The sequence below is a fragment of the Aethalodelphis obliquidens genome, unplaced genomic scaffold (assembly GCF_003676395.1).
Source record: "Aethalodelphis obliquidens isolate GAN/ISIS:26980383/991018 unplaced genomic scaffold, ASM367639v1 scaffold59, whole genome shotgun sequence".
Lineage (NCBI taxonomy): Eukaryota > Metazoa > Chordata > Mammalia > Artiodactyla > Delphinidae > Aethalodelphis > Aethalodelphis obliquidens.
In genome coordinates this window covers 1,926,792-1,998,880 of record NW_020838003.1, presented here as the reverse complement: position 1 = coordinate 1,998,880, position 72,089 = coordinate 1,926,792, and the positions used below count along the sequence as shown (strand labels likewise).

At 39.4% G+C, this 72,089-nt stretch overlaps 2 long non-coding RNA genes across 2 annotated transcripts; both read left to right on the top strand.

Annotated features, from left to right (window-relative positions):
• Nucleotides 1-23,579: 23,579 nt before the first annotated feature.
• On the top strand, nt 23,580-30,995 carry LOC113609947 (uncharacterized). The gene is made up of 4 exons (XR_003428883.1): nt 23,580-25,746; nt 27,103-27,214; nt 29,023-29,302; nt 30,467-30,995. It is a non-coding gene; the product is annotated as an uncharacterized LOC113609947 (long non-coding RNA).
• Nucleotides 30,996-32,664: 1,669 nt separating this feature from the next.
• LOC113609948 (uncharacterized) lies at nt 32,665-45,491 on the top strand. The gene is made up of 3 exons (XR_003428884.1): nt 32,665-32,675; nt 34,795-34,802; nt 44,442-45,491. It is a non-coding gene; the product is annotated as an uncharacterized LOC113609948 (long non-coding RNA).
• Nucleotides 45,492-72,089: the final 26,598 nt, after the last annotated feature.

Sequence of the window (72,089 nt, the reverse complement as noted above, 5' to 3'; positions counted from 1 at the left end):
GAAGTTCTCTGATGTCAGTTTAGAAAAGCACCTTTCTCCTGTTGAAGTGTTAATCAGATGTACTTAATTTTTCTGTCACTTGAAAAAAGTATTAAATCACATCAATATTTCTTGAATTTTTCCTTCCAGATTACTCACTTTGATCTTTTTATATGGTTAAATTAAATTTGCTTTTTCAATTATTCAACAGTATATCATCCAGTATTTTCTATGTATCAGGCCCTGTACTAGGTGATTAGGAATAATCAGTGAACCAGCTGGAAAAAGTCCCCGTCTTTGACCTTGGCTCTAGCAGAGGGAGATGGACAATAAACACTAACTAACAAATTATGTGGTAAACGCTAACTGTAACAAATTATGTGGTTTATTTTTTTAGGGTAGATCTCCTTGAGAAGGTGACTTTAGAGCGAAAACTTGACGATGAGGGAGCAACCCTGTGTACACCTTGAGGAAGAGGCTTCCAGACAGCAGGAGCGCTCTTTGCAAAGGCCCTGAGGCAGGAGCATGCTTGGCATATTTGAGGAACAGTGAGGAGGTGAGTGCCTGGAGCAGAGAGGAGGGGAGGGGAGCTCAGATTGGTAAAGTGGGCCAGATGGCGGGGGTGGAGGGGGGGCGGTGTAGGCCACTGTAAAGATCTAGTCTTTTATTCTGAAGGAAATACGGAACAGGTTTTTGACCATAGTGGGAACATGATCTTTCCCTCTGTCTTCCTCTGTTCTAATGCTCCTTTGCTGTTGGACATTTTTGTAATATTTATAATGGTGTTATTAGTAGTCTAATCATGAATAAATTCAGATTTTTATCTGGTATCTGTTGCCTACAGAATGCAAAATCAGATACTGCTGCAGCTTAGTTATGTCAACAGACAATTTTCTTTGTAGATTCCAAGTGGTCAGGAGATTTCTTCATTCTGTTGGCTGACTGCTTGTGACCCAGTCGGTCCAAATATCAGCCTGGTTGTACATTTACAGAGTGCAGATTTTAGTAACCAATCTTGCAGTGAAGCAATATTTACATATTTTATAACTTACCTGATTCTACTTCTTCTAGATGGATCTCTGAACATTTACATTTTAATAAACTTCCCCAGATGAAATCTTTCTCCATGTACGCAATGACTCCCTTACGTGTTTGAAAATACGAGGAAGCTTATATTTTATAGTTTACACCCACTACCCTGCTGTGATTGAAGGGTGGTACCCTTCACATGCTATGACAGAGTGTTCTGTATTTTCCAGTTAGGTTCGGAGGGTGTTTTTAGGTCTTGCCCCAGGCCCATAGCCTGGAGAGGTTGTTGTCCAGGTTGCCCAGGTCACCTCAGGGTAATGGCCAGGTAGTAATGTGTGTGAACTCATGGAGTGATGTGCTTCTGATTTCAAGCACTGGGTCCACCTGAGGAGAAAAGTTGTGATTATTGAAGAGTCTTCACAGATTTGCCAGCTTCATACTGTTTCACATAGAAACCTTGAGAGTGGAATAAGATGTATCTGAGTTTGATCATCATTGCATATAAAAAGTGTAAGCAATCTTTAAAATTCCTAGAAGATAGCATAGGTTAATAAGTTTAAGATCCCCTTTTTTTTTTTGGTCCCAAATATGTTTTTATTTTTAACACTCAGGCCTTTCTCCTTTGTGTCAGCTCTCTTAGAAAACAACCAACCATTACTTTTCAGAGTCAGTAATTTAAATTGCATACGCTTCTCAAACGAATTTCTGTCAACATTAAATTGCTTCCTTCAGCCCAAGAAAAAGAATGCTTTAGTACACAAATATTTTAGGGCTCAAAATAATCTTTTTGAAATGTGAAATACCATTAGCAAATGAAAGGCAGGATAACCATAATCATTAGCACTACTTTAATTAGCTATTATTTGTATTTGCTGTTTTGTACTATATTGAAGAATTATAGCTATTTCATGGTCATTCTTCATTTTCATTCAAAGCTTGAATATTGAAAGAATCATTAAAATGCCTTCTTAAGGGCTTCCCTGGTGGCGCAGTCGTTGAGAGTCCGCCTGCCGATGCAGGGGACACGGGTTCGTGCCCCGGTCCGGGAAGATCCCACATGCCACGGAGTGGCTGTGCCCGTGAGTCGTGGCCGCTGAGCCTGCGTGTCCGTCCGGAGCCTGTTGCTCCGCAACGGGAGAGGCCACAGCGGTGAGAGGCCCGCGTACTGCAAAACAAAACAAAACAAAACAAAAAAATGCCTTCTTAATTTCTTTGCCAATTTATAGACATCATGACTCATATTTAAAAGTTCACTGCTTTGTTTATGAAATTTAGATTTGTTTACATATCTGAGACTTCCAAACCAGTGAAGTACCACGCTCAGCTGGAACTTAGCACTCATTTTCCGTTCAATAAGTTGATGTAGGGAAAGGTTTCTTAAACAACACACACACATGTTCTGGAGAATTTAATGAACACCCTGGACGTTCTTCACGAGCTTCCTAAATTTTGTTTACAATATGAGGGAGTTTATGGACGTTAAAAACTATTGAAGTAGGTGTCTCAGAATGAAGGCACTAAACAGGAGCCTCTAATGATAAGATCTTAAAAGTAAAATATATCAGTCAGGGGCTTCCCTGGTGGCGCAGTGGTTGAGAGTCCGCCTGCCGATGCAGGGGACATGGATTCGTGCCCCGGTCTGGGAAGATCCCAGAGCCTGTGCTCCGCAACGGGAGAGGCCACAGCAGTGAGAGGCCCGCGTACCGCAAAAAAAAAAAAAAAAAAAAAAAAAAAAAAAAATATATATATATATATATATATCAGTCAGGATAGCTTAAAGTATGTCTCAGTAACAAGCAAAGCCAAAAATTTCAATGGTCTAAGACTACAAAGGTTATTTTTTACTCACACTACATTTTCCTTGTGAGTCAGCTGGAGGTCTCTAATGCAAGTCACCCTCCCTCTGGGATCAAAGTTGAAACAGCAGCTAGAATGTGGAAGGTTGCTAGTTGCTCTTTGGGGTCTCAGCAGTAATTCAGCATTCTTCCTGGAAGTGACATACATCATGTCTGCCCACAACTCTTTGGTTAGAACTAGTTATTTGGCCCTACCCAAGCAGAATGGGTCTGAGAAGTGCAATTGTACCACATACCTGGAAGGGGGAACTGGAGCATTTCAGGAACAACACTGCTGACTGCTATATGGGACCACTCCTACCTCAATTAGGAAGTGATTGTGTACTTTCTGAAATCCTACTTCTCCTTCCTACATACAGTGCCTTTAAAATCCTTCTCCACCTTCTAACACAATATCTTTCTTCCTATGAAGGTAATATCTAAACTAATTTTTTTTAATTATCATAACTATGAATTGACATAAAAGTCACGGATGAATTTCACATCAAATTCTTATTCAGTTGTATGTGATAGTGGACAATTAGGACATTAAGTATACAGTAACTGGTCAGAGGAGAAGTCTATTTGATAGCAGGAAGGAAAGGTATCAATCAAGTTTAGTTATAGACTGGACCAGTTGGTGGCTAGTATGCTCTGGTTCAGTTCCTGTTTACAGGTAGTATACATTCTGATTTGGTGAATACATCCATTCTGATGTATTTTTCATGCCATGTCTGCTTTAAATACTTTGAATATCATCTCTGGTTAGTAGAAATAAATAAGTTAATGAATTCAGGAGAAGAGACAGGTCAGCAGGATCTTATGAAGATATAGATGAAACATATGTCAGAGGAATTATGAAATATTTTACCTTCTTATGTCTATAAAATTGAGATGGGTCAAGAGCATAGTTGGAATTTGATCAGTTAGAATAGAGGATCCAACTGAGACTGAACTTATGCACTACTGGTTGCCCTGGCAACAGGGCCCCCTTCCCATGCCAGAAATATCATAGGGTGAGTGAAGTAAGAATTGGAGATAGAGAAATATGTGTTCAAGTCACCTCCTACTTCTGGGAAAGTTAGGGGAGGAGTTTGCTAAAGGCAAAGACGAGGTCATGAAAGGGAAAGGATTTCAATTAAAAAAAAAATTAAGTATCCCTGAGCTTGAAAGCTTCTGGGTATAGCACTGCACATAGCAATGTTTCTTTCCTGACTCTGGTTGAAGGCGGGCTAGGTAGTAAATCATGTGGTTGCATATCTACATTATCTCTTCCATCATAGCCCAGAAAAAGCACTGGACTGGGAAATTGTGACCTGTGTAAATTGGCTTGGACTGGAGCCATTTGCTGTGTGGATTGCTCTGCCTGCTCTTACTGTTACCCAGGAAGTTCTCATTTGCCTAGAAGGGTCAAGAGGGAGTCAAGACAGGCTTGCCCATCATATACCCAGAGAAAACCATAATTCAAAAAGACACATGCACCCCAATGTTCATTGCAGCACTATTTACAATAGCCAGGTCATGGAAGCAACCTAAATGCCCATTGACAGACGAATGGATAAAGAAGATGTGGTACATATATACAATGGAATATCACTCAGCCATAAAAAGGAATGAAATTGGGTCATTTGTAGAGATGTGGATGAATCTAGAGACTGCCATACAGAGTGAAGTAAGTCAGAAAGAGAAAAACACATATCGTATATTAACGCATATATGTGGAACCTAGAAAAATGGTACAGATGAACCAGTTTGCAGGGCAGAAATAGAGACACAGATGTAGAGAACAAACGTTTGGACACCAGGGGGAGAAAGTGACAGGGGTGTTGGTATTGGTGTGATGAATTGGGAGATTGGGATTGACATATATACACTAATATGTATAAAATGGGTAACTAATAAGAACCTGCTGTATAAAAAAATAAATAAAATTCAAAAACAATTTATTAAAAAAAAAAAGACGGGCTTGCCCATATTTTCTGTGAATTTAGTTTACTTTGTTTTTAATGTTGCCCTTAGGTGCATTTTATTCTTGCTAAATACTTTTCACATTTTGAAAAAAGAATTTTTGTGTTAAAGAGGCATATTTGGGGACAACATATTCTAGTTTCCTTTGGTGTATTGCCTATAGTCCCTGTAAAAACCTAAGAAAAAGGGTGAGAGAAACCTCAGTTGGCTCATCATACAGGTCAGAGGCACAGGAGCAATCCTTGAATCTTCCATAGGATTCAACCTTCTCACCAAGACTAAGGGCTCCATCAAGGCTCCAAGATAGTGAGATGATTTTGATTCCTTAGCCTTGTCTTCTGTGCACATATAATTTTCTAGGCACTTAGCAGGACTAAAGTTATGATTTTCATGGGTATTTGGCACTGTTGATTTAATTTACCCCCTTCCTCCATAAAAAGTATTGAAAATTATGTTTTATGTTGGTATAAAGATAAATATTATATTTTAAGATACTTTTTTGACCTATAAGTTTATTTTCCTTCTGCTTCTAAAATAAATTAAAACATTTTCATGAGCTTCTAAACCTATTGTGGACCCTAGGCATGGGGTTACTGCTGGGTCTAATGGGTAAGTTGGTCCTGAACCTCTAGGGATGGCTGTGGTTATGGAAGGAGTTTGAGGATTCAGGAATTCTGGTCCAACGAACTGTGATCTTTTATCACTAACAATTTCAGCTTGAGAAGAGTCTAAAGCAAGGATCAAGCCTCCATAACTTGTTAAAAAATTATCTGAGTAGGGAAGTAAGTGTTTTTGTTGGTGGTGTTCATCTTTTATCCCACAGTTGCTTTTTATGCAGTGAAAGGCAGAAAAGGCAATGAATTTGCCTTCTGCCAAAATATAACCACAAGGATTAAATAGGAAGACTTGGGAAGCAATGCATGAGCCAAAGACTTTTCTTACCTCCACCACTGCAGCATGGAATATTTTAATTGACTGACTGATTGAATCACTTATAATGTGCTCTCTGTGTGGTGCTAGGGTCATGGTGAGCAAAACAGACATGCTCCTTGATCTTGGGGGTATGTAGTCCTGGGTTGGGGGGCAGGTGGGGAGGATAGGAGAGAGATGAGTGACCAAGCAATTATAATATAGAATGTTGTACTCTATCGAAGGAGAAAGTGACAGTTCTGAGAAAGTTTATGGGAAGAGCACTTAACACAGATTTGCAAGGCACAGGGACAAATAAATTTTTACAGATGAAGTGAAATCACAATTGAAGACTATAGCGTAAGTAGGAGTTAGTAAATGATGAAAATAAGAAGGAAGAGGAGGAGAAAGAAGAGGAGAAGGAGGAAGAGGAGGAGGAGTGGGGAAGGAGAAGAAGGAGGGGAGGATGGGAAGATCTCAAGAGGCCAGAAGAGAACTTAAAGGGTGTGTGGGAGGCAAGGAGGGGCACAGGGGAGAAACAGGGTGCATTAGAGGAACCTCAAGGAGTTTGGTATGGATGGAGCATAGAGCACGTGGAGGAAAAAGAGGAGAAGCTTAGAGAGTAGGGCAGAAGCCGTGGAGGCAGGGTCTTGAAAGTCATGATGAAAGTTCCAACTTTAGTATAAAAGCAGGGAGCCATGAAGAGTTTTAAGCAGTGGAGTGACACGTTTGTGTTTGCATTTAAGAAACATCATCCTGATTACAGGATAGATTGGAAAGAGAAGGGTATGTGGGGGAGAGGGAGAGATAAGAATCTATTGCCATGTTAATCCAGGCAGAGGAGATGGTGATGACTTGAGCTATACTAGTGGCAGTGGCTATGCAGAAAAACAGATGTGTCTGAAAGATACCTATCTAGGAGCTCTCATTGACAAGACTTGTGATAGACTGTGGAAACTGAGAGAGAGGCTAATTATACCCTAATTATATTTGGGGTGAATACAATTTATTCATGGTACCATTCAACCAAAGGGAGGAAGTAGGAAGAGAATTGAAATAAAAATCACAGGGAAGATCTTCTTTGCAGATTAATAATGAATTCAGCCTGTTCTCATCTGGGTATGATAATCCTGTAAATCTGATGCCCAATTTGACCTCTGTTATGACCACATTCATGGGAGCACCACATTGTACAAACAGTTACTTTCTTCTTGTCTTCCTCCTCTTCCCTTTACCCTATAACCATACAATTTTTTGCCCCAACTCCCATCCCTTTCTAGAAGAAACCACCCCAGAATGCCAATCTCATGGTAGGACTGTTTCAGCAGGAGACTCAGGCAAGACCAGCAGCCTCTGGCCGCACCTTGCTTTGGCTACTGGGTAAAAGGCCTAGACAAGAATGTGCTGTAGTTTATTTGGGCATCACTTGATTTTTGAATTGGCTAAGGAACACCGTTGCCTTAGCAATTTGCAGAGAAAAGCAGATTGTTACTAAATTTTCACCATTCAACCCTTGAAGCTGCCAAACTTGCCTCAGCCTGGACTAGAGGTGATTCCATCTCAGGTTAAATTTGGGGAAAAGAATCCTGGAGTGGTGAGTAGGTGGGTGGAAGTTTAAGGTGCAAGTCCTATCAGACGTTTTCTCTGAAGATGGTGTTCTTCTTTGAAAAAGATTTTTGTTTCTTTTTGTTTCTCCTTCTCCCCCTCCCTCCCCCTTTCTCAACTCCCTCTCCTCTTCCTCTTCCTCCTTGTTCTTCAACCCCCATCTCCTCTGTTAAGTCTTGCCGTCCACAGAGGTTAGCCTGGCAAGTGTGATGAAGGCAGTCAGAAAGATGAAACAACAGGGTGTTCGGTGTGCCAGGCACTGGGCATGAGCTTTAAAGGAAGAATACCTTCCCCGTCCACTGGTGAATAGTGAGGATGTTTTACTGTCTATGTGCCTTTTTTTTTGGTGGGGGGAGGTGGTATTAGAAAAGGTTGGGTGGGAAAGTTGGGTTGGACTGGGAAAAGGAAAGAAGAACTGCAAAAGTGTTTTTCTGTAGAACAGCCGAGGTCTTTGTACTATATCTTTTGTTTGGTTTAGTTTTCATGGGCCCATCCTTTAAATACATACAAGCTAGGTGTCAGAAGGATGGAAAAGTCATCTGGAATAACGATGGGAGCTGTACATGACTTCATGGGAAGAATATTGCTCAGGGGAGACAAGTGGGAAACTTACATAGATGTGGGAGGTTGACACGTTGTTCACTTTCCAGAGGAGGCTTGGTGGGGGACAGCAGGCCAAATGCTGGTAAAATGTTCTGAAGGGCAAACCTTACATGGCCTGAGCATTTGGAATTTTTTTGTTGGCTTCTTTCTGTTGCCTCATTTTCCAACTCCTTCTTGGGCTTAGGAAAGCTCTCTTCATTTTCTTGTAGGTTGTTAATTCCTTAATATGTAAGCCTTTGTCTCATTGACTAAATCCAAGCCAAAGGGGAGCAAATGAGAAATTTATGGTCTCACAGTTCTGTGAAAATTGGAGTTATGCTACTAAAAGCCAAAGAACTAGCAGAAGTTAGGAGAGAGGCCTGGAACAGATCCTTCTCTAGCACCTTTGCAGGGCGTGTGGTCCTGCTGACACCTTGATCTCAAACTTCTAGCCTCCAGAACTGCGGGACAATACATTTTTGTTTATTCAGCCATTCATTTTGTGGTACTTTGTTATGGCAGCCCTAGGAAACTAATACACACCATCTAAAACCCTTAACAAAGTAAGTGCCAGAATCTATGCTTCAAGTGCCTTCTCTCTCTGTCTCTTTTGCAAACTTTTTTTTTTTTCTATAGCATGAAGATAGCTAGCTCACAGATGGCGTCTGTTTGCAGTATTGTTACAAGTGGTTATGTTTCTACGTCCTTTCTGTATATGTGGTTGAGGTGAGCTTTGCTGATTTATGTGAATCTAAGTGTTTCAAGATAGACCTCAACATGAGCTCTGGATGAATATGTCCTTTATTTTTGATAGTTCTTAAAAATATTTGAAAAAAATACTTTTACATTTTTAGATGGATTTCAAGGACAATTAACTATTTCCTACATGTAAATAACTGTTAGAATGAGTGAAATTGGACAACCTCAGGTAAGTCATTTATTTCTCTGAGTCATGCTTATATTTTAAACAATGGTGGTAACGTTTCCTGCTTATATCAAAGGGTTGCTTTAAAAAAGCAAACTAAAGAGTGTGAAAGGCCTTTATGAACTGTAAAATACCATACAGTCTTGTTGACATTCACCAACTGTATGATTTTTGCTTTATTTATAATTTTCACTATGCATTTTTTTAAATGAATTTGAGCTATCTTATAATGAAATACACAAACTCTAAGATAATTAAAATAGAAAATAAAACCATCTAGGGGAAAGGGAACACAAATGTACCCCAAATTCTAAGCTAGAATAGTGTGGTAAAGACTGCCTTAGCAAACAGCTAGACCACAATTCCCAGCCTTCTTTGCAGTTAGAGTGGCCATGTGATTTGGTTCTAGCCAGTGAGTCCTACTGAATGGAAGTGATCTGTGCCAGTTCCAGACCTGACTCATAAAGCCTCCTATAGGGTGCTTCTCATGCCATAACCCATTCACAAAGGATGAAATGGTGATGTGAAGACCAGCGTGAGCTTGGAAGCCATGCATTGAATATGGCAGAGTTTTGTTAGCCTAGAATGACTGTTAGGAGCAGATCCTATCTTTCCTCCGCAAGGTAGTCAAAGCACTTGCCCTCGGCTGCCATCTGAGCATGTAATGAACCTCTGCTGTCCGTACATTTTGAGTCTGCTTGTTACAGAAGTTTAGTCTATCCTAATACATACAGTTACTGTATTTGAGTATTAAATTTAGCATTCAAAATTTATGAATCGGGCTTCCCTGGTGGCGCAGTGGTTGAGAGTCCGCCTGCCGATGCAGGGGACACAGGTTCGTGCCCCGGTCCGGGAAGATCCCACATGCCGCGGGGCGGCTAGGCCCGTGAGCCATGGCTGCTGAGCCTGTGTGTCCAGAGCCTGTGCTCCGCAACGGGAGAGGCCACAACAGTGAGAGGCCCGCGTACCGCAAAAATAAATAAATAAATAAATAAATAAATAAATAAATAAATAATTCTGAATCACAGATTTCTACAGCCAGAAGACACTTTAGAGACCTAGCCCAGTCCACTCATTTTTCAAGTTACCATCTCTCTCTGTTTCAAATCCTCCAGTGTCTCCAGATTGCCTTCATAATTAAATTCAAAATCCTTAACATGGTTCACAACACATGTTCTCATTTCTCCCTACTTCTCCTTGTTTCTTGCCACTCTTTTCTTGCAGATCCTTCTCCAATTAAACAGAAAAACTTGCCTTTCCTCTTTCTCATTTCTATGCTTCTTGCTCTCCTTGGACTGCTCTTTGTCTTTTTCTTGAATATTATGAGATTATCTTAACTGTCACATCCTCTTGAAACCTTTTCCTAACTCCCCATTTCCTGACAGGTTAGATGCCCCTCTTATATTTTCCCACAGCCCTCCATGTGAACAATTCTCATAACACGTACTTTGCTCCATTATAAGCATCGGTTTGATTTAGGGACTTGTTGACTAGATTAGAGTTCATTGATGGCAGAAGACTTTCTCTGAGACATTTTGTCTCCCAAATTTCTAGCGTAGTACCTGGAATGTTTTCAAATAATTGAACAACTTATTTCAGCAAATATTTATCAAGTGCTTCCCATGTGCCAGGCCCTTTGTTAAGTGCTGGGGATCCAAGGACAACCAAAAACTGACAAGGCTCAATTGTAATTGGAGAATACAGTCTAGTGAGGGAGACAGATATGAATCAAATAATCACACAAACAAAAATACAACCTTGATAAGTGCTGTGCATATACATATTTTAGCTACTAGTTCCTTTCCAGTCTGACTTCCCAGCACTTGAGCAGAAGAAATATATGATTTGGCACTCAAAATTATTGCAGTTTTAGAACATGCGAAATTATTGAATCCCATAAATAATAATCATAACTATTACGTTTGAGCCCTTATTGTGGGTGAGGCGCTGTGCTAAACACTTTGAAAGGATTAGCACATTAAGATCTCATTGAATCCTCATGAAAATCCTATCAGTTATAGACTACTATTGTAGAGAAATGAATTTATATTTAGGGTCTGCAGACCAAATTCAGAATTAGAACCATCCATGTAAAAGTGTAGTCAGGCATAGATTGGGGAATTGGTTTTCAGGTATGTCTCAGACCCAAGTTCTGATCGAACACCCAGGGTTATCTGGGAATTGACCTACAACACACCTTTCTTCACAGATGGAATTAAAAAGTGGGATGCTTCTTAGATCTGATGAAACTTCACTCTAAATCAGTAGTATCATTGGCGTCTGTGTATTCCCATGATCACCTGGGGAGGCCTGGAAAAGTATCAATACCTCCACCTGAGGATTTACTGCATGCTTCCTTCTTCCCTCACTCCCCACCTCTCTCTCTCTCTTCCTTCCTTCCTTCCTTCTTCCCTCCCTCCTTCTCTCTCTCTCTCTTTCTTTCCCTTTTCCACCATTTCCTGCTTCCACACAATTATCCCCATTTTTCAGATGGGAAAGTTGGGACTTAGAGGGATTGTGTTACAGGGATAATAAGTGATAAATCTAGAGATGTGATGTTATTTGCCTAAATTCAGTTAGGAAAAATAAAGCTCTGTTTTCATACATATGAAAATAGATGACTTATAGAGATAAGAAAAAATTATAGGTTTATAATTTCAGCTATCTGAAAAAAGGAAGCACTCAAGTTTTTCAGGTGATACACTTTTGGCCTTTAATTATAGAAGGAATTGTTTGAAATTTTATTATTCACTCATTCATTCACTCACTCATTCACATATGAGAGTGAAAATGTTCCATAGAACATTGTCCTTACTCTGGAGGAAAAAGAAACAGATATACAAACAAATATAGGAAGGAGGTGGCATTTGATCTGGTCCCTTTAGTTTAGGTAAAAATTCATGGAACTGAGAGAGAGAGTGAGAGAGAGTATAAACTACGTAGAAGTATAGAGTGTAAACAAGCTTGGAAGTATAACTGGGCATGTAGGGAAAGAGCAAAGAGCTGAGTATGCTTGTTATAGAGGGTGCTGGGAGAGTGGTGTGGATGAGAGTGGCTGGGGGACCAGATCATGGAAGTCTTTATAGGTTACAACTAGAAGTTCAGATATTATCTTATATAAAATATAAAATGTGAGGTTGAGCATTCCTGGTGGCACAGTGGTTGAGAGTCCGCCTGCCAATGCAGGGGACACGGGTTCGTGCCCCGGTCCGGGAAGATCCCACCTACCACAGAGCGGCTGGGCCCGTGAGCCATGGCCACTGAGCCTGCGCGTCCGGAGCCTGCGCTCCACAATAGGAGAGGCCACAACCGTGAGAGGCCCGCATACCGCAAAAAAAAAAAAAAAAAAAGTGAGGTTAGTGAAGACATTTGGGACAGGGAAAAGACATAATCAGGTTGATGTTTTCAAATGGTAGTGGTGGAGATAGAAAAGAGGGATTGCTTTGAGAAGGATCTTTTCAAGGTAAATTTAAGGGATAGAATCTACGTGTCCTGATGGCAAACGTAATTTAGGTGAGATGAAGGGCTAGAGCTGTGCTTTCCAATAGGACAGCCACACATGGCTATTTAAATTAATCAACATTAAATGCAGTAAAAATTCATTTCCTCAGTCATACTAGCCACATTTCAAGTGCTCTGTAGCTACAAGTGGTTAGTATTACCATATTGGACAGCATAGACACAGAGTACTTCCATCATCACACAATGTTCTGGATAGCACCAGACTAGAGAATTACTCTGTTTTAAATGTGAACAGTGAATGACAGTGGTACTTATCAAAATAGGGAATATAAGAGAAAGAGAAAGTTTGAAAGAAAAAGAAAAGGACTTGGACACAGTGAGTTTGAGGTGCTATCGGGCAGTCAGCTGAAGATGTCAAACATGCTACTAGAAATTAGGTCTGTGCTCAAGATGGAGGCAAGGGTTAGAGAGAGACATTTCAGAGTCTTCACTTTATAAGTACTAGCTGAAGACATGGAAATGGGTATGAGAAGAGGACCAGGAATACCCCATAGTTCTCCTCCATTTAAAGAGGAGTAGAGGAATAGTGGTACAGTATGAAAAGTAATCCAAGGAGGAGGAATCTGAAAAGCCAGAGAAGAATTCTGAGAGAGTGATAATCCTAAAGTCAATAATGACAAATCAGGCAAAGATGTCCAAAGGCTTAGAGCATCCAAATAGGATTGGTTACAAAAAAACTCCTTTGGCTTTAGAGGTCAGGAAGTTATTAGTAGTTTTGCCTGGAGAGGTTTCAGCGAGTGGTGCTAGAAGAAGCTTAATTGCGGCAGAGCCAGGATGACATTGGTGTGTATGGGTAAGTGGGGTGGGGCTGGGGGGTGGGAGGGTATAAGAGAGCTCTCCCTCCTTTTTGAAGTTTGGCTGTGAGGGTGACAAATAGAGGTTATTAGCTGGAGGGACAAGAAAGAATAAGGGAAAGTTTTTATTTTTTAGAAAATGTGAAACTTGAAATTTCTTTACCTGCAAAAAAATGAGTGGGTGGAATGGAAAAGACTTAAATGAGCTTGGAGTGAAGGTATAATTACTGAGCCAAGTGTCAGAGATAGTGGAAGAAAAGGTGGGTGAACCTTGGAAAGGGAAAGATTCTTCTGTTTCTCAGAGCCAGGATGGAAGGAGAGAATGATTAATATCTGAGGGTTGAGGTAGAGAAGTTTGGAACTGTTAACCTCTTAGTTTTATATATATTGTTTTCAACTCTGATTTATAGACAGTACAAAAACATTATATATATATGGATAACGTTGAACCTTGATAACTTCCAAAAGCATGTAACCAGCATGTAACTTAATTAACATAATTTTGCAGTGTAGAAAGCTAATGAGGTCTAAATAGACAATATTCCAGACAGGAATGACTTGATAGTACATTCATTAGACTACCTCTTCATATGTCAGTGTTTTTTTTTTTTTTCGCGGTACGAGGGCCTATCACGGTTGTGGCCTCTCCCGTTGCGGAGCACAAGCTCCGGATGCGCAGGCTCAGTGGCCATGGCTCACCGGCCTAGCCGCTCCGCGGCATGTGGGATCTTCCTGGACCGGGGCACGAACCCGTGTCCCCTGCATCCGCAGGCGGACTCCCAACCACTGTGCCACCAGGGAAGCCCTATGTCAGTGTTTTAATTGGACTTCTGTAGAGCAGGTTAATAATCAGCTCAACCTTGAATTTTGTGGTTAACTTAGATCCAAGGAAGACTAAGTAAATAAATAACTAAATCTACACTTGGACACATCATAATTAAACTGCATAACACTAAAGACAGAACATAAAAGAAAACCTGAAACACTAACAGGGAGGAAAAAGCATTATTTACAAAGGTAGATAATTAGGTTAGATTTGCAACAGACTTCACAGTGACAACAATGGAGGATAGAAGAAAAAAGGAAAATATTTTTCAAGAAAACAGTTGACAATCTAGTATACCCAACTAAACTATGATTTAAGGGCAAAGGTAAAATGAAGACATTTAACAATAATCTTGAAAGAATTTACTAGTTTTTCATTCTCATTGAAAAAGATTACTCAAGGACACACTTTATTTTTTTTCCTGTATTTACGTTTATTGATTCAATCCTTTAATCATTTATTCAACACATAGTTACTACATGCCAGGTTCTGTTCCAAGCACTAGAAATACAGCAATGAACAAAACAAAATCCCTGCCTAAATGGAGTGTAGTTCACCTACTGTAACTACTAGTGTAGTTAACAGTACTGAGCATTTGGCCAGGTAGCAGTTTCAAAAATAAAGAAAATGGGTAACATGGGGTGTGGTCATCTACAAACAGTGGCATTAACATCCTATCCTGGGAGAAGCAAAAGAAATGAGAGATAGGGAAGAGCAGACAATAGAGGGTCTTGGTGCTAAGCCACAGAATTTGAATTTCATTCTGTAATAGGTAAGAGAAGGACACACTTTAAAGGAATTAAAGCACTGAGAGTAGAAGGAAGGAATGAGAAGCAAGAAGCAATGTGACAAAAAGAAATTGGTAAATATAAGAATATTTAAATAATCACTGACTCTGTAAAATAATAAAAGTAATGCTGACTACTTTGAAGGTAAAACACAAGTGGAAATAAAATACCAGACAATAATAATGTGTAAAATAGAATATGATTGGAATGAAAAATTCTGAAAACCTTTTATTATTCAGGAGGAAGAGATAAATTGTTTTAGATTTTAAGTCAAATTATGCATGTGGAAATTATAAGGGTAACCACTAAAGTTATAGCAATGGAATAAATAAATTCAAATAGTTCAAAATCTGAAAACAAAAAAAAAAAAACTTAAGCCAAGCAACAGAAAAAGAATTGCAGACAATTTTTCACATTGTGGCAACTAGCTCTTTTTTATTTTAATTAAAAAATTTCTCACTATCAATTATGAATGACTTTGAGTGTACGGGCTGAGGAAAAAGGGAGAATATTCCTCTATGCCTACTATGTGCCAATCCATATAGTGCTAAATGTTAGTGTTATGTGGTGTTAGTTTGGTGGTGAAATAATCATATGCATAGAAATTCCAACAGAGTTAACTATAAAGAGAACTTAGGAAAGTTTTGGGGACAAGACCAACTTGTAAAAGTCAATAGTATTTTCCTATACCAGCAACTATCAACTAGAAAATATAATTGAAATAAGATACTATGTATAATATCAATCAAAATGAATAAATTTCTGGGAACAAAGCTAAAAAAGAAAGCCAATATCTTTGTGGAGAAATATTTAAAACTCTGTTAAAGACATAAGAAAAGTTTTGAATAAATAGGCCAATTTAATGTAGTAAAGATGTCAATTTTCCTCAAATGCATCTATAAATGCAATACAATTCCAGTCAAAATTCCATCTATATTTTCTGAAAAACTTGAAAAACTCTTCTAAAATTTGTTTGGGAAAATGAAAATCCATTTATAGGTAAGCCACAATTGAAAAAGAAGAGAAAAGACGAAGTTTATTATATGAGATATTAAGATATTTGACAATTATATGGTTTAAAAAACACATAATTGGTTATGGAACAGACAAATAAATCAGTGGAATAGAATAAAGACTCAGAAATTAGACTGTATATATGGGAGACTTACACAGCTGACAGATAAAGTGACATATTAGAAAATGAAAGCACAGATCATTTTTGTGGCATTGGGAAAATTTTCACTCGAAGAGAAATTTGGATCCCTACTTTACACTGTATACAGAGGCAATTCTGCATGAGTTAAAGACATCATTGTGAAAGTTAAATCTTATAAATCTAATAGAGAAATATTCATACAGAAAGGTCAACAACATCAACAAAAAAAAAGACAAGAACCCAGGGGAAAAAATGGGTTGACAATATGTAAAGGCAATGTAGAGAGGGAAGTCTGAATGGCTAACAAGTTCATAAAGAGAGTCCTCAAATGCTGTAATCAGAGAAATTAAATTAAACACTGAGGCACCATGTTAAAGCTATCAGAGTACAAACATCAGAAATGCACATGCAAAGTGTTGGTCAGGATATGTAGTGATAAATACTATGTTCTCTTGTGGGTCTGTGAAGTGGCATGTTCATTGTTGTTACACCCTGTGGCCTAATGTATTCTTGGGTATTTGTCCCAGAGAATTTCTTGCACATATCTATGAAGTTACATATAATGTTAAAATATGAAATAATATGTGTTAGAGCTCATGAAAGTATGAAATATTTGAAGAGAGGAGAAAGTAGGGCAAGTTGGTCAAATGCTAGTAAACTTGTTATCCTCTCCTTTGGGTTTGAGGCTTGAGGGATGCCCATAAAGCCATCTGGATAGGTATGAGGGAATCACAAAGTGTCTGGCTTATTTGTACAGGTCTTTATGCAAAGCTTTGCTTTTGGCTTGAGCCACATCTAACATGGTGAGAGAAGGAAAGAAACACAAGTAGAGAATGGTGTCTAGAGAAATGAACCAGAGGTATTGTGCCTGGTTCCACAGTGCAGAAGATATGAAGGCAATGAAAGGACTGGAGACTGGGCTCAGGACAAAGAGGCAGCAACATGTGGGGACTTGCTAAGAACAAACCAATGGCTGTGTCCACTGACTTTACTAGCAGTGACCAACCACATTTCAGTAGACGTCATCATAAAATACCCAGGGGCCAAACCATATCCAGCTACATCACAAACCCAGGTACCAAGAAAAGGCATAAAGACCTACAGGTGAGGAATGTAAGCCCGCTTTCCTCTAGGGGTTAAAATCACATGATTTCCCTTATACTTTCAGACATTGGAGAGGAGAGAGGGGAAGATGAAATATTCTAAAAAGGCAGAAAACTTACCCAAAAGAGAGTTAACCTGATAGAAATAGTTAAACAGGAAGAGATGCAGATGCCTTTAAATGGCATGGGAGATTAGATCAGTTTCAAAATAAGACAAAGCTGCATTTCTCCCCTGTATACCTGAATGTAAAGTCTGTGGCATGTCTTTGCTACACTGCCATATGCGTTTTCATTGAACCAAATTAAGTATGTGATTCAGGCAGTTCTTTTTCACACTTGATCTAAACAGATGGAAACCCTGTGGAGCAAATTACAGGATGATTCAGTGCAGGAAACACACTTTCACAAGGAAACAAGAATCATGAGGCCATGGTATTCATGTGTAATGGGTTCACCCACAACCTATTAAACAGAAGTCCTTGTGGAATAAAAGCAGCTTCCATAAATCTTAATAGTTTTGACAAGCTGAGAAGCTTGAGTCAGCCTCACTCAGATGACTTCAGGGCTCCAGAAGAGTTCCCCTTGTCCCCACTTTTAAGAAAAAAAATCTCCTGACAGATGCTATACTTTGCTTTTCAATCCTAAGTTAAAGCCTTTATTTTCCATTAAAATGCATGCAACTTGACTTAATATTGATTTAAAGCAATTTTCTCCAACTGTATTTTGAGTAATAATGTCTGCCAACAGAGAGAATTTACTGTAAGATACTTGTTTCTTAATCTTAATTATTCAAAGATATGGAACCGTTCAAATCAGAACTTCCGGTTAGCATCTCGAGCTAGCTCTGACCACTTCACTGCCTTGGTATTTTCCAGGCTAAAGTTACCCCCGCCACACACATTTATCACTTCCAAAGCCTCCAAAATGGAGACAGAGTGAACTAAAAAGCTAGTACCATGCAGTTCGGGGGAAAGGACACGATTAGTTATTGAATCAGGTCACAGCCTAGTGTTGTTTTTCACTTAGGCAAAACCTTAAAGTGAGTCTCATTCATGTAAAGGAGATAATAGGACTTCCTGCACTGTTGTAGGGAAATTTAGTTGGTTCAATATGTGTAAAAGTTCCCTGTATTTCATACAGTTTGTCATAGTTATTCTAATTTCAGGAATTGTTTATAGGAAAGTTATCTAATATATGGAAACACTTATGTACACAGACCTATTTGGTGCAGCATTATTTATGTATAAGTGCAAATAAAATAAGAAAAAGAGAGGGGACTTCCCTGGTGACGCAGTGGTTAAGAATACACCTGTCGGGGCTTCCCTGGTGGCGCAGTGGTTGAGAGTCTGCCTGCCGATGCAGGAGACACGGGTTCGTGCCCCGGTCCGGGAAGATCCCACATGCCGCGGAGCAGCTAGGCCCGTGAGCCATGGCTGCTGAGCCTGCGCGTCCGGAGCCTGTGCTCCGCAACGGGAGAGGCCACAACAGTGAGAGGCCCACGTACCGCAAAAAAAAAAAAAAAAAAAGAACACACCTGCCAATGCAGGGGACACGGGTTCGAGTCCTGGTCCGGGAAGATCCCACATGCTGAGGAGCAGCTAAGCCCGTGCGCCACAACTACTAAGCCTGCGTGCTGCAACTACTGAAGCCCACGTGCCTAGAGCCCGTGCTCTGCAACAAGAGAAGCCACCACGATGAGAAGCCCATGCACCTCAACGAAGAGTAGCCCTCGCTCACCGCAACTAGAGAAAGGTGGCTTGCAGCAACGAAGACCCAATGCAGTCAAAAATAAATAAATACATAAATAAATTTTAAAAATACATTTATTAAAAAAAAGAGAAAGAGGAAAAGACATAGTTAGCTCTTTGTCTGGTAACTTTTTTTTTTTTTTTTGTTTTGTGGTACGTGGGCCTCTCACTGTTGTGGCCTCTCCCGCTGTGGAGTACAGGCTCCGGACGCGTAGGCTCAGCGGCCGTGGCTCACAGGCCCAGCCGCTCTGCTGCATGTGGGATCTACCCGGGCTGGGGTATGAACCCGTGTCCCCTGCATCGGCAGGCGGACTCTCAACCACTGCGCCACCAGGGAAGCCCTGTCTGGTAACTCTTGACCTTGCTTTCTAAGTATCCAGGTTTGACAATTATCAGTCCACAAAACAGAGTTCACCCACAAATTTGAAAAAGTGTTTTTGGAGTAGCTATATTTTCCCTTGAGATCTTATACTTCTTCCCTGTCTATCCCCATGTGTCTTTATATATCTGTGTCTGTCTGTATTTTCTGTGCTAAATTCTATGTGCCAGGTACTCACATGGGAAGCAACATAGAAATGCTGTTTGTTGACTGTTAAGCCTGAGAATAGAAAGATACTGAGTAATTAATTGCCCTCCTCTTTCCTCCTCCCCTCCATTTCTGTCTCTGTCTTCATCGCTTCCCTCTCAAATGCACACAATCAAGAAAGCCTCACCCGGCCCTTTACTCTTGTCCTTATGTTCCCTGTCCTCTGTCCCTACCATCCTATACTTACAGTTTTCTCCTGCTTCATGTACAAGCTAAAGGGTCTTTGAACTTCATTTCCAGTGCTCCTTATTTCTGGCACCCATATACTTGGTGTCCAAGCTTCCAAAGGGCAGAAATTAGGTCATAAATTTGTGGATTTCTTACTCAGAACAGGAATCATTGCCTTTGAACAACACATTGCCTTTTTACAACACTTAGTTCTAGAAAACTGATGGTGATTCCTGTTCAAATGCAAAGAAATTTTGGCCAGTGAAGATATGATTGATTCCACTGTATGCATCTATTAGCAAATCCATTTCAGTGTCTATTTGAATTCTCTTTTGAAGGAGTATTTTTTTTTACATATTATTGGTGCCCTCATTAATCAGTTTAATAAAATTTTTGACGTGTGTTAACTTTATATTTGTGTGAGTCATGATATTAGTCTTTAAAAAATTATACCTTAACATAGCCAGTGGGGAGGGGAAACTAAACCATTTAATTTCTAATATTTAGGGTTGGTTTTGCCCTAGTTTTTGGGGGGATGGGGGGTGGGGGAGACAGGCTCTGTTCATCACTAGTTGTTTAACAGTAGATAAGGGCCTTGCTTCATCTGAGCCTTAGTTTCCTCATCACCTTCCCATTCTTAAAATGGGGGACTCTCTCTCAAAATGACCAGGAAAACCGTTCTGTGTCTACTCAGCTTTCTCCAGGTAAAATGTTCTTTTCAGTATTTCAGTTTTTCCCTAGTTTTATCTAACTTTAGTGCTGTAAACAAGGAGGCTCTAAGAAAGAGTAAAAGGTAAAGTTAATAGTTATTTGAGAAGTTTTGGTAAGTCTTTGTTGGAATTCCTCCCAGAAATTGAGACAGTGGATGACTCTAAAGTGGGTAACAAATGTTTTCCAAAGTGAGCTACTTTCCAATTCTTTGTTTAACTAATCAGTTGATAGATCATTAAACAAATTTTGGTTACAGAGCCCTGTATTAGTTTCCTGGGTCTGCTATAACAAAGTACTACAAACTGGGTAGCTTAAAACAACAGAAATTGATTGTCTTACAGTTCTAGAGGCTAGAAATCTGGTACCAAGGTGTCAGCAGGGCTGTATTCTCTCTTAAATCTATAATGGAGAATCCTTAGCCTCTTCTAGCTTCTGTCGTTTGCCAGCAAGCCTTGGTATTCCTTGACTTGCAGATGCATCACTCCAATCTATTATCAGATGGCTATTCCTTGTGTGTGTTTACCTCATCTTCCCTCTGTCAGTCTCTCAATTTCCCCTTTTTATAAGGGCACCAGTCATATTGGAATAGAGGCCTGCCCTGTTCCAGCATGACCTCATCTTAACCTAACTAACTGCACCTGCAACAACCCTGTTTCCAAATAAGGTCACATACTAACATATTGGGAGTTAGAACTTCAACATATGAGTTTGCAGGGGTGGGGTGGGGGGCGGGAGAGGGGTGACAATTCAACCCATAACAAGGAGAAAGTTAGAATTCTAGAGGAAAGAAATTGCCAACTCCAAGCCAGATAATTGACCAAGAACCTTGATAATTCTGTATGTTCTCTGGGGTTTTTTTTTTTGTTTTTTTCAGGCTCTAAGTCAATAAAATTTGGGAGTTCAGCTGAGTCCCTGGGTATTCATCTTTGGTTGGAGAACTGTTTGGAGGCTGGGTAGGTCCATCAGAAGCATAATTCTCTTCCAAGGTGGCTTGGCATATGGAGTTCACCATGGGTAAAGGTAGTGGTAATGTGTGGGTGAGCCAGCGGGAGAGGTAGGTGAGTCCAGACACAAGTTGAAAAGGACATTTCTAATCTGGATTCACTTCCCAGCACATCATAGAAAGCAATTCCTACTGGACCTGGGGAAAGTACCTGTCTTCTCAGTAGAGTGGTGACCCTCTCCTTCCAGAGTCACAGATTTATGAGTTTTCCTGTTGATTTCTTTATTTTCATCCCCCTAGTTGCTTAGAGGAAAATCAGGATAATTTTGAATGTAGAGCTTTCAATCTAAGGTCTTTTATTGCTCCTGAGTTTGTGGTTTTGGGTATTACTCATACCTTTACATGCACAAAGTAAGCTTGAGTTGTTATGTGGTCATTAATTAATCAATTAATCTAAGTAAAACCTTCCCTGTTAGGCATTTCTTGTATCATCTTTCCAGTGAGTTTGAAACCAGGTTTCCAAATAATTTCTGACCATGAAAGATCCTTTGGCTTAGGATTCATGGTAGAAAAGTTCATGGAAAGCCTAGGGGTGTTAACTTCTTTCCCGGCTGTATTCCAGCTGGTTTTAAATCCCTCTGCTTGCTTTGGCTTTCCCACATTACCTCTTTATGTGGGTGTTATAGGAACCTTCCTCTCAGTGTCCAATAAAACTCACCCCTTCCCTCCTAATCTTGCTACAAAAAGTTGGAAAAAACCCGATGGTAATCTTACCTTAAAATTAAGGCCAGAGGATAGACAGAGGCAACTAAGAGGATGAAGTTAGGAGTGGTTGTAATTTTTCACATTGAACTGTTTGTGAGCAACAGTCAGGAAAGAGCCCTACAGAGGGGATGGCCCTTTATGAGTTCCTTGGAGGAAATATGTGTCTCATGAGAATTAGAAGTTTGCCTAGAGATTTAAGAAAGGATTAGCAGTTCATATGTGCTACCAGCCAAAGGCAAAAAGGAAGTTGTTCTTGTGGGTGGTCAGAGGTCCATGGAGCCATGGGATTGTCTGACAGAGGTAAATATCAATGAGGAAAAATAAAGAAGGGATTTCTTCTAAGCAGACAGCTTGACTATTAAGTCATCCAAGCACTGAGCACTGATGGGGATGTTCAAATGTGGAGAGCACCACACTTTCCCAGCAACCCCAGAGATTAGGGTTCTTGTCTCTGTTCTGCCATTAACTAGTTGGAGGATCGAGTACAATCCCTTCATGTCTTTGAATCTCTCCTTCCAAACTTAACACTCTTTACCATTGGTTCTGGTTCAAATAACTTTTTCATGGGTCTGTCCTTTTGCTTTAAAGCCCTTTTGACCAAAACTTTCTTTAAATGCATATATATGCATTTGGGAGGAATACTATTAGTGCTGTTACGAATACTGCTATTGGTGTTGTGCAATGGGGGCAACTCTGTGACAGGCACCACAATTTGAGTGATTTATATGTCACCTTCTTTAATCCTAACAGTGATCCTAAGAAGAGATATGACCATCCTTTACAGCTGGGGAACTGAATCTCACGTAGGTTATTAAAGTGTTCAAGTGGAAATGGACAGTTTAAAAGCACCCAACCAGTAAATAGGGCCAATGGAAATGGGACTCAGACAGGCTGATGAGATTTTGAAGGTGGGAAAGGCCTGTGATGAGGGGTGAGCCAGTGGGGGCTCCCTTGTTCAGGGAAGTGGCCGAGGGAGGCATTTGGGAGACAGAGGAGGTTGCTGAGCATCTCAACGAAGAACCAAAAGACAGGGAAAAGTACAGAAAAGGAAGGTGCTAGGAGACAAGATTCTCACTAAAAATTATCTTTACTCCCCTTTATATAATTGTGAAAATAACACATGCACATTGAAGAATAATCAGACAGTACAGAAAAAATTAAGCAACCGAAGAAAAATATACTATAGACCCTTTTCCACAATTATTTTCATTACTGCATATTACCTTCTAATTTTTCTCTAATGTTCCCATTTTCCTCAGGCTGCAGTCTGCTTGATATTAAATCATAAACATTTCCCCATGTTGTAACATAGTCTTTTTTATTTTTAATTTTACTTTTTAAAAATAAATTTATTTATTTATTTTTGGCTGCATTGGGTCTTCATTGCTGTGCGTGGGCTTTCTCTAGTTGCAGTGAGCGGGGGCTACTCTTCGTTGCAGTGCGTGGGATCCTCATTGCAGAGGCTTCTCTTGTTGCAGAGCACGGGCTCTGGGCATGCGGGCTCAGTAGCTGTGGCTCACGGGCTCTAGAGTGCAGGCTCAGTAGTTGTGGCACACGGGCTTAGTTGCTCTGTGGCATGTGGTATCCTCCCGGACCAGGGCTCGAACTCGTGTCCTCTGCATTGGCAGGCAGATTCTTAACCACTGCGCCACCAGGGAAGTCCCACATAGTCTTTATTATTATCATTTTACATGGTAACATACTATTTCATCATATTATGTATAAAAAACCATTTCTCCATGGTTGGATATTGGGAACTATGCGGTTTTATGGGTAACTTAAAATAGATTTTTCATAGGTGGTATTTCAGTTCATTACATCTGGAGGAATCTGGTTTCTAGGAACCCTCTTGGGTTCAACGGACCTATAGATTTATTAAAAATGAGAGTTACCCAGTATCTATTCCACCAGCCGTTTGTAGAAGATAAATATTAGAAAGTTGGTAACATGGAATTAGTATTCTAAAAAATAGAAAAAGATAAAAAAGGAATAAAGGAATGGAAAGTGCTCTTTGGGTGTCAAGGAGAGTCAATGAGGAATTCAAGACATCAATAGAGAGATTAGTGACTATAATAATGTATTTCTGTGTTCCGTATTAGAAGACATTCGGCATAGTCTGTGCGAAATGAAGCCAGAATTCCAAGTAGAAATGGAATAACTTTAAGAAAACTTTTCTTGGCACTGTAAGCTCACACATGTACTTTTATATGCTACAAAGTTGAAAAAAAAAAAAAAATTCTGAAGTCCTGAGGCCATAGCTATAAAAAAAATTAAGGTTTTAAAGTAGATTTGTGAGAGTAAGAAAACATGTGTTACGGTACGCTGCTGTTCTATACGGTGCTTTTGCATGCTGGCAAATGTTCTGCTTCTGCTAATGTGAACAATTATTTTTGCTGGCAGAAATAGTTCAAATAAAAGTAGAAGCAAGCCACCATTTCTTAACATAGTAAAGCTGAAAATTTCAAACATTTAATGAAAATTTTTTACACATTTATTTCATCGCTATTCAAGGGAAGTAGTAGGCATTCCATGAAAGTTTGTGTTTATGACAAAAGTAAATTGCTAGTGTAAAGGTATTTGGAGGCTAAAAGTATGATAAATAGGAGATGATGTAGAAAGAAACAAGTGTATCTATTTAAAAAAATTATTATTATTAGCTTCAGCCTTCTCTGACTGTGACAAAACTAGGTGAGTCTGGAAAAGACAGGGTGAGTAGACTACCAAATATTCATTCATTTCTTCTTTGTGTTTAACGGAAACTGAATTTTGCTCAGTGCGTCCATGGGTCCAGATAAAATACTTTCCCAGACCTGCTTGCAGCTAGGGGTGACTACATGACATTTTCAGCTGATGAAATAATTAACAAAACCTTCTAGGTTCTTTCCCTTTGCTCTTTCTTCCTTCTCATTTTTGCCTGGAAAGCAGGTAGTGAGGGTGAAGGTAATGGCCAACCTGAGAACATCTCACAGCAAGGATGAGGAATTAAGCTTCATAATGAGAATGGGGGAGTGAAAAAGAAGTAGGATCTTGGGGCACCGATGACACCATGGAACCACTGGACCACTCTTCTCTGTACTTCGTTTTATGTGAGGCAAATTATGTGAGGCTGTTTGGTTAAGCCACTGTCATCAGATTTCTGTTACATCCAGTGCACACAAATCCTAAATGATGCAAAGCCCTTGATATAGTCTCTTTTTGTAACCTATATTTTTATTTATAAAGTATCCATTATGATAATGATGTGTTTAAGGATTTTTGTTCTCAAACCCTCTCAGCTATTAATTACATTAATGAGTTAACATTTGTAAAGTATTTCCTCTTGCTCATCACTGTATTTAATGCCAAAGTGTCTGATACATTGTGTGCACTTAATAAATATATATTTACAGGCAATTTGGAAAGTTGTTTTGGCAAATTGTGTGTATATATACACACACACATTTGCACACATATCTTTACATAAATGTATATATGAGCAAACATTGTATATAGTTATAATTATAAATTATGTGTTTAAAAATACTTGTAGGACTTTAAAATACTCAGATATGAAAGAATTACTCTATGAGAATAATTGCCACTATTTATTTACTTTCCAATTAGGATTTGTATATGGCTGTGATAATGGACATTTTTGTGTTGCGTGAACTCTAAGGTTTTAGACAAACATAAGAGAACTGATTGGCTGAAAGGGAGTTAAGGAAACAGTGACTTTGGATTCCCTCCAGCAACATTTGTCAGACCACCTGAATAAGCATTCTGCACAAATCAGACAAAACAAAACACACAGGATTTTAAACTCAGGTACTTTTGGAAATACAGAGTGTTATACCATTCTTTTCCTGGTGGTTCAAGGTCCATTAAAGTTGCCTGCAGTAGAGAAATCTGTTCAACTTTGTTTAATCCAGCATTTCCCAATCTTTTGTGTGATTATGAAACCCTTCTTCCAAGTTACGTCAATTAATACCCATTGGAAATATGTGACGGATACTCTGGGAAACCCTATAATACAGGGACCAGAAACATGTAAAATTACCACTAGTATTTAGTATTGACCTAGAAAGTCTAATGCAGTTAAATAATAATCAGAAATAAGACATATGATTTTTGGAAAAGGGGAAAAAAATTAAGACTTTTTACAGAAGACAGAAATTCCTATTTTACCATGAGAGTGGGATATTTACTTTGTTCTCTACTTTTATCTCTGATGGCCAGAGTACCTGTGTAACACATAGGTGCTCAATAAATACTTGTTGGTGGAAGGAAGGCTTAATGGAGAGAGGAAATCTCATGAGAAACCAGTACGCCAGAGAAACACCCTGGGAGATCTGTCCAAGAGCCATGGCTCTATGAGCTTTCTGGAGATTTGAACATGCCTCACATACTGCTTTTTCTCCAAATTTTCATTGTTTGGAATTTTGAGATTTATAAAAATCCAGTGATAGAAAATATGTGGACTTGATAGCTATCAATCAGATTCCTTCTCAACATAGTACTCCAGGAAAAACAAAACAAAACATAGTACTCCAGGTAACTACTACCAATTGATTGGAGTAGACAAGAGACCTTATTGCCATCTATAATGTAAGACTTAATATTCTTTTTCTTTTTTTTTTTTTTTTTTTTTTTTTTGCGGGCCTCTCACTGCCGCGACCTCTCCCGTTGCAGAGCACAGGCTCCGGGACGCGCAGGCTCATTGGCCACGGCTCACGGGCCCAGCCACTACGCGGCATGTGGGATCTTCCCGGACCGGGGCACGAACCCACGTCCCCTGCATCAGCAGGTGGACTCCCAACCACTGCGCCACCAGGGAAGCCCAAGACTTCATATTCCTTTTTTCCTGGTCAAATAACTTCAATTATTTTATAATCAGCAGACTCACCTCCCTAGCATTGGCTGAAGACAGGTGATTTTTTCCCCCTCAAATACTGTTGTGGTAGTTTTAAAATAATCACAATTTCTTTGACATTTCTCTCTTTGATGGAGGGAAACTAGTTCCCCTTCCATTGAGTATAGACTGGAGTGGACTTAGTGAATCTCTTCTAATAAAAAGAATATAATGGGAGTGACAGTGTGAAATTTTGAAGACTAGCTATAAAAGGCACTGTGACTTACTGCTAATTCTCTTTCTCTCTCTCTCTGTTTCTGTCTCTCTCTCAGATGATTCACTGTGGGAAAGTTAGCTGCCACATGGCAAGAAACCAAGGCCTCCTGCAGATAGACATATGTGAGCCATCCAGCAGGGCTCCTCCAGCCCCAGTCAGGCCTTCAGGTGAGACTGCAGCATCTGCCAACGTTGTAACTACAACCTAATGAGGGGCTCTGAGCCAGAGCCACCCAGATAAGCTGCTTCTGAATTCCTGACCCTGAATAGAAACTGAATAATACATGTTTACTGTTTAAACCACTACGTTTCAGAGTAATGTTTAATGTGTAAAAGGATAACAATACAATTATATTAAAGTTTTTTAAAGAAATAAAACTCATTTACAGCCTCTTTTAAAACACCTTCTCCTGTATTCCCAATTTCACCACGTTGGTGTTGCCGACTTTGCTACTTATGCAGCAATACCTGCTTTTTTCTTTCTTCCAAAGCAGGGTCAGAAAACCCTTTTTATAGAGGGCCAGATAGTAAATAGTTTAGGCCTTGTAGGCCGTGTGGTCTCTGGCGCAATTACTCAACTCTGCCCTTGTAGCATGAAAGCAGCTGTAGACAATATTTAAATGAATGAGTGTGGCTACGTTCTAATAAAAGTTTATTTATGGGCGTTGAAATTTGAATTTCACATAATTTTCACATCACGAAATGTCATTTTTCTTTTGGCTTTTTTCACCCACTCAAAAATGTAAAAGCCATTCTTAACTTGTAGGTCACTTAAAACCAGGCAGTGGGCCAGATTTGGCCCATGGTGTAGTTTGCCAATTCCTGTACTAAAGTAATAGAATTCTTGATACTTAGCTGGCACATGGATGCCCAAAATAAAGACAACATTTTTTTCAGACAGTAGCCATGTAACCACACTATGGTTAATGGGAATTAGGTATAAATGATATGTAAAAAATTTGAGTCATGCTCTTAAAGAGAGGTGGTGGATTCTCCCCTTTTACTCCCCCCCTTTCACTTCCCACTGGCTAGAATGAAGGTCACCTTGGACCGTGTGGATGGCAGAAATGTCCTTGATATAACAAAGAGAAAGAGCCAGAATTCCTGCCTCTGGGCCATGTGCAGTCACACTGTTATGAGAATGACAAGTCAGACTACAATTGTTTTGTACAGGGACCTCTGTTTTTAATTCCTTTTCACACTTTGCCAAATCTATATTCTAACTAATTCAGCTGGTTAGACTTTGGCTAACATCTCTAAATGTAATGACAGGTTAATGTGTAGTACTTTCAAGAAGCACTGCAGACAGTGATTAACAGCTATGTGTGGAGTTAAAAAATTCATTCTTGGTTCCTTATCAAGTCAGGATAGTCTGGATATAGGACAGCTTTGACGTTTCTAAAACCAGAATTTCTAAATAATTGCAGGTGTTTGCCTTTTCTTCTGATTGTTGATTTCCTGTAGTTTGGAAGTGAATATGTCTTTGTATTCCTTTTCTCCTCCGTCTATCACACTTATGGCCAAGGCAGGAACATTATTAATTGGGAGAAACATAAACAATTTACTCCTTATAATCTCTGAGGAATAATTAATGCACATTGTCTTTTGTGGAGCTTATTTATATAAATGAATAGGTCTAAAAGTTCACCCTCCCGCCGCCCCCGTGGTCCTATGGATTTTCTCAGTTATATGATAGCTGAAAGAAATTGTAGGTATAAGAGACACACTTATCTTGTGAGCATATTATATTTTCCCCAGCAGAACTTGGGGGGTCCCAGGCTGTGAACGACAGTGGAAAAATGATCCCACAGTCTCAAAGTCTGGAAACCACTCTGAGACTCATCAGCCACCACTTGGCAGCACCAAAGGATCAGGCATTGTCCAAACACAATTGTTGTGAGCTCTCGTGCTGACATACAGTATTTCCCATTCATCTCTTTCCCCCTTTTCTCTCCTTTTTCTTCTCTCCCCGCCAGAAACCAAACTAGCTTGGACTAGTCTTCCAAGTGCTGGCTGCTGGTGTCCCCGAGAGATTTCAGGGAGAAGCAGTCTTGGCCGAGGGTTAGAGCCAGAGGCCGACCGGGGAAGGGAACAATGTCTGGGTTTTGAGAACAGCTGGAGCTTCGGAGGGAGAAAAGCAGCTTGGCAAATGAGGAAAGAATGTGCTTGTCACTTCAAGAGGCAAGAAACTTCGATTTCCCTCCTGCCTCTGCCAACAAGTGTTTATTGGAAAGGACAGAGTGGTGGTGATGGCAGGTGACTTTGGTTTGGATTTTATGGAATTTTTCATGTTTATTTTACCTTTTCAAAGAAAAGATAAATGTACAAATCCCACAGTTAACTATTCTGAATTCTGCTTGTGTTTTTATTGGAGAAGTGAGTGTTGTTCCTCAGAGTTATTTTTAAGAATGCCACCCCTGGCCCATTTTGAAACTCTGCTTGCTTTCCTTGCATGTAAGCTAATATATGTGATAGGGATTTTGGAGAAAAGTAGCAGAGTGTATTTAAATGGAAAGTGAAGGCCCAAGGGAGAAAAGATCCTGTTCTGAGAACACGAGAGAATTTACAGTTGGAGGAATCAGATGGGCCCATTTAGACAAAATAGGAAAGTTTTAGCTGAAACCAAAGGTGAGCTTATGAGAAGTTTGACATAGTTGGGGGGAAAAATTTTTAAGATGTCATACTCTTTGGTCATGTTTTGATTTCTCTCTGATTTTCTTGGATTCTTATGGAAATGGATAGAACAACAGAGACTGTTTTCCCATTCTGAATTCCATTTGTTAGACTTGGAAAGTGTGACCTGATTTTAAGTATCCCTTTTAAAATGAACAAAAAGACAATCCAATATTAATATTTGAAAAATAATGTTACCATTTTAAAATCTCTTTCCTCCCTTTCTGAACTCTCAACATTTTTGCCTACTTTCAGAATTCTCCCTTTAATTGTACTTAACTGCTGTTTTTTTAAATTTGGCAGTGGGAATGTTGGTTAGTTGGATCTTGGGACATAAATACATCTAAAAGTTAAAATGGGGAATAAATGGGAGTATTGGGAAGGGAAAAACTATTTCTTGAGTTCTACCTGTGTGACAGACCCCTTTACTAGGTCCTTTCCTTGTTAGAATCTGTAAAGTAAGAATTATTATGACCATTTTAAAGAAGGGAGACTGAGGCTCAGTGAGGGTCTTTATAACTTGTCTAATATTACCTGATATTCTATTCATGGTAAAGTCAAGTTATCTGGATTTAAACTTAGTTTTGATTCCAAAGTCCATATTCTTTCCAGTGCCCCGATTTTGTCCACATAATAATATCTGGGTTGATTATGTTTAAACTGATTAATCATTAAAAATTTATTGATCAGAAGTAACCTGTATATATTAATTAGGATTCCCCTTTTGCTGGTGTGTTGTGATTCTAGGTAATGAGACTTTATTACAAGGATTCAAGGGACTACAGAGTCTTCAACTATATAGTTACTTTGCATCTCCAAATTTCCAAGACTGGAATTAGTACTCTCAAGAAAAAAATAATCTGATGTGGTCTCTTGTCATTACCCACGATGAAGTTCCTGGCCTGGCAAGGTTCACCAAACCACTTCAGACATGGTGGCTTCCTCCACATCCAAACTGTGCAATAACTTACCTTTAACTTGGGCACTCTTTTCTGAGGCCAGAGTAGAAGTTTCACAAGGCATATCTGGTGTAAATCATTGCAAATTTTTTGGAGGAAGTGTCTCTTAGGGCTGCTGTTCTTAGAAGGAGATTATGAGCAAAGCAGGAACTTGGAATTTTGTACCTGTTTCCCAGCACGTGAAGAAACAAACTGGATGTAAAGAAGTCATGAAAAGAAGCCAGTGAGGGCTTCCCTGGTGGCGCAGTGGTTAAGAATCCACCTGCCAATGCAGGGAACACGGGTTCAAGCCCTGGTCTGGGAAGATTCCACATGCCACGGAGCAACTAAGCCCGTGCGCCACAACTACTGAGCCTGCCCTCTAAGGCCTGCGAGCCACAACTACTGAGCCCTCGTGCCACAACTACTGAAGCCCACGGGCCTAAAGCCCGTGCTTTGCAACAAGAGAAGCCACCACAGTGAGAAGCCCGTGCATGCAAAAAAGAGTAGCCCCTGCTCACAGCAACTAGAGAAAGCCCGGGCACAGCAACGAAGACCCAACGCAGCCAAAAAATAAATAAATAAAAAACAAAGAGCCTCTCCTGTGGGTTGACACAATTTTTTTTTTTTGAGTATCTGCTTTACGTGAATCATGGTGAGAATATTAAGAATCATTTTAGAAACTGGAAAAATTCTTAACCCAGAGAGATCATTACTTTGCATTGCTGTGTTTCCACATACAGTAAATTCAACACAAACATGGCTTAGGGAGTATCTTAACCACTCTGGAAATGTAGAAGTATTTCTTATAATCCAGAATATTTAATTAATCAGAACTTCAATTCCCCAAGCTTTCTGAGTAATCAGTATTTTCCTTTGTGAGTTTCAGATGAAGAATCATTTGCATGATGACATATCTGGGTTGTTCAATACACTTTCTTCTGAATCTTTCTTTAGCATGATGTGAGGTATACTTGGGAAATGTGCATTTAAACAGTAACAGCAGTGATTGTAGTGAATTCCAAGTGGGGATTTCACGCTCTAATTTCCATGAATTGAGGGGTAATATTTTTACGTTATTGTTTTCTATAATAAAACCTAAACCCAGCTGCACATGTCTGGCAATTTAAAAGTTTCAATAAACTAATGCTTGATAATAATACTGACCTATTTCTCCTAAGGATTAAATAAGTAGAGGTTTTATTTTACAACTACTTTTTAAAATAGTGTGTTATCATGTAGAACCAATGCTACGGGTATAATAGAACTTTGCTGTTAAGTCAATTGAGTAAAACATGTACAGAGTTTTTTCTCTTGGCCAACACTCTCCTTTATAGGGCAAAGCAGATCAGAACAGTTGACCAGGGTGTTATATCTGCATAGGCCCCACATTGCTCTTGTCTTTTTTGTAAAATCGAATATATCTTTTTTTTTAACATCTTTATTGGAGTATAATTGCTTTACAATGGTGTGTTAGTTTCTGCTTTACGACAAAATGAATCAGTTATATATATACATATGTTCCCATATCTCTTCCTTCTTGCGTCTCCCTCCCTCAAACCCTCCCTATCCCACCCCTTCAGGCGATCACAAAGCACCAAGCTGATCTCCCTGTGCTATGCGGCTGCTTCCCACTAGCTATCTACCTTACGTTTGGTAGTGTATATATGTCCATGCCTATCTCTCGCTTTGTCACAGCTTGCCCTTCCCCCTCCCCATATCCTCAAGTCCATTCTCTAGTAGGTCTGTGTCTTTGTTCCTGTCTTACCCCTAGGTTCTTCATGACATTTTTTTCCTCTTAAATTCCATATATATGTGTTAGCATACGGTATTTGTCTCTCTCTTTCTGACTTACTTCACTCTGTATGACAGACTCTAGGTCTATCCACCTCATTACAAATAGCTCAATTTCATTTCTTTTTATGGCTGAGTGATATTCCATTGTATATATGTGCCACATCTTCTTTATCCATTCATCCGATGATGGACACTTAGGTTGTTTCCATCTCCGAGCTATTGTAAATAGAGCTGCAATGAACATTTTGGTACATGACTCTTTTTGAATTATGGTTTGCTTAGGGTATATGCCCAGTAGTGGGATTGCTGGGTCATATGGTAGTTCTATTTGTAGCTTTTTAAGGACCCTCCATACTGTTCTTCACAGTGGCTGTATCAATTTACATTCCCACCAACAGTGCAAGAGGGTTCCCTTTTCTCCACACCCTCTCCAGCATTTATTGTTTCTAGATTTTTTGATGATGGCCATTCTGACTGGTGTGAGATGATATCTCATTGCAGTTTTGATTTGCATTTCTCTAATGATTAGTGATGTTGAGCATTCTTTCATGTGTTTGTTGGCAGTCTGTGTATCTTCTTTGCAGAAATGTCTATTTAGGTCTTCTGCCCATTTTTGGATTGGGTTGTTTGTTTTTTTGATATTGAGCTGCATGAGCTGCTTGTATATTTTGGAGATTAATCCTTTGTCAGTTGCAAATATTTTCTCTCATTCTGAGGGTTGTCTTTTCGTCTTGTTTATGGTTTCCTTTGCTGTGCAAAAGCTTTGAAGTTTCATTAGGTCCCATTTGTTTATTTTTGTTTTTATTTCCATTTCTCTAGGAGATGGGTCAAAAAGGATCTTGCTGCGATTTATGTCATAGAGTGTCCTGCCTGTGTTTTCCTCTAAGAGTTTGATAGTTTCTGGCCTTACATTTAGGTTTTTAATCCATTTTGAGCTTATTTTTGTGTATGGTGTTAGGGAGTGATCTAATTTCATACTTTTACATGTACCTGTCCAGTTTTCCCAGCACCATTTATTGAAGAGGCTGTCCTTTCTTCACTGTACCTTCCTGCCTCCTTTATCAAAGATAAGGTGACCATATGTGCGTGGGTTTATCTCTGGGCTTTCTGTCCTGTTCCATTGATCTATATTTCTGTTTTTGTGCCAGTACCATACTGTCTTGATTACTGTAGCTTTGTAGTATAGTCTGAAGTCAGAGAGCCTGATTCCTCCAGCTCCATTTTTCATTCTCAAGATTGCTTTGGCTATTCAGGGTCTTTTGTGTTTCCATACAAATTGTGGAATTTTTTGTTCTAGTTCTGTGAAAAATGCCCGTGGTAGTTTGATAGGGATTGCATTGAATCTGTAGATTGCTTTGGGTAGTAGAGTCATTTTCACAATGTTGATTCTTCTCCAATCCAAGAACATGGTATATCTCTCCATCTATTTGTATCATCTTTAATTTCTTTCATCAGTGTCTTATAATTTTCTGCATACAGGTCTTTTGTCTCCTTAGGTAGGTTTATTCCTAGATATTTTATTCTTTTTGTTGCAATGGTAAATGGGAGTGTTTTCTTGATTTCACTTTCAGATTTTTCATCATTAGTGTATAGGAATGCTAGAGATTTCTGTGCATTAATTTTGTATCCTGCTACTTTACCAAATTCATTGATTAGCTCTAGCGGTTTTCTGGTAGCATCTTTAGGATCCTCTATGTATAGTATCATGTCATCTGCAAACAGTGACAGCTTTACTTCTTCTTTTCCGATTTGGATTCCTTTAATTTCCTTTTCTTGTCTGATTGTTGTGGCTAAAACTTCCAAACCTATGTTGAATAAGAGTGGTGAGAGTGGGCAACCTTGTCTTGTTCCTGATCTTAGTGGAAAAGGTTTCAGTTTTTCACCGTTGAGGATGATGTTGGCTGTGGGTTTGTCATATATGGCCTTTATTATGTTGAGGAAAGTTCCCTCTATGCCTACTTTCTGCAGGGTTTTTATCATAAATGGGTGTTGAATTTTGTCGAAAGCTTTCTCTGCATCTATTGAGATGATCATATGGTTTTTCTCCTTCAGTTTGTTAATATGGTGTATCACGTTGATTGATTTGCGTATATTGAAGAATCCTTGCATTCCTGGAATAAACCCCACTTGACCATGGTGTATGATCCGTTTAATGTCCAGTTGGATTCTGTTTGCTAGTATTTTGTTGAGTATTTTTGAATCTATGTTCATCAGTGATATTGGCTTGTAGTTTTCTTTCTTTGTGACATCCCTGTCTGGTTTTGGTATCAGGGTGATGGTGGCCTCATAGAATGAGTTGGGGAGTGTTCCTCCCTCTGATATATTTTGGAAGAGTTTGAGAAGGATAGGTGATAGCTCTTCTCTAAATGTTTGATATAATTCGCCTGTGAAGCCATCTGGTCCTAGGCTTTTGTTTGTTGGAAGATTTTAAATCACAGTTTCAATTTCAGTGCTTTTGATTGGTCTGTTCATATTTTCTATTTCTTCCTGATTCAGTCTTGGCAGGTTGTGCCTTTCTAAGAATTTGTCCATTTCTTCCAGGTTGTCCATTTTATTGGCATAGAGTTGCTTGTAGTAATCTCTCATGATCTTTTGTATTTCTGCAGTGTCAGTTGTTACTTCTCCTTTTTCATTTCTAATTCTATTGATTTGAGTCTTCTCCCTTTTTTTCTTGATGAGTCTAGCTAATGGTTTATCAATTTTGTTTATCTTCTCAAAGAACCAGCTTTTAGTTTTATTGATCTTTGCTATTGTTTCCTTCATTTCTTTTTCATTTATTTCTGATCTGATTTTTATGATTTCTTTCCTTCTGCTAACTTTGGGGTTTTTTTGTTCTTCTTTCTCTAACTGCTTTAGGTGCAAGGTTAGGTTGTTTATTTGAGATGTTTCCTGTTTCTTGAAGTAGGATTGTATTGCTATAAACTTCCCTCTTAGAACTGCTTTTGCTGCATCCCATAGATTTTGGGTCGTCGTGTCTCCATTGTCATATGTGTCTAGGTATTTTTTATGGCTGAGTAATATTCCATTGTATGTATATGCCATATTCTGTTTATCCACTCATCTGCTGATTGTCTTTGATTAATTTTTAAAATGGAAAATTACTTAATAAATACAGCCCAATAAAAAATACTTTCAATATGGGATTCAAAAGGGAAAATATTAAGATTATGAGATATAAACTCTGTATAGCAACCACTGGATCTCCAATGACTAGTATATTTTATGGCACATAGTAGATACTCAACAGATATTTATTGCATGAGTGAATGAATAAACCACTGTAATATGTTAAAAACTGACTTAAACATAGAATAAATGCTCTCTATTGCACAAACCCAAGTAAAAGACAGAGCGCAAGGGAGCTCAATAGCATCTACCGAGGTCAATCATAAGGGCACAAAGCAGAACGGAGAAGGGTGGATCTGGAGGGGCGAACTGAGAAAGCCAATACATGCATCAAGAGTCACTCAAGTCGTAAGTGGGCAAGTGGCTGCATCTCTTATTCAGGGCTGTGTAAGCATGAGTGTGCTTCCCCTCATTAAACCTCTTATATTCTGGCTATTAATGTAAGGAGTTAAAAATAGCATATAAAAACTAATTATTTTGATTAATATACAGTTACATTTTTGGAAACTGGGAAAATTTAAGACCCACAGAGTGACAGTAATGTGAAACTTTAGAAAAATTGAAACTTACCACACAATGTACATCATATGCCCTAGATCTGATTGCAAAGAAGCAAAATGAAATTAATAGAAATTTTGCCAGTTTAAGGACTCTGGGAAGAGATCTTGTGCTGAAAGAACTCACTACACTTTTGCAAACATAAATCAACTTTAAGATATAATTTTCCTCGAATGGTTAAAGAATGAATGTCCTTGTTAACCTATTTTATGGACATAATCAGAACACTTTCACCACCCAAAGCACTGTTTCGTTATTCTGCAGATTGTAATGAATTTGCTCTGCTTTAGAATTGCCTTATGTCCCATATGCTATAATTTTTTAAGCTGGGAGTAATTTCATGATGCTTTTATTTAGCTAGCTTAAGATTTAAACATAAATGCTTATAAATAATTTTTTGACAATACTTTTGTGATTTATGGACTTGCCAGGAAATAGATGTAGTCTATATACAGAGCAGTTTGACATATTTTATTGAGAGAGAGAAAATTAAGAGGTTGGGAGAAAGAAACATATGTGAGTAAAAAACATGTAAATCATATATGGGAAATGGCTAAAGAAATGGATGTAATTTAACTTAAATAAGGGGTGTTTGAAGACCAATTAATATGGAATTAGTATGCTGAGTAGATCTTTCTCTTTACTAAGGGCACAGGATAATGAACTTAAAAAATATAAGTTAAGGATATGATTACTGGATTCAAATAGACTTGGGTAAGAGTCCCATCTCCAAACACTTGCTAGCAGATTATAACTTTGGCAGATTCCTTAATTATCTGACCTTCAGTTTTCCCATATGAAAATACAGATAATAACAATAATTACCTTATCACATTGTGGGGAGGATTGAATGGGCTCAAATCTGCCCCCTGATGCACAGCAAACATCCAATAAACGTAAGCTACTTTTATTGTTCAAAGTCAAGGACAAGTTAAATATTGGAGAGGATCATCAAAGGAGTAAGTCCTTCCCTTGAGAGCAGTTGAGGATACGAGAGGGTCATCTCTGTCTGCAAGCAACATTCTTCTCCAGGTGATCCATTTATGTATTTTTCTAGTCCACAATCCTAGAAGTAAACTATAAATAAGGAGCAACTGTTGTAAAAATACTTTTTATACTCTTTCAGTGTTGGCTTGTTATCTCTGGGAAGGAAAATTTTGCTACTGAAATTTCATGTTTGTCACTCTGAAAGTGGGTTGGAATCAGCCTGGCTGCTGATGGGACTATACCGACGTTTCCAGTTGGGAGTCAGTGTCTGAGGCATATGCTGCTCTTCATGCCCTGCTCTTATCTCTCGGGCAAGCCTCACTATTTCAGTGAGACCAGCCATATCTGCCAGTATTTTCTCCAAAGACAAGGATGTCTACTTTGCCTGGGCATATGGCAGGTGGAAGGGCCAGGGGATTGACACTCCAGGAGTAGCCCTCACCAATGACTGTTGGAGTTGGTGGATGAGTTCTTGAACTTCTTTACTCCTTGGGTGAGAAAATATTCATTTACACTCTTTTCCCATGGGAACCATCCCAGTCACTCACATGGGACTGGCTTGATAATTCACCTTTATTGGCTGACTTATCTTCCTTGGCTCCTTTCCCCTACTCCCCCTCCAGTGTTTGGGGTCACCTCTCAAGTAAATGGCTTGCATTAAAAATTCTTGTTTCAGAGTCTGCTTTGGGGGGAGCCAAACTGAGGCAGGGTGTCAGTGGCTTTCTTTTGTAATTTATTTATTTTCCAGCTTAATTGACATATAATTGACACACAATTGTGTAAGTTTAAGGTGAAAAATGTATTGATTTGATAACACATATATATTGCATCTTTCATGTTTTCATCACAATACAGATCATAAGAGATTTGATGCAAATGGGAAAGGATGGGATTTATGGGGGAACTGGAAAGAAGAATGTCCATTCATTTTAATTACAAACATGTTATTTAATACAGGCATACCTTGGAGATATGGCAGGTTTGGTTCCAGACCACCGCAATAAAGTGAATACAGCAGTAAAGCAAGTCACACGAATTTTTTGTATTCCCAGTACATATATAAAAGTTATGTTACATTGTACTGTAGTGTATTAAGTGTGCAACAGCATTATGTCTAAAAAAATAATATACAGACCTTAATTAGAAAATACTTTATTGCTAAAAAATGCCAACCATATTCTGAGCCCTCAGTGAGTCCTAATCTTTTTGCTGGTGGAGGCTCTTGCCTTGATGCTGACGGCTGCTCACTGATGAGGGTGGTGGCTGCTGAAGCTTGGGGTGGCCGTGACAGCTTCATAAAATAAGACACCAGTGAAGTTTGCTGCACTGATTGACACTTCCTTCCACAGACAATTTCTCTGCAGCATGTAATGCTGTTTGACAGCATTTTACCCATAGTAGAACTTCTTTAAAAATTAGAGTCAATCCTTTCAAACCCTGCTGCTGCTTTATCAACTAAGTTTATGTAATACTGTAAATCCTTTGTTGGCATGTCAATAATTTTCACAGCATCTTCACCAGGAGTAGATTTTAGCTCAAGAAACTACTTTCTTTGCTCATCCTCATTCATTAAAATTTTATCGTGAGATTGCAGCAATTCAGCCACATCTTCAGGCTCCACTTCTAATTCTAGTTCTCTTGCTATTTCTGCCACGTCTGCAGTCACTTCCTCCACTGAAGTCTTGAACCCCTTAAAGTCATCAATGAGGGTTGGAATCAACTTCTAAACTCTTGTTAATGTTGGTATATTGACCTCTTCCCAGGAATCACAAATGTTGTTAATGGCATCCAGAATGATGAATCCTTATCAGAAGGTTTTCAGTTGACTTTGTCCAGATCCATCAGAGGAATCACTATGGCAGCTATAGCCTTATGAAATTTACTACTTAAATAATAAGACTTGAAGTTGAAATAACTTGTTGATCCATGGGATGCAGAGTGGATTTTTATTTGTTAATAGACATGGAAACAGCATTAATCTGTTGTAACACCTCCATCAGAGCTGTTGGGTGATCAGGTGCATTGTCATTGAGCAGTAGTATTTTGAAAGGAATTTTTTCTGAGCAGTAGATCTCAACAGTGGGCTTAAAATATTCAGTAAATCATGTTGTCAACAGATGTGCTGTCATCCAGGCTTTGTTATTCCATTTATAGAGTACAGGCAGAGTAGATTTAGCATAAATCTTTTTTTTTCTTTAGCATAATTCTTAAGGGCAGTAAAGTTTTCAGAATGGTAAATGAACATGGGCTTCTACTTAAAGACACCAGCTGCATTAGCCCCTAATAAGAGAGTCAGCCTGTCCTTTGAAGCCAGGCATTGACTTCTCCTCTTTAGCTATGAAAGTCCTAGATGGCATCTTATTCCGATAGAAGGCTGTTTTATCTACATCGAAAATCTGTTGTTTAGTGTAGCCACCCTCATTTATGATCTTAGCTAGATCTCCTTGATAACTTGCTGCAGCTTCTACATCAGCACCTGCTGTTTCACTTTGCACTTCTATCTTACGGAGACAGCTTCTTCCCTTAAACCTCATGAACCAACCTCTGCTAGCTTCAAACCTTTCCTCTGCAGCTTCCTCACCTCTCTCAGCCTTCACAGAATTGAAGAGAGTTAGGGCTTTGCTCTGGATCAGGCTTTGGCTTAAAGAAATGTTCATGGCACCCCAAAACAATTACAGTAGTAACATCAAAGTCACTGATCACAGATCATCATAACAAATATAATAATAATGAAAAAGTTTGAAATATTTAGAGAATTACCAAAATGTGATACAGAGACACAAAGTGAGCAAATGCTGTTTAAAAAAAAATGGCACTGATAGACTTGCTTGATGCATAGTTGCCACAAACATTCAATTTGTTAAAACACGGCATCTGTGAAACAATAAAGCAAAGGGCAATAAAATGAGGCATACCTTTACTAGGTGCCAGACACTGGGCTAAACACTGGTGGCATAAGACATGGGTCCTGCCCTGGAGAGACTCACATTCTATTAGGAAACACAGACATAGCAATCCTTCATTAAAATCCAAGGTGACCCATGACTTATTTAAGCAAACTGAGTGCAAAGTACTTATGGGAGTACAGATGGGAAAGAAGTCCAGAAGGCTGGTGGAGGTGTACTTCAAATTCTGTGATATTTCTACTAAAGGATGAGTAGGACTTTGGTAGAATAAGGTTGAGAAGAGCCTTCTAAGCAGGGAAAACATCTTGCGTAGAGCTTGAAGATGCGTGAAGTGTTTGGACAGTTGGAGAAAAGTTTATTGTGGGGTAGAAAAGTGGCAGGAGATAAGGCTGAGAGAGTGGAAGAGCCTGAACATGTAAGTTGTAGAACAGATGATAGCATGGGGAAGGACTTGATGCATCAGAAAAAGCAAGTGCCATCATGCCTTGTTCCAACACTGCCTTTTCTGTATGTCTCCAGGGCAAGGAGAAAAGGGAGAGAAGAAGAAAATTCACAAGAGAGGCTGTGTATTTTCAGCTACCATTCATGAATGATGATCAGTTGCCAGGCCCTTCCCAAACCTTATCCCATTTTATCCTCTTGAGAAGCCTTTGAGATAAGACTATTAAGACCTTTCACTGGTGAGGACATTGAGGATCAGAAGAGGTCTAGAGAATTTTAAAGTTCAGAGTTCATGATTGCCTGATTCCAAAGCCATTAACCACTGCATTATACTACTTCTCTTTTCGAAGAAGCAAATGTGGGGTGGACAGAAGTTGCTGTGATTGTTATTGTCTGGATTGGTGCAACAGCTAGGTGGAGGCCACTGAAAGGAGAGCCCCAGTTGCTGACTTCTGCTTATCTGGGGCAACAAAGAAAGCAGAAGGAGTAGCCATCATGTTGAAAGTCATTTGTTTTTATTATTTACTTTGGTGAAGTCTCCAAGAAGTATTTTGGATTTGGAGTATTTGTTTGTTCAATAAATTCATTCTTAGCAATTGCTAAAATCATCCAACGGAGGAAGAAAGAATAAAAAATTAACTTAAGTCACAACAATGGCAATGCCAGTGCTATAGAGCAAGTGAGTTTTGGCCTGTGGTTAATCACTTCCTCTAAGAGCCCTCATACAGTACCACCGTTAATTCTACAGCACTTCAAAGTTTATCTTTTCTTTTGTAAAAGCCTTAAATAAACAATATCATAGCTTTTCTGCTATGTTCCCAGCACTTTTGAACTATTTGATTTCTTTTGAAGTTTAATGGTTGTCTTCAGAATCTAGTTACTTGAATGAAAATGTTTGCCATTAAATTGTCAGTTAACAACAGCTCAGGAGAAAGTTGACCTAATTGGCATGACTTTTAAGTTTTTTTCTATTAGCACCATTCTTAAATCGAGATAGACAAAAAGATAAAATGGACCATATCTTTTCATAAATAATGAAAAAACAGACATTTAAATGCTTTTGAAAATGCTAAGCACCATGCATTCTCATGCTACACTATAGTAGAACAGGGAAGGAGTACAGACAATCTAGGAAATGGGATGCTCCCTTTTAAGCATGTGATCAAAGCATTAATGAAAAAGCTCTGCAAATTCCACAATAATTGATTTTCAATCTTCTAGACTAGTAAATAGTATTATAACAACAATCTACTATAGTCAGTGCAACTTAAAAAATTTTTTTTAACATTAAAAAAAATTTTTTTGAACATTCCATTTCTATAATGTATTTTAAAATACCCACATCATCAGGGGCCCTAAAATCTACACTCCAGAGTTATAAGAACATCATGGAATGTGGGGGCTGGACGTTTTGAGCAGTAATTGTTTCAGGTAGCAATCTTATAGTCAGCTTTAAGTCATTTTCCCATCAGCCACTTGAAACCCTTTAGAACTAGGACAGTGTTCACTCTATATCACAGACTCCCAGTGGTCTTTGAGAAACAACCTGGAAGTTAACTTGCTGCTTGTGATGATGGGTGATTCCTCTTTAGGCTGAAAAGGAAAAAATCTGATGCATTCATCTAAAAACTTTATTTGCTATGGGAATTGCTTTGGCTAATGCAACTTTTAAGATCTGTTGGTTCACTCAAAGGTCAAGGAACATTTATATAAGGAATCTTCAATAGCATTCTTTCAGCTTGGCAAGCCGTGAATGCCCTGATGCCAGTTTTTCCCTCTTTTGAGTATTAAATTTGCGTACGCCTTCATTTGAATTCCCACCAAATAGTGAAATTGTTTTCAAAATATGCAGATAACTTCGTGTAAAGCTAGAGCCTTTTCTTCTACTTTTATGTCCTTGTGTCCTGACCCTCCTGAATAAGTCCGCAATAAGGGTCCCTCTGCCCAGTGTCGTTTGAGGCAATAGAATGAGACTGAGTTTGGTCAGAAACAAAGGAAAGCTTTATTCTTTGGTAAGAGACTGGAGAGGTGTGAGCTTGCGCTGCACATTGCCCTCCCGCTGCTCTAGCCGACAAGCCATGGGCAGGGCTGCTTTATGTGGATCTCATCAGCGGGGAGGGGCGAGAGTGGAGTTCTCGCGCGAGCGAGGAGTTCTCGCGCGAGCGAGGCAGGCACAGCTGTGCTGCTCAGGTTCCATATTGCAGTGCCGGGTGCAGCGTCTGTGCGCACGGCCCGCCGCAGCCATCTTGGATTGTGGTGTGACGCAGCACTTTTGCGTATGGCCCGCTGAGCTGCAGTGTCGGGCACAATGGTTTTGCGCTAGGAACTCTGGTTTGAGGGGTCAGGGCAAGGCCTCTGCCCACGGCCCACTACGAGCAAGTGAAACTAGACGAAATACAAAAGAAAAGGAAAAAAAAGGTAAGATTTTATTACTCAGATTCTGTTGTTATTTCCCGGGAATTGTTAATGGGCTTTGCCGGTGACAAATCCCCCCTCTGTCTTTTGTCCTGCTCCTCATTCTTGAGTGGTGCAGGTCCGTAAGTATTTCCTGCAGGTTTGGGACATCGTCATAACCGCGGGGAGAGGAACAGAGCTTCTCCCCAGCCGCCTTTAGACGTTTGTCCCCAGGCCTCAGCCCAGACTGCCTGCATCCCTGAGCGACCACCATTTGTTTAACCTTTTGGAGACAGAGAACACCGGACTATTTAAAATTCATGGCCCAGGTCTTCCCTGGTGGCGCAGTGGTTAAGAATCCTGCCAATGCAGGAGAAACGGGTTCTGTAAGGTCGGATCTTGATAAACGGCACCGGGAAACAGAGGAAAGCTTCAAGTGAGCTTTATTAGGGAGTGCTCCCGAGCGAGGTTCACTGGTCCGAGAGAAAGGGGCCAGAGAAGTCGCACCCGGGCGAGGGTTGGGCAAGATTTTATAGGGGAAGAAGGGAAGGGGGTGTGGTGAATCTGGGAGGGCGCAAGGTATTCCTTATTTGGTGGTCTCTTCGGGTATCGTGGCAATATCTGGTGCCGGTTGCATCAGTCTTGGGACCGTTAGTCCCGCCCCTCGAAAGGCGGGAAGGCTGGGCCATATGGAAAGTCCCCAGGTCAGTTCCTGGAACTGGGTGGTCCGGCGAGTTTCGGTGTGATGCAACCTGTGAATCTGATTGCGTTCCCCTGCCTCGGGCCAGTTGGCCTTACAGGTTCAAGCCCTGGTCCGGGAAGATCTCACATGCCGCGGAGCAACTAAGCCCCTGAGCCATAACTACTGAGCCTGTGCTCTAGAGCCCGCGTGCCACAACTACTGAAACCCACACACCTATAGTCTCTGCTCTGCAGCAAGAGATGCCACTGCAGTGAGAAATCCCATGCACTGCCACAAATAGTAGCCCCATGCTCACCACAACTAGAGAAAGCCTGTGTGCGGCAACAAAGACCCAACGCAGCCAAAAATAAATAAAATTAAATTAAAAAATACATGGCCGAAATATTAGCAAGCCAATAATGGTCAAGTGACAAATTATTCTAAAAATAAAGGTATCTAGGTCTTTTGCCTGCAGGCACAAGACCTGTGTGGCCTGATGTGAAGGCTCACTGTCATGGCCTGAATATCCCTAGTCACACTTTTGTTGTTTTTCGGAAGCAGAGAAAGGTTCATAGGGAGTAGTCCGGGGGGGTCTGTTGCTTTTTTTTTTTTTTTTTTTTTGCAGTACATGGGTCTCTCACTGCTGTGGCCTCTCCCGTTGCGGAGCACTGGCTCCGGACGTGCAGACTCAGCGGCCATGGCTCATGGGCCTAGCCGCTTCGCGGCATGTGGGGTCCTCCCAGACCGGAGCACGAACCCGCATCCCCTGCATCGGCAGGCGGACTCTCAACCACTGCGCCACTAGGGAAGCCCTCTGTTGCTGTTTTTTAACCTCTTCTGAAAGTTTGGTGGTCCGAATGGTCAGGTCCACACTACATCAATGTATATTAAAGATACTACATTGATCTAAGAAGGAACTAGCTTTGTGGAGTTATAGACGCTTGTAATTATACACACAAAAACATACTTGGGGGACATCTTGGGGCATGGTTTCAGTAATTTTTCCCCTTGTGTAAGTAAGTTACTCTGGTTTGCAGTACAACATTCTATAGAATGTTAAGTGGAAGTAGATGCTCCCTACTTTTCATGTGGAAGTGGACCAATGTCCATAAAGAGTGGCAAATAAAATGAATAATGATTCCACACACACACAAAAAAGGAGTAGTCCAGGGGGTCTTTTGCCCCAGGTTGTCTCTCTGCTGGTTGGGACTTAGGGTCTCTCTTTACTGGAGTGTGATGTACCCCCAAAGTGATCCCCTGCAGCTTCAGGGCAGAATGGGTGGTTGGGATCACCAAGTGGGGTCAGTTCCCCTTAGGAGTGAGCTGATCTTGCAGGCTGCCGGTTTTCCAGGTTTTTAGGTTCACCCAGTCTCCTGACCAGAAAGAGTGGAAAGCCAGGTCAGTGGGTGTGGGCAGCACGTGGTTACCATATTCCATGAGGGCTTTCATGGTTTCTCCTACCTGGAGGGCACACTTGAGTTGTTCCATTTTGAGGGGGTTAAGGTGTCCCTTCTCTTGGGCTTGGGGAATGGGTCTGCCATACCTGAATTCAAACACACTTTAATTTTTCCCTTAGGGCAATCAAAAGCAACTTAATCCAATTTTCTTGAGTCTCCTGATACAGTTTGTCTAAGGCCAGTTTCAAGGTCTGATTGAATCTCCCTACTTTCCCCGATGATTGGGGTCACCAGGATGAGTGCAAGGTTCATTTTATGCCTAGGGCACTTGTTATCCCCTTCATCACTTGAGACACAAATGCTGGACCATTATCACTTTGTAGGGATCCTAAGAGCCCAGACCTGGGGATTATTTCTTTTAGCAACTTCAGCTGCCATTTCAGTTCTAGCAGGGAATGCTTCTGTCCACCCAGAAAATGTGTCTACTAGCACCAGGAGATATCTGAAATTGCCTGATACTCTCAGTATCACAGTGAAATCAGTCTGCAAACCTTCCCCAGGATATGTCCCCCTGGTCTGAATGGACCTTATCTGGGGGCTTCTAGGGGGTTTGGTGTTGGAGTGGTTTATTTTGCATATGGGGACTGTCTCAACTATGTGACCAATTATACTTTTCGTGCCAGGAGTTACCATGACCACAACTAACCACTCTCTCACTTCATCCTAGCTTACCCTTCCCCCTGTTGGTGTCCTCAAGTCCATTCTCTATGTCTGTGTCTTTTCCTGTCCTGCCCGTAGGTTCATCAGAACCATTTTTTTTTTTTTAGATTTTGAGATTGTTCTAGAAAAAACATTCACTTACTGACAGAGGCTAAAAGAGAAAGGGCAGATTTTAAAAACTTGAATATATAGTGTTCTATAGTTGAGTTAGTATTTGTCTCTCCACAGGAACATTTTCTTCACCCCTGCTTCCCCAGATTTATTAAGACAAGGACTGTGTTTTATTTATTGTTGTATATCTGGAACCTCACATCTGTCTTGTAATAAGATTGGATGCTAAAGAAATATTTGTTAAATTGAGCAAACTAAACTGATTTCTTACTTTTTATATGCTGTTTATTCTAGATTTGCTTATTCAACTGTATTGAGGGATCATAGAGTTACTATGATTGTTATTCTTTTAAGACTTAGAAGCAACTAAGCAGCAGTGGCATAAATAGTAACATCATCTGTTTTTATGAATCAACATGCAGAAGAAGACTTAGAGGCAAATTTCAGGCTTAAATATAGAATGTCCATTTCTATATTAAGTCTACAGAAAACTTGTCATTTTTCCAGTGTCTACCCAAAGAAGATAAAATGTTAATTTCCAGTGAGTTCAGTCCAATTATTCTTCAGAATTTCTTTCCTAAACTTTCTCTTAAAGCCAAACAATGAATAGCTATGACCCTCTGTACCTACTCATACATTAGTGTCTTCCTTTATCACCTGCATTTGGTTGTTTCTAACACTGGCCTTGTGAGGGGTTAGAACTAGAATCAGAAGTTGCAAACTGATGGTCTGCACCCAAATATGGCTCACATAGTTGGTTTTGTTTGGTATTTTTAAAATTAGTATTTGTATTTGTGGGTCCCTAAAGCCACCCTCAGGTTCAATGTGTGATTTACTAGAAGGACTTATAGGACAAAGAAAAACTGTTTTACTCATGGTTACAGTTTATTACATCAAAAGGATAAAGACTAAAATCAGCAATGAAAAAAGGTGCATAGGGCAAAGTTCAGGAGACATCAGGCAGAAGCTTCCAGTTGTCCTATCCCAGTAGTCCTGGGGACAGTGCTCATTCTTCCAGCAACAATGTATGACAGCCTGCTTGGAATATTGCCAACCAGCAAAATTACCTGAACCTTGGTGTCTAGTGTTTTTCTTGGTCACATAGGTGTGACTGACTGCCTATGTGGCTGGCCTTATTCTCCATTCTCTCCAGAGGTCAAGCTGATATCACATGACACTAGGTCCATATCATAAATCACATTGTTAGCATAGACTATCTGATGTGGTCCAAGGCCCTTAGGTAAACAAAGCAGTCTTATCAGGCGGGATATTCCAAGGGCTTAGAGGTTGCCTTCTTGGAACCAAGCAAAGGCCAATCTTTCTTAGGAATGTAAAGAGCCAATCTAGACCTGTTGAGTGAATACTCTACTGCACAGTATTAATTGTAAAACCTATGAGGTTTAAGAGATTTCACATTAAATATGGATTTTTTGGATTCTCTTGAAAATCTGTCCTACATGTTACCCTGGCTGCCACTGATGGGAGCTGAGCAACTTTTTTACTTTGAATAAGGCATGTGCTTTCTAGCTCACCAAAGTCCTTCAATATTACACCTAGTTTGTTTCACACAATTACATGACTTACTTGATTCTTATAAGTGTTAGATTATAGATGGTTTGGAAACTAAGAGATATGTTGAAGATTGAGAATAAAATAAAAAAAATCAGCCTTTTACCTACTGGATTTGTCATGTGACTCCTCACGTTGTTTTTCTATGTTACTCTGTTCACCATTTCTTTGCTTAACTCATGGGATAAATTGTTATTCTGAGAATATCATAATTATCCAAATAAAAGAATCAGAAGTTTACTCTAGAGTAATAGTTTAAATTTTTTAAAAATCTGGGGTCTAAAAAGAATTTTTTTGCAGTAAAGTAACTATATATTGTCTACTTTTTCTAAACTCATTCATCCCTTTTTCTTCCTAAACTACTTTCACCAGAAATAAAGGAATCAATATTGTTCCTTATTTTAGTCAGTATCACATAGAAGGTTTAGTTTGGGAACCAGGACATAAATGTTTTGATCGCATATGACCACTTGCACTTTTTACTGGGACCTGTTCTAAGTTACTCCCCTACAACCTGGCTACTAGGTTATAATGAAAGCAATTCGCAGAAAAAAAAAATTGCCACACATTCAAGTATTTGTTAAATAGACATTCTTTAGAAAATAGGCACAAAACAATTGATAATCTTTGTTTGGTAAGCTTGTCTTCTCAGATGCTTTGGCTGCCTTATCGCAAGAATGTTTTGCTCAAAGCACACATCCATTAGTACAGAGACAGGAATAAGGCAAATGAATTCCTTCTGATCCAAGGGATCAAAGCATGTCCTTTAGGAACCAAGCCTGAGTATTACCCATAAAGGCACAGGCCAGAAGCTTCCAAGATTCTCAGTCTCTGTTCAAGTATGTTTGAAGGGTCATGAAAATATTTTAGCTAATCCACATCTTGAATACCTTGAACATATTTCTAACATTTGTATCACTAATTAACAAACCAGTAATTTCTCCAATAAAACCCATTTCTGATGCTTACTTCACTAGTTAACGAAGTCTCAGCTGTTGACTGAGATGTGGCTAACCAAATTGCCTGCAGTGGCCACCTTGGAGTGTGGCCTTTCTGAAATAATACCAGCTAACTCTCTTGTAGTCTGAATTTTATAGAGTGATTGCTTACCTTAGAGTTGAAGCTTAAACTAGCTGGCACATTCATAATACCAAATTGTCTCTGCTGAATTATTTAAAAATAAATTACAAATATCTTAACACCTTTCCAGATTTCTAGTGGTAATGATTTCCACATTACTCCTTGAGAGAGTAGATATAATATGATCTGTTCCCTACTCCAAAGCAGGAGATGCACTTAAAAATATCCACATATATAGATATCTGTCACATTCTTAAATTCTGTGGTCATTGTGAGAAAGGAGAGACTTTGTTTGTGAGTTGATGGTTTTTATACTTTAACTCTTTTGCTGATACTTATTTTGAGAAAAAATGCCAGTTTTTTTTAAACTTAAAAGGTAATGATGAATAAAGGAATAAGATTTATATAGAGCATAAGTTTATAAAGCAATAAATCATAATAAAAACTAGCACCCAGAATGTATGGGTAAAAAAACCTCTTGGTGTGCAGCAGCTTATCTGACTGGCTTTGAGATTTGTTCTTTATAACAGTGGGCAATCAATTATAAAAGTCTAAGAAATATTGTGTTCATCTTAGTACAATAATGTTAAAGCAAGTTGGTAATTACCAAGAATCGCAAGTTCCATTTGTAGCTATGTCCTTAGAGCCATTAAAAAGTCAGCTTTATTACTGAAAGTCCTGCAGGAAAGCTAAATTTGTTATTAAGGCTCTGGAATTTTCTAGCTCCCAATCTCTTTTTCCCTCCACTAAAACAGTTGTTTTCACAGCATGGATTTGGATAACTAAAGTTTCTTAGGAACATAAGGATCATATTATAGCAGAATAGATGGTATTTAATACAACACTAATAGTATGTATGGGACTAGAAAGAGACAGGTAAGAGGATTTGTGAATATTTGAGTCATTTCCTTTAAACCTTGTGATTTTGTCTTACAAGCAGACTTTTAGCTTATTAATGGTTCATTCTTTTGATGTTTAAGAGCAGAATAATGATTTTTCTTTCTTTAAAATTTATGTCAAACAATGGATACCTGAGCTTACTCTTTGCTATCAACACAAAATTAAATATTACATTTTGTATATTTGTATACTCAATTGTGTATAATACACATATAGTTATACCCTTGCATATACCAGTTATGAATCTAATTTTCTTCTCCAAAGAGTTTTTCCTTCACATGTTCAAACTATACCCATCTTAGAGTTTCTTCTCTTTGCCTGCTCACTCAGCAGCACTCACACTGAAAGACAAAAGTGATTGGGAACATGTATAAAATACAGTTGGTAAAGGAGCAGGGAGAAAAAGATGGAAAGAAATTCTGTGTCAGGAAAAGGGATGTTTTATGTGCAGGAACTGTAGAAGGCAATAAGATGTTGGGTAGTATTTCTCCAACATTTGAAGGAATATCGTAAAATGTGTTAATCATTAAGGGAACCAAACCTTTTCAGATACCTCATTCATGTGTTATCTTGAAGTAAATCTGAAGCTGGTGCTTGTTCTGCTAGTGATTTCCTGTCCACAATGGGGGAAAGAGTTACTATTTTTAATTATAGTGAAACCCTTGTTGGTTGGGCACATTACCTTCTTTTGAGAACCACTTTACTGTTTTTATTTCAAGGATGTTAATAGCATATTTTATCAGTTTTGAAAGGTTTCTAGTTAAATGTTTAATAAGCATGAGGAGTGTGAGCTGAGGGGTGAAAGGGACAAAATAGAATAGGTCCCAAAATTCTCTTTCTAGCGCGAGCTAGAAAGTTCTTTGAGTTCTCCCTTTAGACACAAAAATCAGAGGAACTGTGATATGTATTTTTAAAAAATATTCGTTAGCTGAATAGGAAAAAAAAATCACAGAATGCCAGTTTTTTTTTTTTAATGTAAAGCAGCAAAGTCCCAGCATTTAAATTTTTTTTTATTTTTTTATTTTTTTACTTTTGACTGCACTGGATCTTCTTTGCGGTGTGCAGGCTTCTCATTGTGATGGCTTATCTTGTTGCAGAGCACGGGCTGTAGGCATGCAGGCTTCAGTAGTTGTGGCTCGCGGGCTCCAGAGCACAGGCTCGGTAGTTGTGGTGCGCGGGCCTAGGTGCTCCGCAGTATGTGGGATCTTCCCGGGCCAAGAATCTAACCCGTGTCCCCTACATTGGAAGGCGGATTCTTAACCACTGCGCCACCAGGGAAGCCCAGTCCCAGCATTTAGAAAAAGACTCTTAAGTTCATATTTAGATTAAGCCCAATCAGTGTGTATCCACTGTTTTGTTTTGTCTTTTTTCCCCCCCGGTACGCGGGCCACTCACTACCGCGGCCTCTCCCGCTGTGGAGCACATGCTCCAGGCGCGCAGGCTCAGCTGCCATGGCCCACGGGCCCAGCCGCTCCACAGCATGTGGGATCCTCCCGGACCGGGGCACGAACCTGCGTCCCCTGCATCGGCAGGCGGACTCTCAACCACTGTGCCACCAGGGAAGCCCCACTGTTTTTATATTAAACTTTATTACTCTCTCAGGTATGTTCCTTTATGTAACTAAATACATTTCCTGAAAACTTCTGGCACATACATACAACTGGCAGTCATTTGTAGGATGATGATGATTATTATCTGAAATTTATTTTTATAGGTGATCCACTATAGAGTCTGGTGGTTATTAAGCTACCTATCAGTATCATAGAGGTTGTGGAGAAGAGAGCAATGCTGTGAGCTCAGAGATCTGCATCTTCATCTCTGTATGATGAAGGTACCCTGGTATGGTGCCTGGGATTTATATAATAGGAATTCAATAAATGTTTTACCTTGAGTAACTGGAAAAGAGGAGTGCATAAACTGTGATTGACACAGTGCATTTTCTCCATTAATTCGCAAACCCCTCAAGTATAATAGATACCATTTTTTATCTCTGTTTTATTAATGAGGAAATGTTGACTGATGAGTTTTTGTATCTTGCCCAGGGTCATATAACATAATAAATGGTGGATCTGAAATTTGAAGGCAAGTTGTTTAACCGCCCGTTACACTAACTTGCTTTTGCCATAGCGTTCTGAATATTTAAACTTTTTTAGAAGGAAAGGAGAAGTTCAAAGTTTTCAGTGAGAGTGCTTTTGAGACCTAGTGGTTTTGCACAGTGACTGGTGCATAAAGATTTTATTTTATTTTATTTTATTATTTTTTTTTTGCGTTACGCGGGCCTCTCACTCTTGTGGCCTCTCCCGTTGCGGAGCACAGGCTCCGGACACGCAGGCTCAGTGGCCATGGCTCATGGGCCCAGCCGCTCCGCGGCATGTGGGATCTTCCCGGACTGGGGCACGAACCTGTGTCCCCTGCATCGGCAGGCGGACTCTCAACCACTGTGCCACCAGGGAAGCCCGGTGCATAAAGATTTTAAATGGATGTTATGAGTGCTCTGAGTTTCTGCTTTGGGCAGGAGATTTTTTTTTTTTTTTAATGCAAACATTTCCAAATGGGAAAGGCAGAAAAAAAAGTCTTAGAAATCTTTATTCTTTCACATACATGGGGAAAAAATCCCAGCAATATGAGGTGGTGGCTTGTATGCAGATGCCAGTGACTGTTGCTAGATCCAGTTGAAGCATTTATTCTGATAAGGACATCAACTTACTGTCTTTTAATTTTCTACTCAATTTTCAGGCTCAGTTTAGATTTTTGTAATATTAAACTGTTTCTAAAGCAGCTTTTAAGGAAACCTCCCATGTGAGGCACTTTAGTTAATTATTTACCTAATTTTTTAGTTAATAATTAGAAAGTCATGATGTATAAATTAAGTGAAACAGGCTGTGTGCCTAGAGGAACAGGTGGGAAGGGGCAGTTTCAGAGATATCAGCTAGAATGGCCCCCATGTTTTATTCCTTTTCCAACAGCACCCCACCCCTGCACCCCGGGAAACAAGTTTTCCAAGGTCCCCATGGATGTTTATTGTCAAAATTTAAGAACAATTTTTCAGTTATCAAAATTTGAGTACCATGTCTGACTCCCAGTGATCTTGGAGGCTCGCACCATTCCTGATCCCTCTCTCTTTCTGCACCCTACTGTACAAGTGTGATTTCACCAGTGAGAGTGTCCATGCTTGAATATTCTCCAAGTACTCCAGCTCTCCAGGATTATTTTACCTGTTAGATTTCACTGAAATTGACACAACCCCCTTCCTCTAACCTCACATTATATTTGATGAGAACGCAAAACAATTTCTAATATTTTGGGCAAAGAAATTTTTTTTGGTGCTGGGCAGGGTGGTAGAGATTATGATTTCCCTGAACGTCTCTGGCTCTGAATTCCTGCCTCTGCCTCTCTGAACTCTCTCTCTCTGCTCTGCATTTTACTTCTCTCCTTTCTATTCTTTGCTGACTCTCCCCAGATCAAAAAATTCATCCTATTGTGTCATTCACAGCAATTCAGTTTTCTGCAGCCATGACTGCAAACTTATCTGCAGATCTACTTTTACATATTCAAAACAAATCAACAAAAAGCTTGCTAAACATGGGCTTCCCTGGTGGCACAGTGGTTGAGAGTCTGCCTGCCGATGCAGGGGACACGGGTTCGTGCCCCGGTCTCGGAAGATCCTACATGCCGTGGAGCGGCTGGGTCCGTGAGCCATGGCCGCTGAGCCTGCGCGTCCAGAGCCTGTGCTCCGCAACGGGAGAGGCCACAACAGTGAGAGGCCCCTGTACCCCTAAAAAAAAAAAAAAAAAGCTTGCTAAACATAACTTCTGTACTGTTAGCAGCATGAAGCACCATCAGAAGCTTTGAAATGACAGTTTTTCTTTTATCTTGGGCCAGCTCAATTTCTTGGGTAGGACTTTCTCCTCCTTACTAAAGCAAAAGGCTACAGTCAGTATTGTTTGTTTTGTTAATAGAGAATACTTATTTCCCAGGTTTCTTGTTTCCAGGAAGAGAAACATTCATTACTGCAGGGGAGGAATATCTTTTCCTCTACCCTTCTTTGCCTGATCTAATAATCATATTATCATAGGACAAAAACAAAATTAATTACATACGTACAGGGGCCTCATAAGAATATGAGACCCACAGGCAGTCAGACAGCTGAGGCTTATATGCCATCCTGAGCTAAGGAGAAGCGGGTAGGGGTGTGGGACTTCAAAGGGGAAGAAGACAGTTCACAGGAAGATGGGAAGAGCAAATGTTTGGTAAACAAATATTGGCCATGCCATGCAGAGACAGTGGAACACAGGAATTTGGTTTCCAGACCCAGCCGAGCTCCCCTCCAGCTAACCACACCTGGCCCGTATTCTTTGTAGTTATCTCTGGTGATAGTGCTTTTCCTAGACCAGGCCTTCTATCTAAATTCTTCTTGGCAGTTAAGGGAGAGATTAAAGTTTTTCTTGAATCTGCTGGGTCTTGATTGCCTTCAGCTCAAAATAGTCTACATGCTAAAGTGGCACATTTTGGGGAGACTTGTTCTGATCCCCTTCATTGCGGTAACACATGTGACCTCTCCTTGTCCCTTTGTTCTGTTCTTTGGTGAATTTGGGACAAGAGACTGGGCATGTATGGTTCACATCTTCCCTCCGCCTGAGTCTTGGTGTCTGCCTGCCTAGAAGGAGTGTACAGTCTGCATTGCTATTCTGTGATGTCAGTCTTAAGGGGCAGGTCCTTCTCTCCAGGCTGCCTGTGACTGGATGGGTAGACCTAATTCTGAGATTCTAGGTATTATGAAGCTTTTTTTTTCCATTCTACTGATCTAAGGCATATTCTTTCATAGCTCCCAAAGTAATAAAGCAAACATTTTGATCTCCATTTATTTGACTTTTACGTGTCAATTTCTCAGTTATTTTCAAACTTATATGTAGATAGGAGGGGCTCTTTGCTGGTTTCCTCAAACCCCAACTACTTTATTTTATTTTATTTTGTGGTGAAGGAGAGTACATCTTTATTGTAAAGGCACTAATACAAGGAGTACAGGTGGCTCATGCTCTAAATCCCCGAGTTCCAAACCCCATCTGATTTAAGTAGCACGCCCCCCCACACCACCGATGTCATGTTCCATTATTACCAGTATCCTAAATCCCTAATGCCTGCTCCTCTCACCCTTCAGTCTCAGAAGACAATCTAATCTCCTATTTCAAAGGGAAAATCAAGCCAGCTGTCTCTTCCTTTGCCTTAAATCATGAAGATCCTTCCCCTCTTTCCTCTAGCCTTCAAAAAAGGAGGTGTTCCACTCTTGGGGTAACCACTTTACATTGCTTTTAATCTCATGCCGTGAAGCCACATATAGGACATTACTCCATCTGTTAGCACCTTCTCTGTTGAACCTCTAGTTTCTCTCCTGCTGTCTCCTTTTTCTGCCTGTAAATATACTTAGGTGTCCTTCATCTTAGAATTCCTTCCCATTACCCTGTCTCCTCATGACGTTATCCCACTTTCTTCCCTTCACAAACAAGATAAAGAGTAGTCTATCCTCACTGATTTCTTCATTATGTCCATTTTTTTTCTTAACTCATTAAAGTCAGGCTTCAACACCACCAGTCTAATGAATTTATTCTGATAAAGGTCTCCATTGAATTCTTTTTTTTTTTTTAATTTAGTATTTATTTTGTGGCTGTGTTGGGTCATTGTTGCTGCACACCCGCTTTCTCTAGTTGTGGCGAGTGGGGGCTATTCTTTCTCTAGTTGTGGTGTGTGGACTTTTCATTGCAGTGGCTTCTCTTGTTGCAGAGCACGGGCTTTAGGCATGCGGACTTCAGTAGTTGCGGCACGTGGGCTCAGTAGTTGTGGTGCGCAGACTTAAGTAGTTGTGGCATGTGGGCTCAGTAGTTGTGGCTCGCAGGCTCTAGAGTGCATGCTCAGTAGTTGTGGCGCACGGGCTTAGTTGGTCCACGGCATGTGGGATCTTCCCGGACCAGGGCTCGAACCCATGTCCCCTGCATTGGCATGTGGGTTCTTAACCACTGTGCCACCAGGGAAGTCCTCTATTGAATTCTTAATTACTAAGTCCAGTGACTCTTTTTCATTTATCATTCAACTTTCCTTGCTGCATCACTTAACTCATTTACCGACTCTTTCTTGAAATCCCTTCTTGGGTTTCATGGCATTACTCCATCGTGCAGTCTCTGGAATCTACTAGACTGGGGTTTGCATTCTACTTCTACCACTTACTGTGAGGCTTAACCTTTCAAAACCTCAGTTTTGCCATTTGTGAAATAGTGGTAATAATAGTATCCTCCTAATAGGGTAGATGTGAGAATAAAATAGAAAACAGTACCTGCTAAGCTCTCACTCTAGTCCATGGCATTAAAAATCTTCAGTCCTACTGCCCCACTGAAATGGCTCTCCTAGTACAATGTGAAGCTCTGTGTCATTAAATCCCACACATTTTTCATTCTCATCTTTTTGAACTCACAGCATTCAATACTCTTGCCTATCTTTAAAACATTCTCTTCTCTTCGTTTCCTGGATACCATACCCTCTTGGTTTTTCTCCTATCTCTCTGCCGCCCCCCCTTTCAATCACCTTTTCTGACTCATCCTTATTTATTAAATATTGAAGGGGTTAGAGTGTCTTGAAACCATCTTGTCTTCTCATCCTCTATTCTTTACCATAGTCATGAATTTAGTCCTCATCTATCTACTGATGATTTTAAAATTTATTTTTGTAGCTGGAACTGTCCTCTGGGCTGCACAGTTATATATCCATCCATCTACTCCTGTATATCACAGGGAATCCACAGACTCTCTGTGCCTTAAAAACTGAAGTTGTTCTCTTCCTTCACCAAACCCTGATTTATCCAGAGTTTTCTAATATCACTTCTTTCCAGAAATGTTTCCCATACTTATTAGATTAGGTCAAGCTCCCTATTTCAGTGTTCATATCATCCTCTATTTCTCTATCATAATGTTATCACAGTTATAATTGTATAAATAGTTACTTGATACCTTCTTTCCCAGATAGTACAAGCTCCACGACAGCTAATGTGTCTGCTTGTTAACTAAGTAAACAGCATGTAGCACTTTACCTTACATAAGTAAACATTTAATAAAGAGATAAAGTAATATGTGAAAAGAAATTTATTGTTTCCTGGCATATAGCTATTACTCAAAAATGTTAGCTATTACAGTTTTGGCCCCCAGTCTTTAACTTCTGTTTTCCTCTCTACCCCTTTAAATATTGGTGTTTTCCAAGGTTTTTCTCCCTCTCTTATGTCATACTTTACATATCCTTTCTAAGCAATATAATCTACTCTGTGGTTTTATCTGTCCCCACTGTGCTGACATTACGGCGAGGCGCTCAATTTATATTGAAAGACCAGAGAAAAGATCTCTGAGGAGTTACATTAAGTGCTGAGACCTACAGGATGAGTATGGGCCTGACCTCTATAGGCCAGAGGGCTGTACAACCACTATAGGGAATGAGTAGCCCTGGAAAAGGGCCTGAAGGTATCTGAAGCAGGGCATTCCAGATAAATCCCCCACTTACTGCTGCTGTTTCTTCTTGCATTAAATTCTCATCCTCTCCGCTTTGCTGAAGCAATGTCGCTGGGCTTGACTCTGGCTACATCTTCTATTGCCATTCATGCAGGTCATTCACTAAATTGCAGTAATTCTTCAAGATGTTGAGAGGAAAATTGCATCTCACCCATGCTTAGTGCTATAAACTGTTATGGTGGGACACATCCATATGGTTCTGGGCTTCCACTCTTAAATCTCTTTAATTGACAGTCATTCACACAACCACTTTTTTTTTTTTTTGCGGTACGCGGGCCTCTCCACTGTTGTGGCCTCTCCCGTTGCAGAGCACAGGCTCCGGACGTGTAGGCTCAGCGGCCATGGCTCACGTGCCCAACCGCTCCGCAGCATGTGGGATCTTCCTGGACCGGGGCACAAACCCGTGTCCCCTGCATCAGCAGGCGGACTCTCAACCACTGCACCACCAGGGAAGTCCCACACAACCACTTTTAACAAAGCAAAAATTGTTAATACTATTCCCTTTCACTCTAAAAATGTCTAGATTTGAATGATAAATTATATGACCACCCTCCTTAAAGTCCACCCAACCTAGAGTGGTTGGGTGATTGGAGAGAGAGAAGGGTTTCTAATTTCAGCCACTTAATATGCCCAAATCTAGCCTCTCTCATGACAACTGAGGTCCCATCATTGAGCCAAGTTCATCAATCTTTGACTGTCTCTTTTGTCAACTTGAATGACTTCTTCAGAACCCTTAGTTTACATTACAGATAGATGGCCTCAGCTGGGACCTTAACGGTGCTGCTGAGATACTCTATTTGCACTGAATCCTAAAAGATGGGGAATAAATTTCAATCTCTTTCATATATGGAAGCTCTCAATCTCCTAATGTGAATTCAAGCACCTTTTCTCTGATACCCTTGAATTTTGCATACCTGGAGTATTATTTAGTCAAGCCTAGAAACTCTAGTTTTACCTTCTACTTATAAAACATGATTAAAGCAATTTACTCCAATAAAGATGTTAAAAAAATGATTAAAATAGTCCACTGATAAGATTCAGCTAAGAATGAAGATCTGTCTAAAGTTATAGATCATCATCACTGAGAGACTTAGAAGCAGCTCACAACTTTTAAATGGCAGCTTCTTGAGCTTTTATTTATGCATATATATGCACATATCATATGTGCACACATTCATGTATATAAACATAGAAAGAAGTCTAAAGGTTATTCATGAACTGATAAACTGTAAAAGCTGTTTTCAGATCAAACTAAAGAGTATAGGAACACATAGAAATCAACCTGGTTACATTTTCATCAGCAAACATTTTTTGAACACCAGCTATATGCTAGGCATTGTGTAAAGAGCTGTATTTTTAAATAGCATAAGCAATAAAATGATGTGATTTGGGGAAAAGTTGATCTTTTTTGTAGTTTGTAGTTCTCTGACCAAATTAATTACACATTTATCCTTCTCCCATAGAACATCATACTCATGTCCTGTATAGCATACATCACACTATATAACAGCTATTTGCTTCCATTTTTATTGCCTTATATTGTCTATGATCTCCTTGAGCAGAAACTCTCTCTCTTCATCTTTATAATGCCAACTACTGGCCCAGTTCCTGGACTATAATAGGTGCTATTTTTTTCTCTTGATGCTAGATTCTTAACTTTTCTTTATATAACTCAATTTAGAGCTAAAACAACTGAGTGGAGTTGAAGTCTGTGTGGAATAACTTTAGCAGCAGACTGAGAAAAAAGACAGTTACAGAAATAATTTACTAAGTTAACTGAATTGAAAATAAACTTCCAGACCTTGATGTAAAATTAGTTTAGAGGACAGTGTGTAAGTTTCAGAATGATGATAGGTTCCAGCAAATTTAGTAAAGTTGGCATATGATGAACTTTATTTTGAGTAAGAACCATGTTTTATCATATCTGTCTAGTCCACCTAGATAATACCTTAAGGCCGGTGCTAAAAAAATGCTCATGAAATAAATGAGTCTACATTTGTCATAGATTTGTATTACATGTTCTAGTAGAAGTAGCATTTGTTTTAATGTTTAATACTTATCTAATAATAAGGAAAGCTAATGCTGATTATAAATGAAGCATATGCTTAGGAGTTAATATTTCCTTATGAGCAGAGCAGTTATTAAGTACTAAACAAATATTTGGCAAAATAACAAAATCAAGTGGCCACACTGCTCTTCTCTGTGACTGGTCTAGCAAAATTGGGCATTTTCCCTACTGTCATTCCTTAGTCTGTATCTGTTGTAGTTCTTATTTTTATGGCTGATATTGCTTATACAGTAGTCCCCCCCCCCCCTTATCCATGGGAGATATATTCCAAGACCTCCGCTGGATGCCTGAAACCTTGGGTAATACCAAACCCTATATATATACTTATGTTTTTTCCTATACATCCATACTTAAAGTTTAATTTATAAATTAGGCACAGTAACAGATTAACAGCTAATAATAAAATAGAAATTAGAACAATATAATAAAAGTTTTGTGAATGTGGTCTTCCTCAAAATATTATACTGTACTCACCCTTCTCCTTGTGATGATGAGGAGATAAAATACCTATGTGCTAAGATGAAGTGAGGTGAATGGTATAGGCATGGTGACTAGTGTTAGGCTACTACTGACCTTCTGAAAATGTGTCAGAAAGAGGATCATCTGCTTTGAGTAATCCTGGATCATTGAACCATGACAGTGTAGTTGGCTGGATGTCAGGAGCAGACAATGTTGATGGTGGGGGACCCTGGGAAAAAAAAGTGGGAGAGCAAGAGACTTCATCATTTGCACTTTGCTGGTGGTGCAGTGGTTAAGAATCCACCTGCCAATGCAGGGGACATGGGTTTGAGCTCTGGTTGGGGAAGATCCCACATGCTTCAGAACAGCTAAGCCCTTGAGCCAGAACTACTGAGCCTGCACTCTAGAGCCTGCGAGCCACAACTACTGAGCCCACGTGCCACAACTACTAAAGCCCGTGTGCCTAGAGCCCGTGCTCCAAAGCAAAGAGAAACCACCGCAATGAGAAGCCCGCGAACCACAACAAAGAGTAGCCCCTGCTAGCTGCAACTAGAGAAAGCCCGCATGCAGCAACAAAGACCCTCCACAGCCAAAAATAAATAAATACATTTATTAAAAAAAAAGAGAGAGACTTAATCACTCTACTCAGAATGGCATGCAGTTTAAAATTTATAAATTGATTATTTCTGGAATTTTCCATTTAATATTTCTGGACTGCAGTAGTTGACTACAAGTAACTGAAACCTCGGAAAGTGAAACCAGTGGATAAGGGGGGACTGCTATAGTTATTTATTTACCTGTTGATTTCACTCACTGTGGACCCTTCAAGGGGCCAGTGTGTGGCAGCCTGAGATTGTGGCACAGCTACATCCTGGCTCTATGTCCTTTGATTCATTACTCAGCCTCTGAGAATGTCAGTTTCCTTGTCTATAAAGTAGAGAAAATAATACTTTGCCTCATAGGACGATTGTGAAGATTTAATGAGATTGTGCGAATAAGCTACTTTATGTCACCTAGTATTCCAGATATGTGAAGTCATGCCTTCTATCAAAAAAAAGTCCTTAGACTCCTGTCAGATAAAGTAGGAAACCCAATGCCTTCCTAACATTTTTGTGGATTCTCAAGGAAGGTTTGGGGGGCGCTTCCATTCTCCTCCTGACACTTGAACTCTCTGCTCCAAGCTTTTTCTCCATCTTAACTTCAGTTAATGTTCCCTGTCTATCCTTTTTCTCAATGTTGCTGCCCTCTCTCCACCCATGTGAACATCTCCCTTTTTCTCCAAAGCAGCATTCATATGTCAGTATTGTGAATAACAGATTTTCAGTGGTTTTGTTGGTGATTCTGGGGTAAGGCGGCTGGGGTGTTAATTTCCATGCAGAAAAGGAAACAGCAAATTCAATATCAGTCCTCACTTCCTAGACTTTCATCACTTTAGTCCACCCTAGGGAATATCTGATAGACTCTTCATGCCTCTCCTTAGGCCCCGATCTTTCACCAAGTTGCAGAATCCACAGTTAGGTTGTGTGTGTGTCTGTGTATGTGTGTGTTGGTGTTGTGGGGTGAAGGAAGGAAAGGATGACTTGTAATCTTTTAATGACCTCAGACTTGGAATTTACCTCTGCCTTTGCATGACCTTTCAAATGCAAATTATTGTTCTTCAATGTGTAGTCTCACATACTGTTTATTCAGTCTTCCTAGGTATTCTGTGAGCTCCAGATGTCTGTTTACAAAAATACTTTATTGAGGTGTAATTTACATTCAGTACAATTTACACGTCTTAAGCTCATAGTTGATGAGTTTTGATGGCTATGTACCTGTGTGTAATCACCATCACAATTAAGCTATAGAATAGTTCTGCACTCCTAAAGATTCCCTTGTGCCCCTTTGCAGACAGCCCTCCTCCACCAGCCCCCAACTCCAGACAACCACTAATCTGCTTTCTGTCATTATAGATTAGATTTCCCTTTGCTAGACATTTATGTGAATGGATTTTTCTGGCTTCTTTCTCTCATCATATTATTTTTGAAATTAATCCACAGTGTTGTATGTATCAGGAGAGCATTCCTTTTTATTACTGCATGGCATTACACCATATGGATTTACTAAATTTGATCTATTCAGTCACTCGCTGATGGACATTTGAGTTGCCAGTTTTGGACTATTATGAACAAAGCTGCTATGAACATAAACAAATACAAGTCTTTACATAGTGGTATGTTTTTATTTCTCTTTGTTAAATATCTAGGAGTAGAATGACCGAGCTATATGGTAAGTCTATGAGAAACTGGCAGACTGTTTTCTACAATGGTGATACCATTTTAAATCCTCACTAGCAATTTATGAGAGTACTGGTTGCTCTACCTCTACCACCGATCGTTGATATTGTTAGGTTTTAAAATTTTAAATATTCCAGTGGGTGTGTAGTGGTATCTCATTTAGTGGTTTTAATTTGCATTATCCTGACAACCAAAGATGCGGAGCATTTTTTTATATAGTTATTGGTGATTCATGCATATTCTGTTGTGAAGTGGCTACAGAATCTCTGTAAATACCAATTGGGTCCTTTTTTTTTTTTTTTTTGCGGTACGCGGGCCTCTCACTGTTGTGGCCTCTCCCATTGCGGAGCGCAGGCTCAGCGACCATGGCTCATGGGCCCAGCCGCTCTGCGGCATGTGGGATCCTCCTGGACTGGGGCACGAACCTGCGTCCCCTGCATCGGCAGGCGGACTTTTAACCACTGCGCCACCAGGGAAGCCCCTGGGTCCTTTTTATATCTTCTGTTTCTCTCCTCCTCATGTTTATGTTTTTCCTCTATATTCCTGAGCATATGGAACAAATTTAAAATAACTGTTATGTAACTGTTATAATGTATCTGTCTGCTAATTCCATTAACTCTCTTATTTTTGGATTTGTTTCTACTGATTTGTATTTTTCCTGCTTATGGGCTGTATTTTTCTGCTTCTTTTCATGCCTGGTAATTTTTGTTCTAATGTCAGACATTGTGCATTTTTTGTTGTTGGCTGCTGGATTTTGTTGTATTCTTTTAAATATTTTGGGGCTTTGTTCTGGAAGGCAGGTAAGTACTTGGAATCTGTTTGACCCAGTTAAGTCTTGCTTTTAAGCTTTGTTTGGACATGTCTAAGAGTAATCTTTAAACAAAGAGAGTAGTGTATAGACTAAAGCTATAAAGATATACTTCTGAGGACTCTACCAATGGCCCCCATTATTATGAAATCTTTCCAGTTTGTCTTGTGAGCCAAAAATCATTCCTAGTGCCGGGTGAGATCTGGGAATTGTTTGATTGTTCGGCGCACTGCTTTTTGGTGGTTCTTCTCTTTTTTTTAAAATCTTTTTTAAAAATTAATTAATTTTTGGCTGCGTTGGGTCTTCATTGCTGTGCATGGGCTTCTCTAGTTGTGACGAGCAGGGTCTACTCTTTGCGGTGTGCGAACTTCTCATTGTGGTGGCTTCTCTTGTTGCAGAGCACAGGCTCTAGGCATGTGGGCTTCAGTAGTTGTGGCATGGGGGCTCAGTAATTGTGGCTTGCAGGCTCTAGAGTGCAGGCTCAGTAGTTGTGGTGCATGGGCTTAGTTGCTCCGCGGCATGTGGGATCCTTCCAGATCAGGGCTCGAACACGTGTCCTTTGCACTGGCAGGCAGACTCAACCACTGCACCACCAGAGAAGTCCCCTTTTTGGTGGTCCTTTACCCCACATTGTGGAGTGTGACTCCTTGTGGGCACAGACCTATACTCAACAAAAGATTCAAAAGGAACTCCCTCCTCTTATGTGCTGTGCCCCACACATTCTAAATACTTTTACCTTCTCATATTCTGATCTCTATTTCCTCAACTTAGTGAGATGGTGGGACTCTGTTTGTGCTTTCCTCTCCCTATGCTGAGGCAGGAAACTAGGACTTATTTAATTGATTTCTATTCTATCAGAGGCCACAGTCCTGCACTGTCTGTTGTCCAGTGTCTGAAGGCATTTGTTGATATATTTTGTCTAGTTTTCTAGTTGTTTAATGTGGGAGGGTAAATTCAGTCACTGCTATTTCTTCAGCTAGAAGCAGAGGTTCATGTATGAATATCATTTATAAAATTGAGGACTGTAATAGGATTAAGAACTTTTAATTTTCTAATTAAGAAAACAAAAGGAAAATTTATACTTACTATAGCCATCATTTCATAAAAGAAGTTTCATGGTAAAAAATTAAGAAATATATATTATCACTATGTAGGATAATCCTTTCTATTAAATAAGTTTTGTTCATGAAAAATTACATTATTAATTTTCCCCTCATTTTGTCACATGAGTAGAGTTTACTTATCAGGCACTTGTAATCTGTTGATTAGTGTTCAGAAAAGACTGATCCAGGCCATGTCATCCCTTTCTTACGCCCATACTATAGAAAAAAGTACTGAGATTCAGGTAAATTAATGCTAAAGTGATAAATGTTTAGCAATATAGCCAAGTCTAAGACTCAGATTTCCTGACTCCTAGTTTCCTTCTTTTCCTCCATCACAATGAAGTTTTCTGTGTGTGTGAAGATAGTAAAATTGAGCTACTGAACACTTTAGACATTATCTTCCCACTGAGGTATAACATTTCATAAAGTTATCTTGGCCCTTTTTTACTATTCTTTATTCTGAGTTAAGTACAATTATTATTATTATAAAAATGCTATTTACTATTTGTGTAGCACTTTATACTGTTTATACTGAGAGCGTGTTAGTTTTTAGCTTCTAGAAAGTAGAAAGTATGCTCAATGAAGCAATTAAAATAAGAGCCCCGGGGCTTCCCTGGTGGCGCAGTGGTCGAGAGTCCGCCTGCCGATGCTGGGGACACGGGTTCGTGCCCCGGTCCGGGAAGATCCCACATGCTGTGGAGCAGCTGGGCCCGTGAGCCATGGCCGCTGAGCCTGCGCGTCCAGAGCGTGTGCTCCACAACGGGAGAGGCCACAACAGTGAGAGGCCTGCGTACAGCAAAAAAAAAAAAAAAAAAAAGAGTCCCAAGATTTCATAGAATACTTAAACATATTCAGATAATATTTATTGAATTGATTGCATTTGAAAAATACCAAATTCAAGACGATTAATCTTAAAGAAAATAATTTACTAAACATATATTCTATTTAATAAATTAATGAGAAGTTACCTAAAGAGATGACTTTATCTTATAAAGAACTTGACACTTTTACTTGGATGTCTCCAGGCAATTAAGATTTACATTTTCTGAAACCAATTCATTTTACCCCTCAAAAATCTCTTTTCTAACACTTATCTTATTCAGTTGCTCATTTCAGGAACTTAAAAGTTATACTTGGTTCTTCCCTGTCCCTCAACTTCTACAATCAAGTCTCCAAGTTTTATCAACTTTACATCCAAAATGTATATCAAATCTTTGTATTTTTCTTCACCTTCATTACAAACCACTATCATTTCTCACTCTTTTTGGACCTCAACGATTGTCTGGTTTCCTCACATCTATGTTGGTTCCTAGTCTTTACTCAGCAGACAAGGGATCTTTAAAAAATTCAAATCTGTTCATGTGACTTGTGGGAGAGACAAGGATGCTCACCAAACCCTCCATCTTTTCCCTAACATTTATCAGCCTCCTGGAGTTAGGAAGGCTATGGGACTAGTTCTGGCCAATTGACTGTGGGCAGAAGTGACATGTCAGTTTTAGGCAAAAGAAGAGAGAAACTAGAGTCTAACTCACCAAATGCCTTTACTCTGCTGTGAGGTCGGTGCTGTGAGCACATTCCCCATGGTGAAGTTACAAATCAGTCAAGTTTCCTTCAGCCTGGATTTTTGAGTGGCTTTGGGGAGAAGAGTCCCTGTCAACCCACAATAGACATATAGCATGAATGAAAAATAAAGTTTTTTTCCTTAAGCCACTGGGATTTGGGGGTTACTACAGTATAATTCAGCCTATACTGCATTCTCATTGGTTGTAGGATACAGTCCTGAATTACTAATGAAGCTTTGAATGATTCTTAACACACCTGCCACTCTCCATCTTCATCACAGTTTGGTCATATTGGTTTTTCTCTTTTTGTTAAATGTTCTTTCCTCCTTAAATCACTGCATATCCTGGCAACTTTGAGGGTAACTGAGTGTCATCTTTTGTATACTGCCAGTCACTGATCGTGCTAATGGATTGGGTTAATTATAGCATGTCAGCACATATTGGGTGGAATTTCTACTAAAGTGCATTTTTTGTAGCTGATACAGAAGTGGCCTTGTTAGGCCATGAATTGACATAAATAGTCTTTAGGGGTAAATTGGAAACACAGTATTACATTCATTTTTAATGAAAAAAGAAACTAATTTGAGGTAATTTAAAAAGTCAACAACATCAAGAAAAAGTATGTGTTGGAAAGATATTTAGGTATCTCATGGAACCCCAAAATATCTGAATTTATAGCCTACTGGGATAGGAATTAAAAAATAAATCTCTGTCCCAGGCAACAGTTTTTTCTCTTCAGTCTCTAGTCTCTAATTTGCTCACCATACTGCTTTATTCTTTTCTATCAACTGGAATTATCTGCTTCTTTGTGTGCATGGGGGTAGATGGCTACCCCCAGTTCTCAAGCTGGAATTATCTTGGTTCTGGTCATATGGTAGAAGCTACTTAGCTGTCTCTGAACCTTTATTCCAGATTGCTAAGAAAAATATATTTAGCCTAGTCAAGGTCACTTGTGTGTGCATGGGAGGGGTGGGGTGTGTGTATGGTGAGCAGTTCTTAAAGAAATGGGATCATTGTGAAGTGAGCAGAGACCCTGAAGTTATTTCCATTTATTTGAAATCTGGGAAGCAGTGTCAAGAGCAAATCAAGGAGTTGGTAGGTGAAATTCACCAAGTTTTATCTCAAAAAAATTTAAAAAATCTTAAAACCAGGAAGTTTATCTAAGAATCAAGAGAATTATTGATTAAAGATACGAACAGAGGATGAGAAAAATGACAGATTTTGCTTAATTTATAAAGGCTTGTTTTGATTGGCCAAATGCCTATGAAATTAATGAGTTATAATACACAAAATGGACAGCATTCAGGAAGCATTGGTTAGTTCCACCTCCCCTCTCACACTTCTCCAAGTTGGGTTTTTTTAAAGGAAATGCATAAATGCTGGAAGGGTTTTGGTTATATGAATAGTAAAAATCAAGGAGAGAATTAAAAAACTAAAATGTTTCAGAGTTTCCAAAACAGGAATTCAAGGAATTTCACAGGTGGCAAGAGTGTTGTGGAGATGAAGATGGGCCAGATATCTTAGCCAGAGGACTCCAGAAGGGGTACATGCTCCCAAGGATAAAATGATGGAGTACAGAAAGAAAATATTTAATTTCTGCTTATACTTATTCTTTATCTAAAAATTAAGAAGGAAATGAAACTTTGCTGATATTTCATATACAGATCAAAGCTGGTAGCCTAACTTGGATTATATGTTAGACTAGAGCTACCATGTGTGGTACATGATAGAAAGGGAATATGCAGTATGGCTAATATCATATACTTTGCAACCATACTCCCTGGGTTGAGTCTCATCTCTTATACAAACTATCTGTGTGACTTACATGAATTACTTAACCTCTCTGTGCCTCTTTTGCCTCACATGTGAAATAGGAATGAAAATAATTTATCTCATAGAATTGTTCTGAAGATAAATGAGCTGATAGATGTAAAGTGTTTGGAAGAGTTGTTGATATACAGAAGCATGATGTGAGTGTTAGGAACAACTATGAATCTGAGAGAAGAATGGGGTTCTAAACCATGGAGGAGCTGACAGTGGTGCCTTCCCTCTTTTGTTCAATTTCAGCCTTATGTAATGTATTACCATTCAGATGAATTTTATCCAATGGAATCATACAGATTGCATCATTTACATTTAGTGAGAGCAGAAAGGCTTCTTGGTATCATTAATATATAGAAATAAGCAACAAACTTTTTTTTTCATGTAAATGTAGAATAAGAACTCTTGATTTTGGTTCTTGGTGACTCTAAGTTCTTTTCTTTCTCAAAATGATAATTTCTAGGCTATTGTTTGTTATTCATATCCTATTTATTTGAGACATTTAAAGGCATTTCACTTAATGCAAGAAAATTGATCAGAAAAGCACTATTAGATTAATTGTATTAGGCATCAGCACTATGGTGGAATCTTTAATTTGGGGGCAAATTAAAGAATAGATATATCTTTGACTATAAAAATAAAAACAGACCCCAAAGGTAGAATGTGTGCACATAATCGTTATAATTATTAGGAGGCCCTGAATGGGTTGGATTGTTCAGATTGTTCTGCTTGGTTGGGAACAAGAGGAGATAATTGAGAGAGTCTTCATAGAGGCTGGTAAGATCAGCTCAAGGAACCAATTGTGTAATGAAACTTATGCAGGTCAAACCCTCTGGGTGCCTATGCCATTGGTGGCGTAAATGGGTAGGTGAGGAAGCATTTTATGTTCTGTAGAAAAGGCAAAAACTCAGCAGAAATGATATTGAGAATGTTTAAAAATGGTGGAAACTGTTTTCACATGGTTTCCTAAGATTAAGGACCAGGAAGACCATCCTGAGTTGTGGTTCCTGTGTGGCCCCCTTCCATTTTCCTTCCCTATGCCCGGAGAGTCAGAATTTGGAGAAGAAAAATAGCCAAACTAAAGGATATGCTCAAATTATGTTATGGTTAATTTTGTGTGTCAACTTGACTGGGCCACAAGGGTACCCAGATATTTGGTCAAACATATTCTCTTTGTATCTGTGAGGGTGTTTTTTTTGATGAGATTAACAATTGAAGTCAGTAGACTGAATAAAGCATGTTGCCCTCCCTAATGTGGGTGGCCCTCATTCAGTCTAAAGGCCTGAATAGAATAAAAAGACTGACCTTCCCAAGAATAACAGGGAACTTTTCCTGCCTGAGTGCTGAGCTGGGACATTGGTCTTTTTTCCTTTCTTAGTCTTTGTACTTGAATTGAAAGATCGGCTCCTCTTGGTCTCAAGTCTACCAGATTTCAGACTGGAACTAACACCATCAGCTCTTTTGAGTTTCCGGCTGACTGCAGATCTTGGGACTTCTTAACCTTTGTAATCATGTGAATCAATTCCTTATAATAAATCTCTTTATGCAATAAAAATACAAATATAAATTTAAAAAATGTCTCCTGTTGGTTTTATTTCTCTGGAAAACATTGACTAGTACAAGTTTCAATAGTATTAGGAATGATTTTTCTCATTCTAATACATTCTAATAGTATTAGAATGAAGAAAAATGACCCACATGGTGGCTCAGGCAGTAGTACAGCCTTAAGAAATTGAATTCAATGTGGAGATCTGAAAAAAAAAACTAAACAAAAATAGTTCTGAATTAAAGCACTCAAAAATACTACATTTTATGCTAATAGTACATCTTCTTTGGGATTAAAAGCAGTATATGGCTGCTTAAATCATTATGTAGTACAGTATATTGACAAGTAAAGGAAAGAAATGTAAGTCAGGCTTAAAAAGAATTCACATGTTTATAAAAACTGAACAACTGAATCTTAATTAAGACAGTCTACTCTTCAGAATCATCCCTTATATTTCTGATGTATTTTATGGAGTTGAACATTAACAATAATATTATTGAGGATTTTTAGTTTGTCTTTTAACCATTAATTAATATGGATTTCACCATTCACTTAACAATATGACATTGTGATTCGTCAGTGCAGGAAATAAACATTTGTAGCATGGCTTTTTTTTATTCCCTAGGCAGCCATGAAACCAAATAAAGAAGAGACCCAGTGTTTTGAATTACACTTCTTTTTCTGTGTGCAAAATGGTCCGAGTTTAGTGAGAAAATGTTCCCCTAAAACCTTAGAACATGTTTACTTGGATTGAACTTTAAGAAAAATTAGAGTTGGAAAGAGGAGAAAGGTGCATTTTAATAATCTGAGTGAAAAAATGTATATGTATGATAAGTTCTCTAATGCATGTTTTTGATGAATTCTGTTATCTTGGCCTTTGAAATAAAATGGGTAGGTGCCTTGATAAACAGGAAGACAATGGTATTAGTGAAATTGATCAAGTGACACTAAACCTAACTCTGGCTTTACCAGTCTGTACTTGCCTAGGCTTTTCCACCCATTTCAGGTATGCTTATAATAGTTGGAGATTCTGGGATTGATTTCCCTAGGCTTCAATTAGCCAAAAATCAAATACTATTCATATTTCATTCCCAGTTTCACCACAAGTCCAAGCTTTTGCCAAATATCCCAGTACCTGAATCCAGAATATATTCCTTACAGACTTTATTTCTCATAAGGTGTTATTTATGTGACTGTCTTGGGATTGGATAACATGATTTTTGATTTAACCAAAAGGCAAAAGCAATGCAGTAGGTGCTACTTGTGAGACAGTGTCTGTATGAGAACAGTAGTCTTTTGAGGTAGAATTAGACCTGCAAATGTGGGATAGCCTGCCAATTTCTAACAATAAAATCAGACGTCTTGGCAAATGAGTTCTGGGTAGTATGTAGCTTTTACTTACAGATTGGAGGGGTCCAGCTCTTGAATACTAAGGAAAATAAATCCAGGAAGGTGGAGTACGGGGGAGATGTTGCTGTTTCCCCAGATAAGCAATTTTCGGTGCTAATGGGAACGCACAGGTCTGAGAACTGCTTTGGTTTCTTGGTGGTGGCTAAGAGAAGAAGGTTAGATAATATATTGTATGTCAAAGACAGAAGTTTAACAGAGAGTGAACCTTATGGGGAAGGGCTTTCAATTTCATATGTTACAGAATTTCAGCCCTGTCTTGAGACACATAATAATTATATGAAACCAGAAACAATAAAGTCATGGGTAAAATAATTTTCCTAAGCTTGTTTCTCTTTTGCCAAGCTCTTCTCTCCTTTCCTGTTACCCAGAGTCTTTATTATCGTTCATCATCATAACTCCTCCTGTGTCATTTCACCTGAGGCTCTTTCAGACTCTGATGATAAAACTAAAAATTCTATTTTAGCAATAATTTCAGTGGCCAATTTTTGTTCAATGTGTTATTCCTCTTAGGTAATATTTGTAATTTAAATCATAGTTTTCTGCACCTCTATCCAAAGGAGCAACCCATGGTAAGGCAGTTTAGGCTCCTTCTTGCTGTTATTCTAAATATCACCCTTTGACCCCAAAAGGCATATAGATTAAAATATTATTCTATGTCTTAAAACTAATTCAACACATATTTAATAAAACCTACTATTTGTCAGGGGCTGTTCTGGACATATGGAAACAAAGATCATAAAATACAAACTGTATTCTCAGTGAGCCACTGAAGATGTTAGTGAAAGGAGAATGTTAGAGGGGGAGGAGGTCATTCACTGTGAGTGTGAAGCACCTAAGTTAGAGGGAAGAGTTGTGAGATTCCAAGTTATATGCTAATCACTCCTCTGTTTCCCGTTGTACCCCCCATGTCTTGTCTTCCCCATTCTACTGTGAGGTCCTTGCTCAGGAAACAAGTCTATCGGTACTTGCAGTCAGGGAGCCATTCTGACAGTTCAGCTTTTGGCTCTACAACCTACCAACTGTGACCTCGAGCACATTTATTTACCCCCTCGAGCCCCAATTTCCTCATCTGTGAAAATGAGGGAAGAATAATCCCTAAATTGCTTATTTGGGGGAGGATTTCTTTTTTTAAGATTTAATTTTATTTATTTTTGGTTGGGTCTTTGTTGCTGTGCTCGGGCTTTTCTCTAGTTGTGGCAAGTGGCGGCTACTCTTCGTTGAGGTGCGCGGGCTTCTCCTTGCGGTGGCTTCTCTCGTTGCGGAGCACAGGCTCTAGGCACACGGGCTTCAGTAATTGTGGCACGTGAGCTCAGTAGTTGTGGCTTGTGGGCTGTAGAGTGCAGGCTCAGTAGTTGTGGTGCACAGGCTTAGTTGCTCCACGGCATGTGGGATCTTCCCAGACCAGGGCTCAAACCCATGTCCCCTGCATTGGCAGGCGGATTCTTAACCACTGCGCCACCAGGGAAGTCCCTTGGTGGGGAGGATTTAATTGGATAATTCATGCAAAGCACATAGTACAGTTCCCAGCACATAGTAAGCCTTCAAAAAATGTTGGCAAATATAAATAAAAATGGATGTACCACGTGGCCCAATCTTTATATGGAATTAAAGGGAACAGAAATCCAATTCCAGAAGCCTTGATGAATAATGTAGAGAGCTTTGGTGTCATTTTCTTAAAGAAGATGGCCCAGAGATTTTATAGAGTCTAACACATAAGAAGCTTCCGAGAAACACTCTAGAGTAATTTCTAGTTATTTGTTCCACTGTCTCCACAAATTCCATGGCATTCATGACACCTGCTAAAACCTCAGTTACTTTCTTGGGTAAATTTGTCTTCCCATTAATTCCCCCCTCCCCTCTTCCCTGAATAGCCAACTCCCTGTTGAAGTTCATGCTCACACTTCCCATGTACTTCTCCACCCCTGAAGTATGACCGGCCCCACTATGTGCAGCCCCTGAAAAGCCTAGGTTTTCTCTCATTTGGATTTATTTTCTCATAAGCATTAGTTATCCTGAAATTGTGATGAATCAAAAGCTATATCTTGTTGCATAGTACTAATAACATTATCAGTAAATGAATAACCAACTCATGACTGCTGTTGTAGCATGAAAAGAGCCACAGACAATATGGAAATGGCTGGAATGTGGCTGTGTACCAAGTAGAAAA